Source organism: Rhodamnia argentea, chromosome 3 (assembly GCF_020921035.1).
Source record: "Rhodamnia argentea isolate NSW1041297 chromosome 3, ASM2092103v1, whole genome shotgun sequence".
NCBI lineage: Eukaryota > Viridiplantae > Streptophyta > Magnoliopsida > Myrtales > Myrtaceae > Rhodamnia > Rhodamnia argentea.
Window position 1 is genome coordinate 22,774,249 of NC_063152.1, and position 72,089 is coordinate 22,846,337.

Sequence of the window (72,089 nt, forward strand, 5' to 3'; positions counted from 1 at the left end):
CTAACGGATTTCAATTATTTGAGCATCCTAGACATATGGTATGTTGTTGTCTTGTTTGTAATCTTGCCTATAAAAGGCCCCCTCATGTAATGTGTCCGTGAGAGCTGGCTTATAGCCTTGCCTTCAGAAATATTAGTGTGATTTCAAATCCATGAGTCACCAAATTTTCTCTTCTCTTCAAAGCAGTATCCCTTAGATTTAGAATCCTCTTGTTAATTTAGCAGTATGATTTGGTTCAGTATGCTCTCCACTTGCCACTTCAATGCTTTCCTTCCACACTCGCACAGATTGCACCTACCAATCCATAGGTCTTAAAATTCACCTAGAATCCCTTTTACATAATGCATTTGTGGAACCTATGGATCAGAAATATTTGATGTCTTAAGGGTTGAGTTTCAAGAATGGATCTAGAAGCTAAGACCCGGATCCCTCGCAGTCACCTGCAAAGGGCCTGATATGGGATTAGCATACTTGCTTCTTGATTCGGGCTTGTCTCCACTTCCTTTATTGGAATAACTCGAGGATGAAAATCCGGGCCAGCATTTTTCTAAGTTGATCCACCACGGAAAACTCACTAGTTTTTACAACATATAGAAGATGTTCGGCCTCTACTTTCGTCACGGGTTTCTTCTAACATGGCTCTGGAGGTGCATAAGAAGGACTCGTCCGGGTGACCAAATCAACTGTCTCGGTCCCATAATCTCATGCCACTTCCTTAGTATTGATGTTAGCTAGTGCACCCTCACTCGCAACCGTTGATGGCGTATCAACTATGATTGGGCTGAAGCTGCTTCCTACAATGTCCAAACTAGCTTCCAATTGAGCTTCCATATGAATGAACTCTTCAGAAGTGAGATCAATAACCATGTGGCCTTCATATTCAAGCTCGTAATCGCCTAGATCCTCTACGACAGTGAGGTCTATTACAACGAGCTCTACCATAGCAATGAATGTCTCATTCAAGTCTGGCATTATTTCGGGGGCAACTGCATCATCGGGAGTGGCCTCTTCGGTGTTAACAGGCTGTTCTGCTTCAATTAGCGTAATCGCTTCGTCAATGGGCACCAGCGCGTCGAACTCATTCCCCCACTCGTTATAATGATCTCGTGTCTCGGGGATAGGTTCCTTAAAGAACCAAGACGGGGGTAAATACTTTACCGTAAAATCATATCCGTCATTGGGCTCACCTAAAGTATCAACGATCTCCCCTGCAAGATACGCGCTTTGCAAGAACTCTTGGTCCCAGTAGTACCAGTTACATGCAATATCGATTTCTAGATCCCGATTCTCGTTTGGCTGCCCTATTGCCACCTCGGGCACGTTTACATCTTCTAGCTCAACTAAAAGGTTGAAAGGCTCGACAGCGGCTATCTCCAAGTCCGGCTCGACAAGGGCGGTTTCGGGAATACCAACCACATGAGGGGATGAAGAGCCAATGACTTCCTTCGGGGTAGCCTGAATTACTCTGGTTTGGACTATCTCAACGATGCGCACACGCTTCTCTTGGATGGGGATCAAATCCATACCACCGTAGTGCGTAGCTGAAATGAGTGCGTGATACATTTCCACAATATCTATTCGGAACCTTTTCTTGGTAACGCTTCTTACCTCTTCAATGAGCGCCACATTTGGGGCATGGCCCGATAGCGGGTTCCGCTATACATTCGGTTTGAAGTCCTTAAACGATAAGCGATTTCTCTCTAGAAGATCTTGGACTTTATGCTTGAGGACGTAGCGGCCGTCAACGTCATGTCCCCTTTCGCCCGTATGGAAAGCGAAAGATTTAGAAGGGTCGAACCCACGATACCTTAGGGGGTTAGTTCGAGCAGCTTCTTTAGCCACAAATCGCTTGCCTAACAAAGTAGGTAAAAGTTGTGATAATGGCCTCGGCAACGGAGTGAACTGTATTGGCTTCCCGAGTTGAGTATTCTGATATCCACTATTCTGATAAGTTCCAGACGCAGATACAAACCGATTGGGAGCAGGTTGGGAAATTGGCATTGATCGAGTAACTGAAGCTTAAACAAATGATACTTCGACTTCCTTTTCCGTTCTGATTGGTGTCCTTTTGCTGGTACCTTCCACTATTCTTCCTTCGTGCATTCCACCCTCAACTCTTTCCCTAGCTTCGACGAGTAGAGAGAAATCCCGAAATCCTACTTCAATAAGCTTTTGATAGAACTCATTCGAAAGGGTCTTTACAAACATATTAATCATCTCGGGTTCCTCGAGAGGTGGACGAACTTCGGTGGCTAATACGCGCTACCTGTCGGCAAAAACCCTAAACAATACGTCTCTCTTCTTTATCGTGCGAGACAACACTTCCCGTGTCGAGGCCATCTCGATATTGTATTGGTATTGTTCTACGAATGCCCTAGCCAAATTGTGACATCCCGTAATCCGGCTCGTTTTGAAGCCTTAAATAAATGAAAAGTCTCATTGATGTATTTCAATTTAATCTCACTCGGGAATGGCCATCTTGAGCGGACTAACCAAATGGGAATGGCTAGCTAGGAAAATCAAATACGTGGACCTAAGAACTTGGTCATGGAGTGACTCTTTGGCCATGACAATTGTCGAGAGAATATTTTGGACCAATATAGGCCGATCCTAGAATAATTAAGAAATGATCTAGATAATACCCTATGCTTGGATCACGGGTGATTCCGTTCGACCTCGTATGGGTTCCGAACGTCCCCGAATTATTTTCTAACGATCGTGTCCATCGGGACTAGTGATTGACCCTCGCAATTGAATGACAACCAAGGTCGCTATGGCTCGAGTAATTCTTAAACGTGATTTTAATCACGGGTCGATACGCGTAACTCCTAAAAGCTGCCCATTAGTTTGAGATACGTTGAAAATTCTATTGATCGAGATTAATTGCGAATCGAGTTTCGGAATTTGACGTCGGACCTTCGGGGGTTTCAATAAATAAAAATTTTGGACGCTTCATCATCCCGTGTGCAATTCCTTCGCGGTTCGCCCCAAAGAGGTTAAGGAAAAGTAGATTTGAACTGGGAATGGGAAAGGACCCATTTGCCCCCGAAAAATACCCCATTTTTCACTTGGAACGAAGGGTATTTTGGCCATTTTCCCATTTGGCCGAGTTTGACTAGTCATTGTGGGGAGAAAATTATTTTTTTTCCCTCTTGACTTTGTGGACCCAATTAATTATTCTTAACCTATATTATTAATTATTTTGGCCATCATCTTCTTCATTATCCAAGAACAAACTCTCTCTCTAGCTCATTTTTCTCTCTCTCCCTCACTTGGCCGAATTCACTCTCTCTCACCCTCCATTGCCGAAAATTCTTGAAGCTTTCACCGGAGTCGCTTTGGGTCGCTTGGAGTTGCTAGATCGTCGACGAGTCGCCGGCCGTGCAAGGATCGCCGGAATCGCTGCTTGGTTCGAGCTTTTCCTCAACCGTTCAATGGAGGTTTTGCGAGTTTTTTGAGGTAGGATTGTTTCTAAACCTAAATTAGGTGATTAGGTTGCTAAAAGACCAAGGATTTGTGAAATTTTGATGAAGAAATTGGTGGATTTGAGGTGGAAATGGTGCTGGCCGAAATTTGCAGAAATGGAGGAGAGAGAAGTTTGTTCTTGAGATGAATAGTAATTGCAAGAGGATATTTGTTTGGTCAAAGTTTGACCATGGTTACTTTACCAACCCTAGTTACTTTATGCCATTTATTAATCATGGTTAGGTTAGTTTTGACTATAGTTAATTTTGAACCATGGTTAGTTATATTTTAACTAAGGTTACTTTTATGTGACATAAAGTTGTTATGCCATGGTACTAAATAAGTGTGGCATTAGTACTATAGTTTAGTACTATAGTAGAATTATTTTGCACGTTGGAAAATTATTATTGTTCGGCCCCGATAAATTCCCACGTTAGTATAATTTTAATTGCACGTTATTCATATATTGCTACGTTAGCATAATATGGTCGCATGACGTAGATTGGATACTATGGCGGTATTAATTGATCGGGTAGTCTGAATTAATATTTGGATTAGTGTGAATTAATCGGGTGATCCCGAATTATTAATTCTCTAACGTGAGTGAATCACGTGGTCCCGAACTATTCTGAGAAATATGAGGGTCGTATTCAATCAAGTCGTCCGAGGCCGAAGCGAGCCGTATTTGTCTGATTATACGAGACCGAGAAAATGTGAGGGACGTATTCAATCAAGTCGTTCGAGGCCAAAGTGAGACGTATTCGTCTGATTGTGCGAGACCGAGAAAGTATGAAAAAGCGTGTTCAATTAAGTCGTCCGAGACCAAAGTGAGTCGTGTTCGACTAATTGTCCGAGACTTAATCCGGTCGTGTTCCTATGTGTCAGAGACCGAGATTTGTGGGTCGTATTCCTATGTGTTTGAGACCCTGGTATATATATATAGCCGTGTTCCATAAAGGTCCGAGGCTCAACGTTATGAACTTGTATGATGGTGGTGGAGTAACGTGGAATATTCTGGAGTAACGTGGAATATTACGTAGTGACGTGGAATATTTTTGGAGTAATGTGGAATATTCTGGAGTAGCGTGGAATATTTTCGGAGTAACGTGGAATATTCTGGAGTAGTGTAGAATATTTTCGGACTAACGTGGAAATTTTCGGAGTAATGTGGACATTTATATTATGGCCTGGTGTGTTAAAAAGGGTCCTAGAGCATGTAGAATATTTTATTGTCAAGGCGAGGCGTGGAACGCCGAAACGGGAGTAACGTAGAATATTTGAGAAGATGTGGGAATTTTCGGAGAAAGAATGGAATTTTCTAGAATTTAATTGTGGAATTTTGGGAAAGAAAGAAAGAGTTGTTGGAATTTGTTGTTCGCCTAAGTTGTGTCTGGAGGCACTAACGACCCGATCTAGGGTTAGAGATTTTATCTCACCCCGTCGTGGATTCGTTGTTTTTTCGGACCTTTCGCCTCGGCCATGAATGACCCGCCTCAAAGGTTCGGGATCTCGCGGGACATGGAAACCGTGGTGACGGAGTACCCAGTAGGAGAGGATAAGATGTATTATAGGCACGTGACTACGATATTGGTGGATACCGGAGAGCCTTTTTGAAAGACTCATACGTAAGTGGCGTGGACGTACCACCACGGGGATTTGCTAGTGGGACCATTGACAGACTTTGACATCCCCTATGACGGTGTTGCGGGAGTGGAACCCTACTAGTACTCCCCCTCTAGACGGTGTAGTGGTTCACCCAAACGCTGGTCCCGATGACGTGGAGCCTAGCCCGGAGGTCGTGGCGCCTGAAGAGGATGGGGACGTTGTGGAGCCTTCCGATGCGGAGCGACCTCCCGAGTAGGATGAGGCTTAAGATAGTCGGCCCCTTAGTTTTTGTGGAGTATTGTATTTTGGTTGTGTAGCGAGCTTCGGCCACGTGTCTTTTGTTATAGGTGGTCACGGGCTTGTACAGTGGCCCATGAAGCCTTAAGTTTGACAGTTTGTAACAACTATGTATATATGTACATATATGTGTTTTTACCATCCCAAGTTATCGTAGTTTTATTGGTTTTACGTACGGAGATTTTGTTGCTTCTGCGAAATTTGATTTTGTTGGCCCGAGGATCCTAGAGAACCGTACGCAAGCGAGGCCGGATGGGATGTTGACGGTTCGTAGGGTTAGGGTCGTGACACAAATCTTCCCATCTTGCAATTTCATCTAGCTTCGGATCTAAGAACTAGCGAAGCACTGCATCTTCCAAACTGTTTTGGAAAGTCTATATCGACAAAGGAATATTCTTGACGTACCGACCCATCTAATTGGTGTAATAAACCAAGTGCGCCCTTGGATTGCCCTTGCCGGAATACTTCATGGAGTATGGAACTTTAAACTTATCAAGGAAGTTGATCTTCTCATATCGGGACGGATCCCCGACATTTTCGAGTCCATGTTTATCCTTGAGTTGTTGTTCCAAATTAGCGAACTGTTTTTTGGTTTCCTCCTCCAATCGAGCCGAGATGGGATCAAGAAGAGCGGGCGTAAGAACTTGAGCAACCGCCTCTTCAACGACTGGATTTGCAGGGTGGTCATCAATAAGGCCAGGTACTTCACCCAGCTGCGAAAGATGCACTTGATTTTGGTTACGTTGTCTTGAAAATGCCATGACTTCATTATATAACTGGATCATCATAGCCGTTAAATCTTGGACCTCTGGGAAGGCAGCGGCTCCTAGACTTCGATTATGCGCTTCGTCATCTGCACAGGTTTCCATACGTGCCGTTACGGACCAAGTGCGAATGGGTGAACATGTAAAGCCCGCAATATCTACCTGTTAGAAAGTGAAATCCATCGGTGATTTCGAATAGAAATGTACGTGATTTCCTTTGACAATATAAACTTTTGCAATGAACTCGGGATATGCAAACTCTCCAGCAAATCTAAAGCGAGATAATAGACTCTATCACGATTCATTTAGAAAAGAACACGGGGTCAAACGAAAAAACATGTAATAATTATATTAATAACAAGGTCGATAAGGAATAAAAGCCTTCATATAATAAGCTCAAGCAGAGTTTTAACAATAGATTACGAAAGACCATCACAAAAAGCACTAAAATATGATATAAACTCGATGGGTAACAGTTCCATCGACATCAAAATACCCCCTCCCTAGACCACAAAATGGGAGCTTCGGGCGACCTATCCTTGTTTCTTGGCTCATTAGTCGTCTTCTTGCTGAGGCCCATGATGAATGACCTCCGAGGGAATGACAAGTAGAATGACTCGGTAATTAAGATCCTACGGGCGGTGAATGTAGGCTAATGATGCTTGATAGAGTCCCATCTCGCCCTCTAGTTCGGGAGTTTAGACAATGATCTACTTATAACAGCTCTCCTAAGCACCCTTGATATTGTCAATGTCCACCTGTCGAAAGGCGATTTCTTGCTTATCCATCTACTTGTGCGGGAGGTTGAAACCGAACAATTGCCCCCTTAGTAACGGTGGGATATCCTGAAGAGCCCCATATTGTCTAGCCGTCCTCAATGGGTAACAGGTAGTGGCACCGGTGAATCCCAACAAGGGTATGGGATTAATGTTAGCGGTAGCAAGGCGGATGCTTTAGAATTGGGAACCTCCGAATCTCCATTGGATTTGGTCCGAGGTTAAGCTCAAAAAATAAAACCAGTCACGGTGTGACAGTGTATGAGGTTGCATCCGCAAGTCTACAAGCTTTTCAAATGGGTGAGTACGATGCTTAAGATCGGAATATGTCATGTGGAAAGATGTTTTATGAATATGAGAGATAAACCAGGTATACAAAAGTCCAATAGGCACATGAAACACTTTCTTCCCATCAGTATCGGCCTTAAAATTGTTGAGGGACAAGAAAGATTCAGCAAGGATCATAGGAATGAAGTCTCATTTAATGTAGACTTATCTCACAACATGTGCAAGAAAAGGGTTCATAGTATTTGTAGACACAGGAAAAATTATGAAATAAAAAAAGGTTAAAAGAAAAGCTCGAGCAGATTTGGTGTCTTCCTTCTTTGGCAGCTTCGAGAATTTCCCAAATAAAAAAGGTTAGAGGGCAACGGGTTGCATTGCTTTTGAGTACTTTGGTGATCTTGACTTTGGGTGTATCAAGGAATTTAGCAAGGGTGCTTGTAGGATCGCGACCCAAAGGTGGCGCAATCGATCTTTCTTACGGGCGGACGCTAGTGATAAAGTAGTATTCGTCGATGATGGGGGTTAACTTATGACCACCGAATATGAAGGCGGATGTGATCGGATTCCAAAAATGTGTCATGGCTTGGATAGCATGGGCCCGACAACGAACCCGGAGTAGATGTATGAGGTGGCCAATCCGTTTTGATATATCGCTGATTGTGATGAACCATACCCTCTCACCATGCCAACAAAAGTCTTTCGGGAATAGGGATAAGGGTGATGTCATGCTTTCCCATCAAGTTTATATCATATATGAGTATTTCAATCAATTAATGAACGTAACAAAAGCATCACCGAAAGAGACATGGGAAAAATTGGGACAAAGTAGAGATTATACTCACAGTGGTTAGTGAATGGCACCTATTAATGGCATAAACACATGCATGCTAATAGTGAGGTTTGACACATAAAGGTAGGATAGACTAATGGCTAAAGGCTCCCATCACAACAGAATGATATACCGCCCCCAAAAATGCCGACAGCATAATCGGATCGGGGCACATATTTCAAGATGATGAGCGGGATCAGAAATGATTGTGCCATTTGCAAACTTGCGTATGGCCCAATTCATTTTCGACACCTCATAACGATTTCCCGGGGTCGTAGTCCGGGTTTGACCACTGGATGTGTGTGCAAAAAGTGTAGTTTATGATAAGCATGTATAGGATGGCATATCAAACACTACTTCAATATATATCTGAATAACATACATTCCGACGACTCTCTACAAAATATACAAGCCAACAACCACTCCACCCCTTATAACTCCCAACCCGCAAAAACATCTAGTCACAAAATTAGCAAATTAACATGATTTTCCTCGCAGCACGGCAAAATGGAGATCAAGTTAGGGAACAATCAACTGGTTATTAAGGCCTGAGTCTACACATGTTTTTAAATTGTTTCCCCAGGAGAGTCACCAAGCTGTCGCGACCCGCCTTGAGTCTCTCTCAAGGGTCCAGCGGGTTTAGAGGTATTGCCATAAGTCAATGGCGTGGACTCTCCCAAGTCCTACCTCGCGTGACTTTGGATTTTTTTTTATTGATTAGCAAACTAAAATGCTAGTAAGAGTCGCCACTAGCCTATTGGGGTCGGCTAGAAATCAATCGAGACACAGGAGTGTTATCTCGATTCCTACGCAACCAGAGTTTCTAAGTTCGGAGACTTGTTTATGCTAACTAAATAATTAGTGCCCTTTCGGTACCTAACCGGTCGACATTCCCTAAGATGACCACACATTATGTATATCATTTTAAGTTTATCAGGTATCTAACCAAGTACTAAATAACTATGCATAATATTTTTTTGTCATTTCGTACAATTACGTATTTATCATTAACCTAACAATATAGGAAAAGCGATTAACAGGCAATTTTTCAAAAGATAGTGTTATAATAAACACTTAACCAAGTAAATATGTTAAATACAAGATCGGAATAAGCACATGCGGACCAAATCTATGATAGCGATATTTAAACAAACAATTTCGACTAGAAGGTCGAATTACAATAGTATTAGACCGGATTGGACATCGGTCTTCAATCAACGCCCATATGAGGCTTAAAATTTCACTTGAGGAGTAGAAAGGTCAAGGAAATCATTTTTCTAATTTTCTGAATTTTTTTTTTTTTGGAATTTTTTTGGAATTTTTCTTTTTTATTTTATTAATTTTTATTTTTTTATTTTTTTAAATAAGCTGAGTTGAGCTCGGGTCGAGTTCTCGGACCCGAGCTTGGACCAGGTCTACGACCTAATCCGGCCGAGGAAAGAGGACCCAAACCGAGCACGGTAGGCACAAAGAAAGCCCAAGCCCATTTTCTTTTAATTTTAACCGAACCGGGCGCCAGCTCTCCTTCTAGCCCAAATCCCTCATGCCCAAAACAACCACTCTCTTAAACAAAACAACCCAGGCCCAAAATCTTTTCTTTTCTTTCCCTACCAGCCCACTTGAGCGGTTTGATGCAACCAAAGAAAAAAAACGTGGGATGGCCAAACCACTCCTGTTCATCATCTTCTTCTTGGTGTCCCACAAGTGACGAGCTGCCGAACTAGCATCACGCCTAAACCTCCAAAAGACAGGACCGACCGTCGATGGGTCAACCGGAGAAAGCCGTTGCCTCCGACTAGGCCCGACCTGCCCGCTTCACCAGCTCGGTCGGCCACGCCTTTATCGTTGTGTCATTATTGTTCAAAGCTCGTGCACCTCCCTTGCGCTCAAGTGTCCAATGGCCCGAGCTATGTGCGTTACCTTTGCTTACACTCACGTTGCTACCGATACGAGCTCACGTTACTTTTGTTCAAGACAACACAAACCCAAGAGGAAAACACCCAAGAATAAAGCTTGAACCAACGGCCGATCACCGGACACTCTATGAAGATGCGCCCCCAGAACCGCAACCTTTTTGAACCCTCACCAAATGTGGTCGTTGACCACGAAGCACTTAAACCATAGCGACCGTCGATACCAGAGACGACCACCCATGCTTGATGGACTCTCCAACAACGGAGCTATGGAGGGATTGACTTGAAAGTTTCGAGGGAGCGGTGATCGGCATTTGTCTAACGGAGAACACAAGTTGCACGCGTAACTCGAGCTAATATCTAGGCTACGGAATGAATAACAAACGTCATAGAAAACGAACAAAGATCAAACATCCAGCACGCGTAAACAGCAAAAGGAACAAACTTCGATCACTATTCCCTGTAAAACCGGACAGGATAAAGCATTCAAGTTTACTTGTTCGGAGGTGGGAGGTACTGGGCTAGTGGTCGTCGAACGGATTTAGTTAAGGCAATTGGTCGGGCACAATCAAGACGATGACAAGCGATGGAGCCATGGCTCCTACTTCAGACCCCTTTCGCTAACTCTCCTTCGCTCTCACGCCTTTTTTTCTTCTTTTGGACCTCACCCCCCGAGCCGCCATTTTCTTCCCTTTTTTGGAGCCCCCACTCCTTCTTGGAGCCGACCGCACTCAAGCCCGCCTCGTTAACATTCCAACTCTCACCCTTCACTTCATCATTTTCTTTCCTCCTCCTCACTTTCTCGAAAATGAACCCTTGGCTTGCCCACCTCTGCTCTCTTTTACACACGTCTTGCCTCTTTCAACAAGCTTCTTCGTGTGGATGGACGTGAATTCCACCTGATGTGGACGTGGGTTGGTGACCAACCATCTGAAGTGTCTGATGGAACCGAAAGTTACATGAGTTGATGAGAGAGGGAGGGACGTAAAGGGTGAATGGGCTGATGGAAAAGAATAAAAGAGAGATGGCCTTGGGCAAATAAAAGGAGAAAATGGAGTATTTGCTTGGTCTTATGCGGGAAGGAAAATAAAGAGAAAGTTGGGCCTGCGGGGAAAAGAAAAAGGGACTTGGGTGGGCCGCCGGTGCGAGCTTGTTTGCAAGAAAGGAGAGAAAACGCGGGCCGAACATCGCCGAGGGGACTTGACTGGCCTGCTCCAATTTTATTCTTTTTTTTTTAATTTTTTTTTTAATTTTAAGATTTATATATATTCTTATTTTCTATTTTGGAAATAAAAAATTAAAAAAACACATATATGTATATATAAAACACATAAAAATGCATAATTAACCAATTAGACAATGCTCTAACGGAAAAATAAAATAAAATAACATAAAACAAAATAAAATACGGGATTGCTAAAATTAAGTGTCAACAACACTCTTTCTAATAGTCTCGTCGGTGGCTACCTCTTCCGTTCCGTGATTCTACTTTATTGTTTGCACTTGAGTGGGTGGACAATTGAAAGGAAGAGAACTTCGATTAACGGCTTTCTTTACTGCTGTTTTGGCTTACATGGTCGGGCTTGGGTTGCTACTTCTATGGGCTCCCATAAACTAATTGCCTTTTTCGTCACTCGATTTCCTACATTGGATGAAACCAAGAAATAACACCTCACATGCGAAATTATAGATAAAAAGGGAGGAGTGAAGCGGAATCCCTCCTAGGGTTGGTGAAGAGTTTATAACTAGGGACAAAGACTACTTTCAAAATCACAAGCTGGGGGTTACCTTTTTTCTACAAATGGATTGGCTTTTAGGATAGATTACTATGTAAATTCAAGATCATCAGTTGGTCGAAAGAAGTAAGCCTGTTTCTATTCTAGCAATCCTGCAAACTATTAGCGATTAGCCGTAGAAGACTTTATCGAATCCCCTTCCCTTGGTGAGAAAGTCTTACGGCAGTTTGGGATTAATCAACAAGGGCTTTCAAGTGGTTTACTTGCTTGCTTTGCTAAAAAAAAAGATAGTTATTCAAAGCATCGAAAGGCCAATCACTTTCTTTGGATTCTCAAACATCGTGCAAAAGCTTTCAAGTTGTTTACTTGCATGCTATGCTTCATTCCAATTTCGAGCCTCAGTTTCCAATCCTATCTTTCGTTCGGCCCTCCAAATTCGAAGTTTCAAAACTACACTACATAAGTGCTAGCCCGCAAAGGCCTGACTTTACGTGGATCATTCTTATCCATTCATCTCTTTCCCTTAAGCCTAGTTTGAGCTTCTTTATCGACTTGAGAAAGAAAGAGTGAATTGACCCAAGCCAAGTAGTTCGGCTAAGTCGGAAAGAAAGAGCGAGCCACTTTAGGCTATTATTTGAAACACTACATTTTAGAACAACTCAAATATGTGTAGTAATGCTATACAAGAGTAGATAACTGTAATAGAGGGCGCAATTTGCAAATAAAAATTGACAAGCAAAACCAAAAAGCGAATGAATAAATAAATAAATTAATAAAAGTCAGTCATAGGAAGATAATGAAATTGAAATTGGAAAGGAAACTTGCTAAAAACCTTAGGAAAATTTACCAAAGTTGAATTTTGTGAAAAGTACATGGAAATTTTAAATTTTACGTAGAAAATGCAATGGTAAAAAGAAAAATTCATTTGCTTTAGTGTCCGGAATTTGCGGGTTTTTTTTCAATTTAATTTTTTTAAATTAAATAATTACTAAAATATTTTTTAAAAATAAAAATATATCGATTTGGGCCTCTCTCGGCGGCCCGGCCGCCGAGCAGCCGGGCAGTGGGCCCACGCTACCCGCTCGGCAGCTGAGCTGCCTAGCTGCCGCCACCCACCCCCGTAACTTTCTTTTTTTTCCCTTTTGAAGTGTTTTAATTATTTATATTTATAATATTTAGTTTATTTCGTATTTTTTAACATGTTATATTTATTTTGTTCATAATTTTTTTTGCGAAGCTTATGTTTATAACATAATTAGTAATAATTAATAGAAAAAATTGTTAAGATCTATAATTCATAAATAATGTTGTAATTATGTAATTAATTGAAAATATTCATAAAAAAAATTGGTAAGATATATGTTGGAAAAACAAATGCGAAAGCGAACACGTAACACAAGGATTTATGTGGTTCGATCAAGGTGATCTACGTCCACGGACGAGGCAAAACGAAATTGCACTATGATCAAGAAGAGTATAGATTACGTAAGTCGATTTTCGATCGAACAAAAGTACACGGCTCACTCGTCTCTCACATAAGGAAAATCTTCAATAGCAAACGAAAAGAAACTCTAGCCTCAGTATAAAAAATAGGGCGCAAAAAAAAATTTCTCGGGGGCGTTGCTCCCGAACCCCCACACAGATCCGTTCGCACAACAAAGGAGATTTGTTCGCTTGCTCCGAGTTGAGCCTATCAACCCAATTCTCCGCATGATGAACTAAATCTTAATTTTTCCTCCACTTTTTGGGCCGCACAAAAATATGTCGAATCGGGTGATAAACCGGACCGGGTACATAAAATTCAAGACATATTTAACAATATATGAAATTAATTGAAAATATTCATAATATAAAATTGGTAAAATATTCATATAAATAATATTGTAATTATGCAATTCAGTCGGCTAAAAAGATTGAAAGAAGAGGAAAGAGGGAAAGGAGGGTTCATTTGATATCAAGAAGTAGCACCGATGGGAGAAAAATGCAAAATTGACAAGGAAAACGGCCGTTTTCCCACACAAAAAAGAAAAGCCTGGCTTTTTCCTAAAAAACGCCGTTTTTCTTGTAATTATGTAATTAATTTAAAATATTCATAAAATGAAATTGGTAAGATATATGAAAAAAAAAATGAGATTTTCATAATATATTCATCTATTGAAGAGATATAAATCCAACTGGAAGGTGAAATGGTGATGTGTCAAGAACCGGCGGATCGAGTCGACGATATCAGATCGGGCTCAAATTCGGTCGACTCAAGGGAAACGGCGTCTTAATCAATATACACTGCCGTTGGCAGTGTTGAACGATGGATTTTTGCGATTGGGGATTGTCTAGATGGGTTTTTCTATTTTTTTAGTATTTTGGGGATTTTTTAATTGCAGCTTTGTAATTTTGGATTTTTAGAAATTATGAAAATCTCAATACTTAATATAAGTATCAATAATTAAAAAAATACGAAATGAAACAAAATTGGTAAGATATACAAAAAAAAATGTTGTAATTAATGTTAAAATTTATTAAGATCTATAATTAATAAATAATATTGTAATTATGTAATTAATTGAAAGTATTCATAAAATAAAATTGGTAAGATATATTTAAAAAATGAGATTTTCATAATATATAACAATCGTCAACCGTAATTACATATACTAATGATGTTGTCCTCCTCTATGACCTCCTGCTCCACAAGTAGGTCGTCTCCGTTGTTCGGAAAGTTTAGTATTGTACGGACGTCGAGGACGAGAATCCGGATGACTAGGATGTATGGATGACGAAGGCATATCTTCTGCAAATGTGCCCCGTCCGGATGGTACATATCCTCTTGTATGAGGGTATTGAGAAAAAGGAGAGAAATCGGATCCATAAGGCTCGACGTAAGTAGCCGGAGTCTGGGCGGGTGTATTGTTAGGATATTGAAAATCGGATCCCCCGTGAGATGGGCCCGCAAACCGTGAGAACCCTAGAGTGAAATCTAACTGGCGAAATCCTAGAGTAAACCCCGGAGTGAAATCTGACTCGCCAAACCCCGGAATGAACCCCGGAGTGAAATCCGTCGTATGATACTCCAAGGGATAGGGACGACATCACCACCTGGATGATCTCGAGTAGTCCTCTCGCATTGGCTGAAGGTCTCGGGAGGGTTATCATCCCGCGGTCCAACGGGGTCTTTGTAGTTGCTTGGTTGGGGCGGTGGCATCATTGTTAGCCGTCTTTCCTCATTCTGAGCGTATAGCATTGCCCTAGCTATATTCCCCACAGCTGCCTAGGATTGACGAGATGGGTTGACGTTATGTATGATATGCAAAATTTGTTCAACGCCATCACCCCGGTAATGATATCAAAATTAACAAAAGTTATGAAATGATAATAGATTACGTTACTAAAAAATAATTAACGAATCAAATTGAAAGTATTTGCACGAACCGTTACACCTATTGCGGCCTCCGGAATAGAAATCCACCTCCGGGTATGTCTACGGTACCACTCCATATATCCCGAATGATAGTGAAGTGCCTCCGTTGCAGGATCACCATTGACAATGTAATCGATACGACGGTCCCACATATCAATGCACCGTCCGTGTTTACCTACCCAATCCTTGCCAACTAGCCTTAATTCAATATCATGCAACGCGGTATGATCATGCGAACAAGTAGGTATTGGCTGCTGCATACCGAACCGACGAAGTACACGATCTAGATAATACCACTCAACTATCCAAGAACTGATGAGTGGGACACGAGCCCTCCAACTATCTTGTCCCCGCCGACGATAATATGGTAGAGCATCTAGAATGTCATTGGGTATGGCTCCCAAATAATCTGGTATGGTAATAAAACATATTAAATTAAATCAATAATTAATTTATAAGCTAAAATTATATTAAACTTGTTGGCTGCTATCATTACTTACGTCTTTCGATCCCATTCTATCAAGTTGATAGCGCAAATATGGCAACGTATGTGTAGGGACCTCCGTTGTCGGTAGGCCTTGACTCCAGCTGCATAAAGAAAAAAAAATGAGATTTTCATATATTATACGCATTAGAAAAAATTAATGACTGATGAACTAAAAAAATAATAGATCACTTACCGACTACCGAGAGGTGCATCTTCTAAAGGATCACGATCTGCCAAGGATGGGGCGACACATCTCAAGCGTTCGCATGCCCAAATCTGCAATACATGTAGGGCACCTCCAATTTGATGTTTTAATGGATCGGTTGCACTACATAGCTTCCGAGATAACCATGCAAGCGTTGCTGAACCCCAACTGTACTGCGTAGGGTTGTTGAGGTCCGCCAACAATGGAAGAAACGATAAACTAGCCCGTGCCCCCGATTTATCCGAAAAAATACATCCTCCAATTAGACGGAGAATGAACGCCCTAGCATGTTGTACTATCATAACGTCATCGGCATCCGGAGGGAGATCATCAAAATGTTCTCTCAGCCAACTTAAGTTTATCTGCGTCCCACGCAAATTAGGCGGGCGAGCACCAAGTAGATCATCACAGAGAGTGCCCTGGTTAAAATCGGTACGGCCAAGAATCGCACGTCTATCTATGGGCAGCCCTATGATCACCGCTATATCCTCAAGCGTAATCGTACATTCACCTTCCGGCATATGGAAGGTGTGGGTCTCGGGTCTCCACCGCTCGACCAACGCAGTAATCAAATGTCAATCTAACCGAAAATACCCTATCATATAAACTCCATAAAATCCCGAAGCTTGAAGATACGGGAGTATGCGTTCATCAAGTTCATCCACGTGCAACATGGATCCTCGACATCTAAGGAGTGCATTTTCATCCGCCTGTGAAATGTGATATGAACTGTTAGTAGCAATTTTGATATTGGGGTTACGAATGGCAGATGAACTACTAATTTTCTCAATTACCTAAGCGTTCCATACGGTCTCTGATCTATGTCGGGCCTGTCGTGTAAGTAGTGAATCATCCCGAGGTCCCGGCTGAATATGAGTCATTTGTGCCATATCTACAATTGTCATATTATCTCTATCATTAAATTGACATATCTAATGTACATATGGAACAAAAGCAATGAATAAATATCGTGCAACTGTGATATTATAACATCACAATAAATTAATATATAAAAACCCGAAATTGCAAAATGAAATGTACATGCGGACGCCTAAACAAAACCCGAATGCAACGAAGCAAGATGATCCAGGATATCATAAAAACAAACATCACATAACCGAAAACCAAATTACACAACGAGTTCAACGAAAAGGGATACAGCAGTACGAGGTTCGAAGCTTACAACAAAAAACTACCAAAAGAAATCCCACAGACGTGTCCAAATACGAACGCAATCCTACGAGGGCATAAAAAGGTAGATAATATAGCTACACAACGAGGTCAGGCCACTATCCTCGGATAAGTCCTCATCGGCTAGCGGGTCATAATCCGGAAAAGCGTCTCACTCTTCAGCCTCTTCGGGGTCAGACTCGTGCTCCATCTCGGGCTTGGACTCGTCCTCCATCTCGGGCTCGGACTCGGAAGGTTCTCCGGGCGCAACGTGCGCATCGGAGGGCTCGACGATCCGATCATCTCGCGGGGGTTTGGGGGACTCCGATCGCTCACCTTCGGGCTTGGGCTCGGGGTTGAACACTTCACCGTCCGCGGGTCTATTATTACACCAGCCCAGAATAATACCATGAGGTATCTCAAAAGTCCTAAGCGGTCCATGTTCTACTTCTCCCTTTATAGAACCAAGCTTTAAAGATATGTGGGATCTAGTAATCGCTCCCTTCATCGACCAAAACTATGCTTCCCTTCCTAAGGTAGACCTTATCCTCGCCTACCGGATACTCGGTGATGATCGTATCAATGTCCATCGGTACCCCAAAACGCTTTGGCGGCATAGCTAGAGGTTAGCGTCCGGAAAAGGTTGTACCACAACGGGGTAAGATTTCATCTCAATAAGTCAACCCTAATTCGTTAGTAGGCCAATACTACTTCCGAACAATTCTAAAATGCATCATATACAGCGATTAATAACCAAACGATGATACATCAACAACAATTCAAGAATTAATATAGAAGTGGAACTAGACTTCATACTATATCATTTCAAGCAACATAGATTCATAAGTCTATAATATAAAATGTTAGGATAGTCACAGAGATTCTCAACTCAATGGGCGGGCCCGCGTGTTAACACCTCAACCAATCATCAAATATTATTTCGCACATACAAGATCGAGCATTAAATGCATCAATAAAGCAAGTCGTCCTATCCACGACTATATTCTATAACCGAACATAACTCATCCCAATTTACTCGGTCTTTTATCAAGAGTTACGGTCGAAATTCGGAATGTCACACGACTTGTGTGCACAAGTACTCCTATTATGCCCTGATTTCCCACATATCGAGCAATGGATGCGGGAATTGCTACAACTCGGTGTCCTCCAATCCATCTCATTACGTATACGTGATGTACGGGGCCTTCCTTTATTCCTAATACGTCTCAGGTCTGGTACTAATGGCGGTGCGTCAGGTTCGGACCAGTACTCAACATGCCCCAACGGATAAAACATATCTCGATAGCAATGAAGAGTTTTATCCAGCGTGTAGCACTCATCTATGTACGGCTCGTAATCAATTCCATATGCTCGACATGCTACAATTACGTGGGAACATGGAATTTTAATCTCTTGAAATTTTCCACATGTGCATGTTCGCAGGTCCGGGCGCACTATCTGTTTATGGCCCCCTGATCCTCTTGATCCGTCACGTCCAGTTTTAACTTCGAAAATCCCTCCATCAGAGTCAAAACATGTAACTTCGTGCCTATTTGCACATCGATCGTTTTCCTCGAGTGTTTGACCAGCAAAATGTGTAAATACATGTTTTTGGTCCTTCTGCATCCCGTACTTTGTTCTTCTTGTATCAAAATAGTGGACCAAGCGATAGAATATCTTCTCCACCATAGCTTTTATTGGCAGACCACGATAACCCTTCAACATGCCATTGGTCGATTCAACTAAATTTGTTGTCATCGCTCCATATCTTCTCCCTCCATCATAAGCCTTCATCCATTTATCCCTTGGAATCCGGTCACACCATGCAGCTGTGCATGCATCCATACCCCTAATTTCGTTCATGATACGATCGAACTTTCGTTATTGATTCGCGTAAGTTGTATATTACAATAATAATTAGTACTTCCTTCTCAAATATTGTCAATATGTATTTTCATCAAATTTTAAAATTTCAAAATTCACCCTCTGCTTCAATAAGGGCTTTGCCTTTGGCATTTTTGAATTGCCTGTTATAGTTGCTTACAAGATGACGAACGCAATATCCGTGGTGGCCATATGGAGGACGCCACCTCGCTGTCTCCATTGCTCTTTTAATCCCCATATGTCTATCTGATATTACACAAATATTGTCCCTACTAGTAACATATGTCCGCAATGTAGTCATAAACCAACTCCAATTATCAATATCTTCCCGATCGACTACAGCAAATGCCAATGGGAATATATGGTTGTCGCCATCAAGTGAGGCCGCTACAAGGAGTGTTCCTCGGTATTTCCCGTACAAATGAGTACCATCAACAAATATCACAGGCCGACAACTTGCGAAACCTTCAATCGTTTGCTTGAAAGTCCAAAACATCCGGTTGAAAACGGTGCAGCTTTGATCTACGTTCATGTGATCATCGATCACAAAATAAGAACCTAGATTCCTTACCATCATTTCGGTTATGAACTTTCTCAACATACCGTATGACTCATCCCATTCTCCAAAAGCTTCGGCAATCGTCATTTGTTTAGCTGCCCGGGTTTTACGATAAGTATGTTCGAAATGCAGCTTGTCTTGAATCTCCGCCATGAGTACCTTGATTATGATATCTAGTTGGGCGGTAACCATTGCTTTTATCCGGCTACATATGTATCTCTGATCAAGTTGTCGATGATCCCGTGATATTTGAGGATGACTACATGTGTGTGGCCCATTGTACTTAACTATTTTCCAAAATAGGGTACCCGCTTTATTAGACGCGCGGAGCCTCTAATCACATGGTCCATTCCGATTACCGCACCTTATCGCATATTGGGACTTATTTGTGACATCGCTGCGAAAGCTCTAATTTCTTATCGGAGAATACTCTTTCACGACCAACCGTAACGCGTCCCGTGATGGAAATAACATGCCAACATCAAATTCTTTTGATGGATCAAATAACATACGTCCCGGCTTAGCTCTTATATCGACTTGCATCATATCAAAGTTGATCTCTGAATATGGCGGCGGATGTACCAACGGCAATATGGGATTACTACAATGGATGTTGTAGTAAGCCTCCATATTGTCACATTCGATATCTTCCTCATCATTGTCATCACTGTCTATCCATTCATCATCTTCTTCATCGCTATCATCTCCATCATTATCATCATTATGATAGGGGTCCACATACTAATTATGCACACCAACTTCATCTTTATCGATATTACAACCTTCCTCATTTGAATCATTTATCACTTGATGTTCGGCTATGGTTGCATAAAACTGTAAAAACCCCATAGCACCGGTCTCAAGTGCAAATTGCTTGATCATCCTAACAAAACCATCATCACGCACCTCCGTGATGTCGTATATGACACAATTCGATGTTAAAATCGAGAATCTATATATCGCCTTATGAATATACTGGTTGTGTGTTATATTCAACGCGCTCTCTATCGTAGCACGTAACTCATCAAATGTTGATATGTTTGCAAACTCAAACATGATAGATTGTCCGTCTTCGTAATCATGTCCATATTCTGTTTGCACTATTCTACCTCCCCAGTATACAATCGCAACTAATGAAGATAACATTCTGCTAAATAAAGAAATTACAAATTATTTCGCACATACAATTCAATAAACGTTGTCCCGAGCTCATTAACAAATTAATATTATAACAATTAATATATCAAATGAAATGAAATAAATGTATCATATATTCCTAAGGATTTGCGTGGGGAAATAAAAAAAATTCAGAGCCAATTTGTCAAAAAGGGAAAAATCTTCATTTTCAAAAGCACGGAAAGTCAAATTACCGAAATAAGGATTTGCCCAGTTAATTGTGGCCATTTACTATTTTTCGGGATTTCTCGAAATTTTACCCTTTTTTTTTTGGAGAAATTTTCCCATAAGAGAAAATTTGTTTATTTTTTAAAATCGGCAGCCCAATATCAATAATAGTCCATGGCCAGTTGATTTTGCCATTTACTATTTTTCGGGATTTCTCGAAATTTTACCTATTTTTTTGGGACATATTTTCCCAAAATGCCAAAATTGTTATTTTCTTTTAAATCGGGGGCCGAATATCAATAATAGTCCATGACCAGTAGATTGTGGCCATTTACTCTTTTTCAGGATTTCTCGAAATTTTATTCATTTTTTTGGGAGAGATTTTCCCAGAATGGCAAAATTGGGGTTTTTTCCTAATTTATTTTTTTTAAAAATTATTTACTAAATTATTTTAAAAAAATTTGATTGTGGCCATTTACTTTTCCACGGCCGAGCGAGGCCCAAATTTGTAAATATTTTTTTTATAAATTAATTTAGTAAATACTTTTTTTAAAAAAATTAATTTGGAAAAAAACTGCAAAATTCTTATTTTTTTTAAAATCGGGGGCCAAATATCCATAATATTCTATGGCCATTTCATTGTGGCCATTGCAGCATTGAATTCTTCAAATTTTCAATGATTTTTTCCTATTTTTTTTTTCTTTTCTATGCTTTTTTATCAATTTTTAATTTTTTTATTTTCTTTTTCCAAATTTTCAAATTATTTTAAAAAATTATTTTTTTGGACTGGGTCAAATTCGGCCTGCAATTCTCGGGTCATCTGATAACCTAAAATTGAATATGGACATAATTGTGAAAATGAGTCCAAAAAAAATTTAACCACATTAGGCTAAACTTTTTTATTTTCCCTGTCTCCAAGTACGGCTCTACCTGTTAAATTTTTTTTTAAATAGAGCGCTACAAAAAACCATGAAGGAGAACACGATAGCATACTTGGACATAGGGTAAATAAAAATATTCATCCTAATCTCGTTGATTTTTTTTTAATCGGGTCAAATGCGGTCTACACTTCTCGTATTGGCTATCCGATAACCCTTTTTTTAAGTTATTTTCCTAAAAATTCATTTTAAACTTTTAAAACAATATTTACATTCACAACAATTTAAAAAAAATTGCTAATAACCTATATGTAACATAGATTATTCAAATATAAATAACGATCACATAAATAAATCTACACTTACGAAACCGCAAAAAATAATGAAAAAGAAATTTACCTCAAATTATCGAGAGAGCGCACGCACCGAATGAGGAGCTCAAATCGTCAAGAAAAAGTACCGAATTAATTTAAATATTAATATAAAAATGTAGTACTAACAACATATAAATAAAAATTCATACTTAACTATAAAGAAATGTGTCTAAGGGAGAGCGTTTGAAGGACAAGAAGAGCGTCTAAGAGAGAGACAGTTTGAAAGATAGAAGAAATGAGAGAATGTTTTGAGCCGGACGAAGGATGTTTGAAAGAGAGGGAGAGCGACAAAGCGTTTCCAAAAAGAGAAGAAATGAGAGAAGGAGAGGAAGAGGGAATTTAAAGAAGTGAAGAGAGGAGCAAGACATTTTGCCCCTCTTGTAGCGCCTGACGCCGCGGTGCGCAAAATGCGGGGGAGAGAAGAGCCCCTACTCTTTCGCGGCACAAATTTACGCAAGGAAAGTGCCACACGGAAGGCGGGGACAGCGGCACAGAGGAGAGGGGGAGGGGCGGCACGGAAGAGAGGGGAAAGGAGGGGCCACGTAGGGGAGGGGGAAGAGGGGGGCGCCACGTGGGGGCAAGGGGGTGGCCCCCTACCTCCCGCTCAGCGGATGTAGGGGCCCGTGGGGGCCCCCCCTTGGCCGCTCGGCACACCAATTGCCGAGCGAGACTCAAATCTGTATATATTTATTTTTGAAAAATATTTTCTTAAATATTTAATTTAGAAAAATTAAATTGGAAAAAAACCCAGAATTTGCTTCAAAAAGTGCAGTAATATGATGGGAAAAGTTTATCGTCCTGAAAAAATACTCCCCTTCTCCGTCTCTCTCTCTCTCTCTCTCTCTCTCTCTCTCTCTCTCATACATCTCAATAGTTCTCCAATCTTCACTCTCCTCATTTTCCCGATTTCTTATTTCTATTGCGAGCGTTCGTCTCTGCAATGCTTTCCTGACACCCGTTGATGTCTCACCCCACCAAACGCTTTGCCACCAGCGCGTCCACCACCGGCCCCTCCTCCTCCTCCTCTTCCTCCTCCGGCGACGGCGCCGCCGCCCCTTCTGCCTTCGCTTCTCCGCCCATGAAGAAAGCCAAGTCCCAGGCCGTCGCCGGCTCTCTCGACTCCACTGCCGCCCACAAGAACGGCCTCCACCCACATCCCGCCAAGCAACAGTCGCAGCAGCCGGGATTCGATCCTGAGGGCGATGTCGTCTTTGATCCTACGACCCTGTCCCTTGAGGACGGCATGAAGTCGGACGACATGGCGGCGGGGCACAGCGTCGCCGCCAATTTGTCCCGAAAGAAGGCCACGCCTCCGCAGCCTCCCAAGAAGCTCATTATCAAGCTTGTAAAAGGTATGTTATTTCCTCGATCTTTACAGGATTTGGTTAGGGCTTCCTGTTCAGGTGATGGTTGGGTGAGTTCTAATTAATGAGCCTGGATGGATTTGCTTAATATTGTTTGGCAGATTTCTGATTTGCTGCCGTTTCAATAAATTCGTTGATTGTCGACAGAGTTTTTGATTGTGGATTGATGGGGCTTTTAGATGTTGCCATCTCTTTACTGAGGATTTTGGTTAATTGAGTGATGGGAAGTGTGAGAATCACCGAGCTGGTGATAACACTGATTTCTGTATTAGACTGAGCAATGGGATTATGGATTACTGACATTTTTTCTGTTTGGCCACTGACGATGTGCTGACATTGATGGTCTTAAGTTGTTTAGTACTGTGCTTGTGAAAAGACGTCTCTTCACAGGCACGTATGTCAGTCTCTCCTAGGAAAGTGATCATATGTGCTTGTGTAAGTTGAGGATGTGTGATTGCTATAGTAAAATCTTAACAAGGTACTGCTCAGTTACCGAATTGTGGGAAATGCCTAACTATCAACTTATTAGGGCACTCGCTTTGAAAGCTCTCATGTTGTTCCCTACCATACCAGACAAAGAAATTGTAGGCTAAGATTTGCAACTTCTTTTCCCATGGTAGTCTTTTCCAACAAAGCATGCCTCAGTTCCTCAACCCCAAACAGAAGGGGAGCAAAGAAAGAACGAATTTTAATAAGCCTCTTAAGTATATTAACTGCGTACCAGAGCTGCATGGTCTTTAGAATGCTTTACTTGCATTGACAAAAACGGCATCCTGCTGTCATTTGACCACTTATTGCCCAATTTGGGTTTGTCGTTAAATCTTTTCATTTGAAGCTATTAGGAGTTAAACAAGAGATCCTGGAATTAGGGGTACATGGGGGCATGCTGCTCATGTGATTATGATGTACCAATATTGAAGCATGTATGTGCATAAAAGAATCATACTTCTGCCTGACCATTCTTTGCCTGAGCTTGTATGGCATCTTTCCCTTAAAGAAGTGATTCATATATATGATTCAACCATCCCATATTCAACCATAAGTTTCTATGAAATGCGTGAAGAATACGGCGGTGATTATATCAAAATGGTAGGTGAAGAGGATCAGTTTGAAGAATAGCAAGGGGCTACAACCGTTTTGCGCCTCTTATATAGGGTTCCAACCATCCAATGTTCAAACAGAAGTTTCTGTGACCATTAACAAGTGTATGACGAATATGGGGGATATTATTTTATTTCAATTGACTCCAACTGAACTGACAATGATAAGAAACAGAGGGAATGGTACATACATACATACACACACACATACAGACATACATAAATACATAATTACATACATACATGCATACATACATATTGGGGCTGATTTTTCTGTTGCCCTTTTATGTTTGTGTAAAGTGCCTATATTCTTCTTTCTCAAGTTGCGCTGAGAGTTATGACCCAAAAAGAAAAAGTTGCGCAGAGAGGTGGAGTTGCCTTATATATCTCATTATGATGTTCCTTTTTCTTGATGAAGCTAAGCCGACACTTCCCACGAATTTTGAAGAGGATACATGGGCAAAGCTTAAAGCAGCTATAAATGCAATATTCTTAAAGCAACCTGTTTCCTGTAGTTTGGAGGATTATTACCAGGTAGGTTACTATGTCTTCTATCACCTGCATTCAATCAGTATGGTGCACTCTACATCGTTTATCAAATTTGTTGTCCGTAGGCTGTCAATGACCTCTGCCTACACAAATTGGGGGGAAATCTTTATCAACGCATTGAGAAAGAGTGTGAAACACATATATCAGCGGTGCTGCAGACTCTCGTCGGCCAGAGCCCAGATTTGGCAGTTTTCTTATCACTTGTTGAGAGATGCTGGCAGGATTTCTGTGACCAGATGCTGATGATTCGTGGCATAGCCTTATATTTGGATAGAACCTACGTGAAGCAAAACCCAAATGTTCGGTCATTATGGGACATGGGATTGCAACTTTTCCGAAAGCATCTTCATTTGTCAGCAGAAGTTGAGCATAAAACTGTCACCGGTCTCTTAAGAATGATTGAAAGGGAAAGGTACAATCTTTGTTTATATTTTCAAACATCATATGTAGCTTATCATATGTAGCTTTTACTTGAATTACAAGGATGATGGAAGAAATAACCAATATTTCTATATTAAAATCTTCTTTCTTGGTTGAAATTGTCTTCTATCTCAGGTATTATTAGTTAATCAGATAATTTAAGTGTTAATGGGTAGTTGGAATTTGGTCTTTAAATGTACCTTATAATTGCTGGTTTGGAACTACAGTGTTTTTTTTTGGTAAAGTAGTTTGGAACTACAGTTTAATTATGAAAAACTTAAAAAATGGAGTTATGGCCGTTTGATGGGAAGGAAGCATTTATATTACCTCTCCTCTGAACTATGTCATCCTTTATTGCATCGAGAATTCTTTTCAGCATCGGGAATGATTTCCTATGTGATGGCTATTGTGCGCTTGCACATTGGAAAAAATATCAATGGCAATAGAAGGGATCACGTCATTGCCTTCTAGTAAACCATTGCACACACTGAATATAAATACGAGGTAAAACAGCATCAGTGTGAGAACTAAAGATGATTCTCTATATCATCGTACATAGGCATCCTTCATTTCAATTAGGCAGGTAATCGCTCGAGGTTGCTGTAGTATATTTGAATGGGATTAGTTTCTTTTGTTATTATCTTTGCTGAGTTGGGGTTTGGTTTTTTTTTTTTTTTTGGTTGGGGGGGGGAGGTGGAGGGAGAGATAGAGAGAGGAGAAAAAAATAAGAGGTGAAAAAAAAGAAAAGATGACAAGAGCCGTGGGAATTGAAACTCCTGTTTTGTTTTTTTACATGATCTATGAATTTCTGTGTTAAGTTTTGGGCACTGTATGGATATGGAGGTGATGCATTGTCTTTTATGGGATTTTTTTATCACTTTTTTAATTTCATAGTAGTAAATTGGTTAGTAGCCTGTTGACACCTTCATTTGCATGAAGAAAAAGAGCAAGTTCATTCGGTGAAAGGTCATGTCTTCATTGATGACTACAAGGATGAACTGCATGGGTGCTCGACTTTCAAGAGTTGTTGTATGGAGGGTTAACTTGGCAAATGTACATATTTGAGTCCTCAAACTAGGACCAATCTAAAAACTTTAGCTTTGCCTGCAAAAGATTAGTTGTTAGCTGGTGGCAGTTTTGGGACTTACTAATGGCATTGAGTCATATCCAATTTACAATATTAGATTTGGTTCTGACAAAAATGACCAGGTTGCCATCTCTGGCCTATAAATGTGAACAGAGAGAATCCTCTGAATGAATATCCAGTTGACATGAGGCTTTGAAAGCCAATGGGCCCAACTGTTTTGTATGGCACTTTAAAGTTGCTCTATTTGCCGCATTGGGAATCTAACATGCAATAGCATTTTCTACAGAATCTAACATAAGAGGGACACTCTTTGTTAGACCAATCCTCCCAAATTACTGTAATTAGCATATTGTATGTTGGTTTCTAAAGCTCAATGTTATCTTGTCATGTCCTCTGTTCCTAGAGTTTTTTGGTTAATAATGGTGGTTTTTGTCACCATTGATAACTGTTGGCAGTTTGCTTAATCCTTCAGTTTTGTCTTCTTGTGAAGGTAGCTGACTCTGTCTAAAATGTCCAGATAGGACTATTGCTGTGCTTTAATTATTTCCCTTGGATAATGATCTTTTGTTTTATAGGTTGGGTGAAGCAGTTGATAGGACGCTCCTTAATCATCTTCTGAAGATGTTTACTGCTCTAGGAATTTATGCAGAAAGTTTTGAGAAGCCATTCCTTGAGTGCACATCCGAATTTTATGCGGCTGAAGGCATGAAGTACATGCAGCAGTCAGATGTTCCAGACTACATGAAACATGTGGAGGTGTGTCCTTTTTCTTCCTAGAAATACTTGATTGTTACTTTTGAAGAAAGTGGCTTTCCTTAATTAGCTTGTAGGTAGCTGTTTAATGAATTTTCAATGAAAGTTTTTGTGAATTAAGAGGTGAAAAAATGGTTATTTATTTTTCATGAAAGCTGTTTAGATATGTACATGGAGATGAAGTTTCAATTTTTGGCGTGTGTGGTGTAGTTAAAGCATTTCGTTTTGGAAAATGTGTTTGTATCTGTCAGAATTACTTCATATAGAGAAGTTTTGCAGGTTAGATTGCATGAAGAACATGAGAGGTGTTTGCTCTACCTCGATGCTAGTACAAGGAAGCCTCTAATTGCTACTGCAGAAAGGCAACTTCTGGAACGACATATACATGCTATTCTCGATAAGGTATGAAAAATGTGATTCCTTTTCATTTTCCTTTTCAACCGCCCCTCCTTTCTTATGCATGTAAGTATGCTGTTTTTGGGTCCTCACAATTTCACCTACTCCTTCAAGCACAGTATGCCAAGTCTTACTGTATGTGTATCATGAACATGTTTCTTTCTTTCACTGTATCCATGTCCATAGAACTGTCCCTATGGAGATCTCTATCTACTTGTATGTGTGCACCGGAGTGATGTATTGCTTGCTAAATGTTTTCACTGATTTTCTAGGGATTCATGATGCTGATGGATGGAAATCGTATTGAGGACCTTCAGAGAATGTACCAATTGTTTGCAAGGGTAAACGCTTTGGAGTCATTGAGACAAGCACTTAGCTTGTATATACGACAGACTGGTCAGGGTATTGTCATGGATGAAGAAAAAGATAAGGACATGGTGCCATCCCTTTTGGAGTCTAAGGTTTCTTTAGATGCAATATGGGAAGAAAGTTTTTCGAAGAACGAAATGTTTTGCAACACTGTCAAGGATTCATTTGAGCACCTAATCAATCTTCGTCAGGTCCGTGATGTTCTTACTTGCCTTATGTTCTTCGCGTTGTACTTCGAAATTATGACTAGTAGATCGACTGCTTTTATCAAGCATGGATATTCCTATACCTGTCTTGGTGACTAAATTTTGAGAAATCTGCTTGATAGATTTTGTGGGCATGTTTCCTTTTCTGTGAATTGAATTTGGTCAAAAAGTGTAAACATTAAGAGGAAAATTTGTGACACTAAATTGCAAAATATGTGCAGGTGAGAAATTGGAGAAAAAAATGAATGGAAAACGATATTTGGAGATAATGATATTTCATAATGGCGAAATTGCAGTATAGTCCTCCATGTATTGGGGGTTGTGAGGCCCATTGGTTCTTGAACTTAAGGTGTCCATCCCTCTTGCGCCAAATTTTTGGTGATCGTTACCACCTATATTGTTCATTAAAACGTAGGAAATACATAAATGTCTCTTGGTTTTTTGGGTGAAATGACTATCTGCCTCATGATTGAACGGAATTGCAATAAGAACATTGGATGCAAACGAAAAGAAACAAAAAAGAAAAAATAACAAATTGGTAGGCAACCACTGTGGAAATTGCTTGAGGATAGTGGCAATCACCTTTGCAATGCCGAAAACGTGGTCCATACTGAAGTAGAGAGAGAGAGAGAGAGAGAGAGAGTTGTGTTGCCTGAGGATAGTGGCAACCACCTTCTAATGACAAATGCCGCGATGTGGGGAACTTGATCGCAAATTCTAAATCTTTATGGAATGTGCTCGGGTGTGGAACATTTCAACTGATGAAACCAAGTCTTAAGCCTTTATGGAAAAATACAATCAAGTCCTAAAACTTAAAATACAATCTAAGGCTTCCACGGGAGCAAATTCTAAGTGTCACATAGGCAATATTGTTTTGTTCACCTAGAGGACTTGACTGCTTTTTAAAATGTTTAAGATTTGATTGCATTCTGCATATATGGTCAAGGACTTTCGGTACACTCTTCCTCACATGTGTATCATGCTCAATGTCTAGTTGATGATTATTGACTTGGAAAAAGACATTCAATTTTCTCAAAATGGTCTGATCTACATAAAGCACTTTGACCTTCGATATTGAGCACAATCCGCAGAGTGGACATGAGAATGCTTCGTTGAATAAGTGGACATTAGGAAAAAAAGGAGAAAGAAAGTAGTCGTCATGGAATTTCTGTAGCCTGAATGAAGGATAAGTGGGAGACATTCTCTTGAGGTGATTTGTATATGACAAAGATGAACTTTATGCAACTCTTTGATGGATATGATGGTTGAAAGGGACAACTAAAATTCTAATGCCTAAACAATAGGGATTCCTGACTTTCCAGACCTTTTGACTCGGTCCTCTAATTAATCATACGAATGTGTGGCATCTCCTTCGTGCCACTTCAGTCAAACAATTTTACTATTAAGTAAAGCAAAAAAAAAAAAAAAATTCAAAATCTTGAGTTCTTGATTTTCATGGGGATTATGGCTAGGACAGTCTGAGCAATTGGAAATTGGAAAGGAGTGTTTCAAGCACCATTGTACTGACCATTCCTATATATAATTGAGATATCAGTGTACAGTGGCTTGAAGGTTATAGCTTTGGTGCAATTGAATCAAGGAGGAAGTGCATTAAGATACTTGGATGGTGAAAGATCTAGATGTCGCATAAAACTAGGTAGGCTTACACCAATAGAGCTTAGGAGGTTGAAGAATAGACTGATGCATTATATGGGATGGCCTGCCCATGGAATTCTTATGCTTACTACTGCTTAAAAATGTCAGATCATTCTAGTGTTAGGAGGACTGAACATGTTCCATTCACAAAAGTTGCTCGGAAAAGGTGCCAGCATGTAGAAACAGCATTACAGAATGGAGATGCTGCTGACATAATAAAATGATGGAACTGAGGGGATGAGATTGGGTTCTTACCATCCCTGCATATTACGAGTGTGCATGTAAGGTGTGAGGATGATGGGCCAGATATGACGTATATTAGCTTATATGGTTTGGTCTCTTGTGGAAGTGTAGAATTAATACTCTTTGGACTATTGGACAGTAAAGTAGCTTGTATATTGTTTATGTACAACCTAAGAAGAAAATATATTTGGTTGCAGATAACATTATAACTTGTATCGATTATTTGTTCACTGCTGTTGTGAGAACTTTGCAGCTAATGACTGATTTACTTTTCATGACAGAACCGACCAGCTGAGTTAATTGCAAAGTTTCTTGATGATAAGTTACGCGCTGGTAATAAAGGAACCTCAGAAGAGGAATTGGAGAGTATACTTGATAAAGTTCTGGTTTTGTTTAGGTTCATCCAGGTTAGCCTGCTATATCTAATACATTCTTCTGCAAGAAAAAAAATGTACTGTGATCCAAATAAAAGGTGGAGACTTTGCTGGAGAATGGGAACTATTTTCACTCTCACCTTCTCTTTTTTAACGAAATCATATGGGATGTGTTTTTCATTACAGGGAAAGGATGTGTTTGAAGCATTCTACAAGAAGGATCTTGCGAAGAGACTGTTATTGGGGAAGAGTGCTTCCATTGATGCAGAAAAATCCATGATCACAAAGGTCAAGGACATGTTTGTCATTAGAGCACAATATGACCTTTCTGTTTTAACCTTGACTAACAATATTTTGAAAACTGTGTATTTTTATTTCAGCTGAAGACCGAGTGTGGTAGTCAGTTCACAAATAAACTTGAAGGAATGTTCAAGGTGCATCTTTGTTGCAGACTTTGTTTTGAACCATTTGAATCTGCTTTTTCTTATTGAAGATCTATTTATTTCACTATTGCCTAAAAAGCGTGTGTCAGATGATCTAATACCTGTTTTATGCTAAAGAAAATCCATGTAAAAAGATTATGGTCAGGAAAAAAGATCGATTCCATTTATCTGTTCCTTTTCAATTGAGTTTTGTGTTTCAATATGATTTACCTTCTTCCATGCTACTTGAATAAAGAATTCTTTCCTCTTTTCTGGAAGTGATGGTTTTCTGCTTCAACTCTTGTACTGCCCATGCTTGTAGTACCGAAAACAAAAGTAAAATGGTAGAGGGTGTATTTGGGTACTTGTTAAGTCTCTAAATATGCTTTGAGTATGTCATTTTCCTATTTGGTGTAAGTTAGTTGCTTGAAATTTCTTCCTTTTTAAATTTTTAATGTGTATTAATAAGACTCCTCCTATTTTGCCTTCCTTACCATCTGTCTTAAGGGCATTTGTTTCAGCTTCAAGCAACGTATGATTGGCAGTTAATGGATTTACCTTCATTTTTGCTGAGGATTTAGCCTTCATCTTACTTGTGAAGAATTTGTTGCCAATCTTACTCCTTATCTGAAGAGTATAACTTCTTAATAATTTTATACCATGAGAAACTGATCATTGAAGGAGCTTTTTCCAAATGTTTCTCTGTAAGAATTGCTCCAGGAGGTTCTATATTACAGTTAATATTATTGTCCAATTGTTTTCAAAACTCTTCCATTCTGTATGTTAAATAGGGTGGTCTGGGCTATCATCATTGGTCTAGAATTGAAATGTTGCCACATGCTTCAACAACAATTAGGCAGAATCTTACTATCATAAGCCACCTGTGAAAGATGACTTAGAAAGTTGGAATGGCAGCTTTCTTATTGTTGTTAAAACTTGAAGTCAATGCCCTTAGGGATACTAAACAATCGTGCTTACTTGGTTGTGCAAGTGAACTTTGAGGTATATCCTTGGGCTTTACATTGGCATGTGATGTGGTCTAGACATAAAATGTTGCTCCACATTACAATAATATTTTAGGTAGAATACAATTTATAAGCCATGAGTGAAAGATGACTTAGAAAGTGGGAATGGCAGCTACTCCATTGTAGTTGGAAATTGAAGTCAATGCCCTTGGTGATGCCTGTGCTTACCTGGTTGTGCAAGTAAACATTGAGGCTTGGTCTTTGCATTGCCATGTGCTGACAACATGGGTGCTTATTTTCGACAAAGAGACGTTTTGCTTCTCAGTACTTTTGCCTGTGTTTACCCTTGGAATACCTGAGGTTTGAATGTGCTTCTACTTAAATGGACTAGTTGGCGTGATTTATGTGAGAGCTTTCTAGGATTGACATCTAATATACTTGTAGGAGCTGTTACTTGTACATGGTCGTCAATCCTTCAATCTATTCCTCTTATGCTGTAGCTTAGCCTATATTCATTTCCGTAACAGGCCTTGCTTTGTTTACACATATGGTACTAACTTTTCCAACAAACTCTGACATGCAGTCAGTAGATAAAACATTTGGCGTTAATCCTCGTATTTAGGAGTGTATAAATGAGGAAAGTCACTTCTATGGGCCACTGAAAGAAGTCTGCTAATTTTGAGTGATATGTTGTAAAGCTTGCAAATTATTCTGCATGTACCTTGACTAAGAGCTGGTTTCTCTGTTCTTTGTTTAACTCTTAACTCATATAAAAAAATTCTCATCCATCTTGCCACAGTTCACTAACCTTTTTCTGCAGAATGGGTCGTCTACAGTTCATTCATATTTTTGGGGAACTGCATCCTATTTCATTTTCTCTTGGTTATGCATGGAAAAAGTTTGCTTTCTTCATATAGCTTCTGAATCCATATTTGTGATCTATTTTGTTTTACTCCATATGTAGTATCGAATGTCACTAATTTCCAAGTTTTCTTCATTTTCCTAGGACATTGAATTATCGAAAGAGATAAATGAATCATTCAAGCAATCATCACAAGCAAGGACAAAACTACCGTCAGGAATTGAGATGAGCGTCCATGTGCTGACTACAGGGCAAGTTTTGTTCTTGTGTGATTTTCTCCCCTCTTTTCCTTCACCAACCCTGGAAAACGGCAAAATACTAGACCCAGTGACCTTTTAGTCTAAGAATTTGTCTCTCTTACTTTAATGCAGGTACTGGCCCACTTATCCACCCATGGATGTAAGGCTCCCTCATGAATTGAATGTTTATCAGGTTTGTTCTAGCAAGATGGCTCATTGTCTTTGAGTTCGGATCCTGGAAGTTTAGTAGTATTCTCTGACATTCTTATACTTGGTAACAGGACATATTTAAGGAGTTTTACCTTAGCAAGTATAGTGGGAGACGTCTAATGTGGCAAAGTTCATTAGGTCACTGTGTTCTGAAGGCAGATTTTCCGAAAGGGAGAAAAGAGCTGGCAGTTTCCCTATTTCAGGCAAGTCCATCAAATACCAGTTTCATTGGACGACAAGTCCCAAACTTGTGAGCCCAAATTTGCGGTGGACAATAATGCGAGACTGATGAGTTTGTTTAGGCAACACTCCTACAACTTTCTAAGCATCATCATACTCAAGAGAACAATTGCATAATATGATTCCAAAGTGAATACTTCCCAAGAGTCAGTAATTATCAACTCTTTTGAAAAGAAAGAACTTAAAAACAGTATTTGCAGAGTCTCCTGAAATTTCAACTCCTAGGTGGCATGGGAAACCTCTAAACAAGAATCATAATTGTAATAGGAAACCTCTACAAACTACAGAGGAAACATACTTAAACTAGGAAAAGGAAATTTAACAGGATTCTAAAAATTCAAATCCTAAAAGATGAGACTATTAATTGAAATTGGAGAAGAATTCTAATCCTTTAGGACACTTATTTTTATTGTGAGTAAATGCAACGGTCCAGTTTCACCATGGTAGAAAGATCACTATTTGGGCAAATATTGGCTTGCTTGATTTTGTTGGCTGCATCGTTTCCCCCATTTTGGAGAAAACTCATCCTCGAACTTTGAAGTTGCTGAACAATCAGATTTGTGAATCATCCTTTTCAGCGTGAGTTGAGTTTGCTGGTTGTATCACTGTTTTAAAAAACCATGTGAATTTTTTTTTGTGAACCTTTATGTGTCCTAAATTTTGACTGTTCTTCATTGTAATCTGCTTTCATGTCGTGCAGACAGTTGTTCTGATGCTATTTAACGATGCTCAGAAGCTTAGTTTGCAAGATATAAGAGACTCCACAGGCATTGAGGATAAGGAGCTGAGAAGAACTCTGCAATCCCTTGCATGTGGAAAAGTGAGGGTCCTTCAAAAGGTGGGTGCCATGGATCAGTGCTCTGATGTACGTTTTTGCCTGGTATTATTGCACTGCTGGTGTTTTAATATCCTTAGTTTCCTTGACAGGTGCCCAAGGGCAGGGATGTGGAGGATGATGATTCTTTCGAGTTCAATGAAGCTTTTAGTGCTCCTCTCTATCGAATAAAGGTAGAGTTTTGAGATTCAGTTTAGTCGCTGCGGGATTTATCTCCCCTTATCCACCCAAACAACTCGTTCCCCAACCGAAACTTCTATTTCAAGCTGACAAGTGTAATATTCGTTGGAATGTGATCTTAATGCTGAATTTTCTTGATGTGCTCGCAGGTTAATGCTATCCAGATGAAGGAAACAGTGGAGGAGAACACAAGTACCACCGAAAGAGTGTTTCAGGACCGTCAATATCAGGTTTTTTTAGCTTGCTCTTGTTCATTTCCCTTAATTTTCGTATGCTGATTGGGTATCTGAGAATGGAGAACAAATGTGATCATGAAGCCACCAGTAATAGTTTGTCTTGTCGGTTGAATTCTAGGTCGATGCTGCTATTGTTCGGATAATGAAGACAAGGAAAGTGCTTAGCCACACACTTTTGATAACTGAACTGTTTCAGCAGGTAAATGTATACCGTATAGCCTGTTTGTCTTTTTTCTGTTGCAGAAAAAGCACTTCGAAGTATTTCCAATACGTGCGTCATTATTAAACAAAGTCAAAATTAGAGCTAGATTAGTTTTGTTAGTTTGGTTGTTACTTTGAAGCACTTTGCATTACTCAGAGCGAGATTAGTGGAGATGAGCTGGTGGATTGCTAAAATCCTAAGGACACTATGAATCGCTTACAAAGTATGGGTTTTGCGGAAAACGAATGATTTGGACAATATTTTCCTAAAAATGATCCTTTTTATTGCTTACAAATAGAAAAGGACAAAAAATGCTTTTATCATCCACGAAATTTTTAAACATAAATTATTGTTGGTAATGAAAATATTTTTATCGACTAGTTATTTTGAGTGGTACAAGTAATCATATTTCGGAAAATATTTTTCAAATCATTTATTTTTCGCGAAACAAACGGAACATTAAAAAAATATAGACACCGAGGGCCCCCTCCTATCTATCGACATGTGTTGATAAAAACTAGCGTCTTAGTTTTGTTACAAATAATCGATTGTCTTGATAAAGTGCATATTATGGAGCCCAGCTCAGCTGGCTTTTGATAATTGACGCTGTGACATGTGTGACAATGGGTTTGATTCTTTTCAATCTTTTATTTTGTCTGGAAGAGGGGGAAATGGAGATAAATTGGGAAAATTGGGAAAATTTTCGCTTCTTCTCACAAAAAATTTGATTTCTTCTAATTCTCTACACCCCCTTTTCATTTTCACCCTTTTCCCTCTCCTTGCCTTAACGAAGGGTTTTGCTATTTCTCTTTCATTTTATTTTCTTCCAATTGATTGGAAATACTGGTGCGTCATCTGATAAATGTGATATGTTACTTTTTGCCGCTTCCTTCGCTGAGCAGCTCAAATTCCCTATCAAGCCAGCTGATCTGAAGAAAAGGATTGAAAGCCTGATTGACAGAGAATACCTGGAGCGGGACAAGAACAACCCTCAGATATACAATTACTTGGCTTAGTCAAATGTGTGCTATTTTGACTCAGCAGATGTCAATGTATATGGCATGAAAGTTAGGCTGCTCTTTTGAGATTCGGAAAGCTTAATCCCCTCATCAAATTTTATTGTACAGTTTGGGCTGATAAGGATCAATTTTACCGCCTTTGGAGAGCATAATTTAATGCGATCGCCATTTCTTTCTACGGGTGGGGCATCGTGAGCAGATTTACTGCGACCCACCGTGGGAGATTGGGACCGATTCTGGCTATACCCTCTCTTTGGTTGCCTTGCCACCATGTAGTTGCTGCCTGCTCGATGTCACACTATCGCCGCACTCAAGGTCTCGCCGTCTTCTCCTTTGAGCATGAGTATCCAATCTTGAAATCTCTCTTATTTGATGGTGACATTACCGGGCTCGCGGCCGGCATACTTGCTCTAACCAAAGTTCACCTTGTTTGACGACGAGATGACTTTGTCTCATCAACTGACCACATTAGGCTTCCACCACATTGAATGCGTCATTCAAGAATTTTCTCAAAATGAAAAAAAGCGTAAATCCGACGCAAACAGCATGCAAGGTATATAATTGCATATCAAGGTTTCTCTGCGTTTCTTTTTTGTTTTTTTCTTTGGATTAGGGGTTTGTAGGAGCTCAATAATCGGTGGAGTTAGCAGGATTAATTAAGCCTGTTAGCCGGGCTTGGGCAAAAATTCTCGCCTTGACTCTGCAGTGCTCGGCGAGCGACTCTCGCTGGCTCTCAATAAAAAATAAGTAAAAAAAGAGAAAATAAAAGAATTATTAAATATACAAAAATATAAAGAACTGTTTAGTCAGCTATGGCTGTGTATGTGGGACGATTAGCATTCACGTCAGCGTTTTTCGATCAAAAATAGATGGATAAACTCAATTAGTACAAATACAAAAAGTTTAGGATTGAATTGGGATCAATGCGATAGATTTATGATTTTTTTTTTACACTTTTCCCATAAGCAAACACCTTGAAGCCTATGAAAAGCCCCTCAGGCAGCTCTCCTGTGGAGGACGGAGATAAGGAAAGACACCAAATTCAGTGGCAAAACCAGAACTTTTGTCGCTAGAACACTGTAGAACGTTAGAAAACGTTACTTCTTGCAAGTACCTGGGAACTAACGATTTTTAGGAGTTCAAGGACACAAAGTTACACTTGAAAGGCACTTGAAAAGGTCTAAGGTCTTGACCAGCCCAAGATTAATAGGCCAAAACCCGATTCCGAAAACCGCCTAGATCGGAAAACTCTGAGGAGTCCACATCACATTCGAATTTTGACCTCTACTAAACCTACATCTACCATGTGGATAAGTATTGGCCTTTGCGGGATAAAAATATTAGGAGTATCATAACTTTCATAGGGTATTCATTTGAGTACCATAATTTTTTTATTTTTTTTGCCTTTTTTAGTGCTATGAAAGTCCATCACTTGCGTACCATCAATGATTTCCCTCGCTAAAAAATCCAATTTGACATTATTCAAGAATATTTAATCCAAAGTGGTTCGCCAGTAAGATAAAGTCAGCAATTGAGAAGGCAAACAACGTCATTTAGCCATCTGACTGAAGATCCCCAACCTTGTTCAAAGAAATTAGGGCGAAAATTCAACTTCCCTCTTCAAAAACCTTAACCTAACCCCAATTCTCCAAATTTGTACAAATCAACTTGTAAAATTCGCAATGGAGAGCAGCAGCAGGAGAAGCAGCCCATTTGTATCAACAAAGCCAAGATGAAGGTGAAATTTTTTGCTCACTATGCTCTAATGTTTCCCCCCACACCGTCGCCTTTTCTCGTGCCATTTGCCTCTATTAAGTGAGAGAGATGACACTGAGCAAAAAGAGTGAGTCAATGAAGGAGAAGACGGAGCACGCACGAGAGAGAAAAACGTTGCCGTTTGAGGAAGCATTTAGAGAGAGAAAAACGTCCTTGATTTTGTAGAGGAAGCATTTAGAGAGAAGCTGGTTTTTATACTCTTGCCATGTTGAATAAAGATTTGGGTTAATACCATGAAAAACCCTAAACCGGTACACTTGTGACAAATTTACCCCAAACTATTTTTTTGACCACGAAAAACCCCAAACTGGTACATATATGACAAATTTACCCCAAACTATTTTTTTTACCACCAAAAATCCTAAACTCGTATATTTGTGACAAATTTACCCTAAACTAATTATTTTGACCACGAAATACCCTAAACTGGTACACATGTGACAAATTCACCCCCCGTTAAATCGTCACTTTGTTTTGGCTTTTGGCCCGCTACGGTATGGGAGGACACAACCCTTGGTGCTCCACCCATCCGTGCGCTATGGATGGTGTCATCGTACAAGAAGAGACTACCGAAGGAAGGAGGTTCACGATTTGACATAAATAGGTAAGCCTTAGGGGCGCCCATGGCGAAGATCCCGACCATGGAGACCATGGGGATAACCCGGTAACAATGATACGGAAAGCAAGTCTTCGATCTTACAAAGAAAAGCGATAGCTCGAAGACCTCGTCTCTAATGCTTTTGCCTTCCACGAGACCGCACCTGTCCGATCTCAAGATCGCCTATCTCAAATTGATAAACTTGTAACAAAAAGAGGGTTAAAACCCCATATTGGTATACCCGTCAACTATCACATGTCACTAAATCAACAATTTGATAGTTAAATTTAATGAAAATTAACGGAGGGTAAATTTGTCACATGTGTACCAGTTTAGGGTAAATTTGTCACATGTATACCAGTTTGGGGTTTTTTGTGGTCAAAAAAATAATTTGGGGTAAATTTGTCACAAGTGTACCGATTTGGGGTTTTCCATGGTATTAACCCTAAAGATTTTCCATGTGGGACTTCAATTTTTTTAAATTATAAAAAAAAAACACGTCAGAATGAAAAATTAAGTAACAATGCCACATAATATGAATTGCCGAAATAGGCTCTCAAATAAACAATTTATATTGATGTGACACCCGAGTGAACAAAAAAATTTATGGCTCGAATTTTTATCGATCAACATCAGTTGATATTTTATCTAACCCTTTTTACCCTAGCTACTACAATTTCTCTAGCATCCTATCCATATATTTCACAGCTTTCTTAGCTCATTTGATGGATCGAGGGAAAAGGACGTCATAAGTGTCAAAATTTTTGTGCGACGCTCACTTGAGCGACATAATTTTTTTTTTATCACTCAAGTGCAATAATTTATGCTCACCGCTTATTTGAGTGCCATAACTTTTTCTCCAATCACTTAAATGTCGTTTGACTTTTCGGTCTATCACTTGCATGTCTTAACATTTTAAAAATGTTCACCATAAGTGCTATGCCATGTCGGGAATCCGACACTTGGGTGAATGTTTAGAAAAAAAATTTAGCATTCAAGTGATTGGTTCAAAATTACAGTACTCAAGTAGTCGTTTATTTAGAAGTTATGACACTCAAGCAGTCAAAAAAATAATTATGACTTTCAAGTGAGCGTCATACAAAAGTTATGATAGTATTGGATTCATTTTCTTCTCAACCATGTCGTCCTCAGGCCCGCATAAAGTTCCCGATAGTGATGGTGACTCTATTCGAGCCTTTATCTTTTAGATAAATTCCACGGTGTTTGAAGCCCATTTAATAAGTTGACCTCACTTTAGTATATCCGCCTTAGTACCGCATAAAATTCTTGACGGTAGCAGTTATCAAATTCAAGCTATAAGAGTGACATAATCCTTATCATATTAAAGTATAATGTCGTGGGTTGATTGTTCATAAATTTTGTAACTTTTCAAGCTCTTTGATAAAAGATCGGTGGCGACTCCCTCATTCTTGATGTACGTTTACTGATTACGTCAATTTAAATTTAGCCAAAGCTAGCATTTGGCTCAAGAAGCCCTAAAAAAGTTTGCCAAAAACTCAAAATTTTCCCCAAAAAACTTTAGTTCTTCAAAACCCCTTTGAGAAAGCTAAACCAAACCCATAATTTATCCTTCAAAAGCAGGCTTTGACACTTGACCAGGTTGAGGAGGACCTTTGAAGGTTCTAGCTCGACCGGCCCGGTCCAATGACCTAAATCCGAGAGTGAAATTAGACACCTTTTTCTTTCCTATTTCTTCTTCTTCTTCTTTTCTATTTCACGTCCCTCTTGTCCCTTGCAAATAGTATGGTTCTAGGTCATGTTTCCTTTGCCATGTCCGCTAATAATCCATATTCAACTTAGAGATATCGTTTGGACCAAAAAAAAAACTTAGAGATATCGTAGTAGGGCGCAAATGAGCCAACAGAGCTGAGCCTTAAGGAGGAAACTTTCGGCCCCGTCTGTAGCCCCGGCCCAAATCGACTTGAATTGATTTGATCCTGGTCGGTTTGGGCCAAACCTTAAACTTTTTTAATATTATCTTTGGCAATGGACGTTTTATTATATATCAAATTTCAAAACTCTTAGTATCCCATTTTCAAGTATCTAAAATTTAATCGCTTGATAAATTATGAATTTGATTAAAAAAAGAACTTCATACACGTTATTCACGTGTTAAGTGATGGGAATATCTTTTATCGAAATTCATTCTTCTGTTTTTACCAAGAGGGGTCGTGCTACTCAAATGTCTAGGAGAGTTCAGGCAAAATGTGATGGATGGATGAGTGTGTAAGGGAAGATTGTGTGTAAATGGATCATGGATTGAATGATTGTGTGTCAAGTTTCTACGATTTACAATACTCCTAAATAAAGCAGTAGATTGCTGGAAATGCAAAAGCACGAGAAATGTGAAGTGCGAGAAAAGTTAAACTACAATGAAAATGAGTGTTTTTTGTTGATCAATTCGTGGGGGGGAGGGGTGTTTCTCCTTCATCACCACCGCATATTTATCATCCCTCGCACTTTGTAACCGTCGGTTACTTCAAGATTTTCGAATCTTGAATTTTGGCGCTTCCAACAACTTCCCACGATCTCCATAGCTTGTCCGCCAAAATTTCAAATGACTTCTCTTTCAATCCATAACCTCTACGATTAGTTCATATTTCCATTGATAACTTCTTCATGGTCTTCTCGTGCCCATTATTTTCAACTTTTGTTTGTGACCACCTTGCCGGCACTGCTAAGTCGGCACATTCGTAGTCGGTTGTATGGTTGTACTTACCGATTAGTAACTTTTTTAATGGTTCAATCAGCAAGTTTTCAAATTGCTTTCAACTTACCGAAACTCGGGACCTAGTGGCCCCGCCGTTCGTTCGGTATCTTGCTCTCAACTATCGAATCGCAAGACACAAGAGCCTTACCATTTGTTCAGTATCTTGCTCTCAACTCACCGAATCTCGGGATATAGCAGCCTTACCGTGCGTTCGGTATATTGTGTATCTTTTTAGTGTCAACATTTGCCCTCTTTTGAAAGAATTAAAGAAATTTAATTCTTTTAAATATTAAGAGTGAACAAACACTTACTTTTTGCTTCAAATGGCGTCTACTACGACGTTTTGTGTACTTGCCCTTTCAACTTCTTTTCGCATCAGTTCACTGTATAACCAGCTGTTGATTTCAAACTTGTTATACTAGCGCTCATCTTATTCATCCTTCCTATTTTCCTCTAAATATTTCGCTTTCGACTCTGCACTCAATTGCTTGTCTCCATTCAGCATCCATGGCTTTTCCCAAGTTCCTACCTTTTCCGCTTCAGAAGCCCTAGAAGGATACCACAAGTTTGTTGACTCCGATGATTACAACAATCGTCACTAGTTTTCTCTTTTGAACCCTCATGAAGGCTCATATATTCTCGGCCCTGCGGTTTACAACCACTTCTCCGTTCCTGAAATTTTCCTTAGCTTCTTTCGGCGGCTCCAAACCGAGGTACTCCCTATTCATCAATCGTCTATTTTTAGCATACAACTAGCATTCTTGCCTTTTCAGAGTTAGGGCATTTTCTACCTTCGAACCCTCATTCTACCAATGGTATCTTCGCCTCCGTCCTTCCAAGGCTGATCTTTGGGACGATCTTCAAATCCATGATGCTCTAAATTTTTGCTGTTTCGATTATCGACTAAACCCTAAAGTATTATGTGCTTTGTCCTGTTTTTGGTCTCCATCGACCAATTGTTTCTTTTTCCCTTTCTCTCCGATGTCAATAACCTTGCTTAACATTTATTGCGTAACTGGACTGAGCCCTCTTGGCGTAGATACAGCTACTATCCCTGTAAACGCTTACCCTGGGTTCTGCAAATTTTCAGATTTCGAATTGTCTCATAGAACCTTTTTAAACAAGTACTTTAGGAAAGAAGGTGAAGTTATTGGTGAAGAGCATATCGTCTTTCTGCTGTATTGGCTGTCAAAATTCCTGTTTTGTCATCCTGTCATCCGAGTTTCAAAGGATTTCATAGATATTGCTTTTGCTTTGTCTTCAGGGACTAAATTGGCTCTTGGAAAAACTACTCTGGCACTTCTATGTAGAAGTTTGTTTCATGTTGCCTCCGTTACTAGCTCAGATGAAAGTGGAGCTTTTGGTGGTCCCCTTTGGATTCTACAAGCTTGGGCTGCTTTTCACTTCCCATCCTAGTTTTATGAGAATCAATTTATTCGACCTTCTTCCATCTATGTACCGAATCGCCATGTTTTCCAAGCTTTAGGTAGAGAATTACTTCCCATTTCGAGAGTCTTCTTCTTATCTTCGGTACTTTCTATCCCAACTCTTTCCTTTTGAAGAAGAACAAGTTTCTTTCTGGCCCTTTCTCTCCTCCACATTCAGCCAATATGTCCCCTCTTTCCATAATAATATGAGTGACCTCTGGCAGGTAGTATTAACCTTCATTGACCTCCATATCATGATATACATTAAAGGGAGATTCACCTCTGGTTTCGAAATTTACTCCCCCAATATTGTGCTAGGCAATTTGGGCTTACTCAAGGAGTTTCTTTTCCTGCGCTTTATACGTTTTCATTTTTCTTTCTTCACAAGGCCAATTGTAAATTCAGTAGCAAGCAAGCTTTTGAAGAGCTGAATATACTCACTGGGGATATTTACCGAATATTTATTGTCTCTGAGTTTGAGCCTTATCCTGGGCGTTCCACTCCAGAATTTGCTTTTTGGTGGCAACACCACAATTTAGAGGTTTTTTCTGAATCCCTTGAAGTGGTCCTACAAAAGATGAAGGGCATAGTCCCTCTTTTAACTCCTAAAGGAGACAAAGCTATTGAGGCATCTTCGATAATACTAAGAGGCCCTGCCAATGGTAACTCTACTTTTTTTTTTTACAATATGACTTCATTCGATATCTTACTGTCCACTACTGCGGGTGGCAAGAAAAGGAAACTCTTACTCCCCGAATTACCAGCTCCAAAGAGAGCAACCAAGAAACAGCCAATCAAAAAGTCCGGTATTCAAGTTTTGGAACCTCCCAGTGAGTGTGATTCAATGAGAGATTCATCTCCTAATCCACCACTTCATTCTCTGATCAGATCTCGCCCAGCCAAGAGTAATTTTCAATATCCTTCTTTTCATGATTCTATTTGTGACTGTCGACACTTGTCGATTCTTTTTCAACTGTTTCTTCTATAGAGACTCTTACCATTAAGGTTTCTGCCTCAAAGATAACACCGGCTGTTTCTCCTTCAACAAAGGCTTCCTCGATCAAGGCGATTACTTCAGAACCTACAACAATTTTTCCTCATGTCGCAAAGGGAACTAGCCATAAATTGGCACTCGCCATCCCTTCGGGATTAGAGGAATCAAAAGAAGATTTTTCTTCTCATCCCATTAGTGAGTTATAACCCTATTTTGCTCTTTTCAATACTTCTTAGTTGTCAACTAATTAGCATATTCTCACCTACAGGTATTGATGAGCCTCCTTCAGCGTCAAAGAAGGATTTGATTCCCACTAGGGATCCTCTTGAGGGTCCTTCATCCATCTGCCTGCCATTAGTAACTCCTCCAACACTCCCTCCAGTACCTCAGGATGCTTTGCCTTTGACAAATGCTTCTTCCAATGTGGACAATGTCTTACCATTATTCGAGGAAGAAAAAGCTGATTTGGAGAGAATGAGGCTCACTAAACCGGTGATTGAGCAACCTCCTACCGATCAACCTCAAAATCTCCAAGTATTGCTTTCTCCCATTTCCTCTCAAGTAGCCATGCCAAATGGAAAGAATTTCTTGATCTCTTAGAGCCTGGCTATGGAAAGCTGATCATTGATTCATAGAGGGAAGGCAAAGCAAAGGCTCTTTTCCAAGAGATATGTTTCGGCAATCCATCTTTCATGCCTTTCGAGGAACTTCAAGAAGCCAATGATTCCTTTGTTGTCAGCTTCGTGGAGGCAGTGGATACTATTCGAATCAATACTCCCCGACTACCTCACCTGATTCTTGACGAGCAGAGAGGACTAGCCCTTCAAGATGAACTTGCCAGCAAGTGCAAAGATGCTCTTTTGTTCTACAATGACTACAATGCTGTAGATTGTGAAGTTCAACGTCTTTAGAAGGAGAAAGAGGCTCTTGAGACAAAGCTGAAGATAGTCCAGGACAAACTTAACCAGCATAAGGCAAAGAGAAATTGTCTTTGTCTTTCTATTCAATAAGAATACAAGAGGTGTCAGGAACTGGAGAAAGAGTTTGATTCTCAATGATAGGCAGTTGAAGTCCAAGAACGTCAAAGGAATGAACTTATGGAGCAGAATTTAACTTTAGAATTTGAATTACGATCCTTTGTACGCAAAGCCAGAGCCTTGTTATCAAAATGGACATGAACTTGTCCTTTCCTTTTATCAACACTTGATACTACATTTTTATCCCAATATTTTACTGATCTCTACTTCTCGCGTCTCATCGACTCCTTTCCTTGACTCAGTAATTCACATGGATCAGTAAAACATTTTGATATGCCTCTAACTTGTCGTGACGCTATATGAAAACAATCACTAACTTAACTTGATGGACTTACCGAGTACTATGCATGATTATAAGCCAATTTGTATCATCATCATTCAATATTTGGGAAGACGTGCCGTCATTGTTGAGGCTAGCGTTATCACTTAGAGGGGGATGAATAGGTGATTACAGTACATTTGTGAAACTCAATGCGGAATTATAATCAAGTAAGCTCATAGCATGACCCTCAAATAATAGATACACGTAATATTGCAATGTGTGCAGTTTGACTATCACGAGATACATTTATGAATAAGTAATAGTAAGGGATAGAGAGACTTGCACAGAGGGTTTATAGTGGTTCGGCTTTATTCAAGCCTACGTCCACTTATTCACACCGGCGGTCAATCGGCTGGATTCCACTAATAAATTGATCAGAGGTTATAACTCAATGATCTCCCTTGAGACGAAGAACTCCACACCAAACGCTCAACACTCCTGTGTACACCTCTAAGAATTGCAATAAATAAATCAATGAGAATATAAGAATTGAAGCTCTCTCGATCTTGGAATTTAGAACACTATTCCCCCGATCTTGGAATTGAAGCTCTCTCGATCAAGAACGATCTAGCTCGATTACTAGCTATTGTGATAATGTAATATATCAATTAAATCATCTTTTGAATCTCTTTTAAAGTTCTGGTTATTGTGCGCAAAATACTTCTTTCAAAGCTTGAGCATCATTCCAACGTCGTAGCTCTCCTGCTCAACATCCGAGTCCTTCGGAGTAACATCTAAACTACCTTTTGACGGATTCAATTCTGTGCATCCTTGCACCTTTGGACAATCTGTAAAACAAGTATTTTACCGCATTATCCCAAACCAAGAGTGCATGGATTGTTTTGTCAACTTCAAAATCACTTAGGGGTTTTTCTCAACAATCTCCCCATTTTTTATGATTAACAAAACCATCCATAGAAATATCAATTGTTAAGCAAAAAGAGGGGAGTAACATATAATTTTTCTTACTCAAATGTGGTCTTGCTAAAAGATAATTCAACACATGATGTCTTCTATTTTAGCAAGAGAAAGTTCTAAAATTCAAAATTCGATTTCATGAAGTTACGATCAATCTTAGAACTTGTGACGCATGTATCAAAATGATTTTTGATTTGTGTACGCATACGGGTATGGAGTATTTATACTACGAAAACATGTGAACAAAGGATTTTTCATAATTAAAGCACATGATTTCGTGAACTTGATTAGTTCAATGAACTTGAGCAAGTGTAATATCTCGAGCATAATACTTCTAGTTTGGATATTTTTGTACTATGATGCTTCGTCAGATTTCGTTTTGTACTACTCTAATAATCGGTTCCCGAGGCTTCATCAATATGCTCATAACCCGTTCACTTGTTCCACTTATGATTCTCGGATCACATGATTTGTTACAAGAACAGAGGAACCTATCTTTTCTTAACTTTTATAATAATCAAGAGTAATTTTACATTATCACTGTCATTCATATATTTTTATCATAGGATATTATCACAAATGTAGAATAATCAGGCATGTAATCTTGTTACCGGATATTATGATCCTGTCCTTTCTTAACTTCTCCCCTTTTTGTCATCAACACAAAATGGCTATAACGAAATACATAGAAACATGCAACAAAGGCTCAAATATTTCAACCATAGCGTTAATCATGTAGAGAAATTCAACGTTAACACTTCACTACAGAATCATAATCAAGAAAATCACAATCAAGAACATTAAAAGCATAAAACCTTTTAATCAATTCTAGGTTTTGTATTCCTAACCAGCATTATCAGTGGAAAGTCCTTCCGTTTGGACTAAAAACAGCCCCCTATTTTTTCCAAAAAGCCATGTGTAAAATCTTCCAACCCATATTGCCAAATGGCCGGATCTACATTGATGACATTCTTCTTTATTCAGTTGATGAAGAATCTCATTGTAAGCTCCTCACTCGGTTCGCTGAGATTGTAAAAAAATATGGCATCATGCTCTCTAAAAAAAAAGATGATCATTGCCCAGAAGGAGATAGAGTTCCTTGGTATGCATCTCAAAGATGGAAACTACTGTCCGGGACCTTATGTTGCAGAAGATTTGCAAAAATTTCCAGACAGTAACCTTACTATTAATCAAGTACAAGCTTTTCTCGGCATCGTTAACTACCTCGGAGACTTTGTTCCTAAAGTTTCAAAGGTACTGCATCCACTCCCGAAGTTACTAAAGAAGAATGCGCTACCATAGGGACCAAAACAAACAAAGGCTATCAAATACCTCAAAGAGATTGTGCAACATCTCCCCCTCTGCAAATCCCTTCCCTCCACCGGGAAAAGAATTCTACAAACGGATGCCGGTGATAAGTATTGGGCAGCAATACTTCTTGAAGAGCTTGATGGTAAGCGGAAAATTTGTGCATACAAAAGTGGTAGGTTTACCAATGCAGAAATGCATTACCACTCCACCTTCAAAGAAATCTTAGCGATCAAATATGGCATCAAAAAATTCAAGTTTCATCTCATTGGTTACCATTTTCTTGGGGAAATGGACATCTCCTCATTTCCCCAAATGCTGAAGTTCAAATAGAAACAAATTCTTCACCCTCAGCTTTTGAGATGGGCTGAATGGTTTTCAAAAAATTCTTTTGATGCCAAACATATTTCGGGAAAGAAAAATGTCATTGTAGACTTTTTCTCCAGGCCTAAAGAACTCACCTCCTCTATTAACATGTATGTACGAAAACAACCCTCAAACAGTACTTTTCGTACAGTTAATATGAGAGAACACAAATGGTCTTCCCATCAGTATCCTCCCGATGTCCCCGACCTGATCCAAAACAATCGGTTTTCATCGGGTGTTCATCTCCTGCTCCGGCATTACCACTATCATATCTTCGGAGATTATGGTGGATTAATGTTAAAACCAAGTCTCGGTTATGATTACCCTTTCGTCCGACCCCTTCGTTGGTCTCCGGATGAAGAACTTCCGGAAGAGCTTAAATGGATGTTTTGGTATATGTTTAACCTTTACCATGCTGCCATAGAATTTCCTACGGATAAAATCAACAAGGTTTTATCTCAAGCTCTTTTCGGAGATTACGTAACCCATGATCAAAGATATCTTATGGACATGCTGATATGGTTCCAACCTCTTCAAGCTTAGAATAATTATTTCAAATTGCAGTGTAGAGTTGGAAGACCGGAACCGTAAAGACACACGGTCGTGATTTTTCACAATCCATGGTGTTTTACAAGACCAATAAGAGATAGGCGTATAGATGCAGCACAAGTTGGAACTTCAACTTTCAAGCCAGATCTTCCGGAACAAGTTGCTCGAATTCATCGGACTTTTGCAAAGACAATCATGGAAATTTCTCATGAATATAAGGAACTCCAAAGGATTCTGTGTCAAGCAAATAGAGTCATCCCTCCAAAAGTTTGGCCCTAGTCGACCGGTTGCTCATGGGATAGACTTAGCACGCATCCCAACACATTTCAAGCTCTCGAGGAATTCCAAAGAAATCATCCAGTCTCTTCCATGAACATAGATGATTCGCAGAGCTCGTATGACCCATGGGGTGGTCCTTTATCTCAAGATCCTTATGATCTTCCTCAGCCAGTACTACCCGGTCAATACATCCCATCCAGTTCCAGAGATATTCCATCCAGCTCCACGAATATTCCGTTTGAGACAAGTGGCATTCCTGATTATCCGAAAGCCGATAGGCTAATCTCCGAGTATAAAGAAAGACAATTATTGAAAGCCTACAAGCAGCAAAAGGATGGATCCGACAGCTCAGATAGTGATGATGCGAATTATTATCCCTCGTGATGAAACGTCGTATCATCCCGCTCGGTCTTTTTATCCCGTCAATAATGTGTGTCTTGTGTGATGAAATAATTGATCATTTGTGGTCAAAAGTTGTTATAATGGTTGCTACCACGGCTCCCTTGACTTTTGTAACCTCCCCAAGAAAGTTAAATAATTGAACATTTAATGGTATTATCTCCTCTTCTCTCTTGCCCAATCTCTTGAAATACTTGTACGGCATGAGGTTTAAGGTTGCCCCTGCATCTACAAAAATCCTACCAACAGGTCGCCTATTAACCTTGCCAGATATGATTAAGGACTTCAGGTGCTTAGCTTTATCCACTGGCACCTTCTCAAACTCCATTATTTCATTGTCAAAGAAATGAAATTCAACCGCAGCCATTCCTTTCTTGGAAATATGTTTAGAGTCTTCTTCCACGATCAGACAAGCCCCAAATTTTGATGGAAGCTTTGCGTGAACCATGTTAATTCTCATCCGTGAACCATGTTCCTTTCGCATCTTAGATTGCCTTGATCGGTCATTCTTGTTGCCCTCTTGCGGTGACCCTATACTACTCCTTCTAAAATCACTCTTATGCTTCGAGCTAAGTGTTACAAGAAACTGCTCAAAGTTTATTGTTTGCGGTGTGTCCCGAATCATTTTCCCTTTTGCCAACTCGGTATCAGAATAACTCCCATGGAGATCGGTAGAGGCAACTTTTTCTGCATTAGTGACTCTCGCTTCTAGAGAATTGCGTTTCCAAACCCAATTCCTCCTTTTTGAATAAGGTTCCGATGCAGAAGTTTGTGGTATCACTCTTTCTACTCGAGCAATTTCTAGGCTTCTTTATTTACTCTTCATTCTCTAGAACCTCCTTTTGATAGTTTGATAAGATGCATGCCCAAGTAGTTTAACTACCATCCATTTCTCTTCGGGGAGATTGTATGGGATCCCGACTTTTTTTTTTTTTTTTTTGCACTTCATATGAAGCGTAGTCTAGTGGTGGATCTTCAAACTCATATCCCCAATCCGTTGGTTCAATTGGGGATGACAGATATGGGTTGTGATCCAACGAATCACCATGATGCACCACATAATCGAATTTATCACTAGGTTCCCGAGAAAACCTACCTTAGGATCTCCCTTATTATATCGCTGCATAAGACTTTATTTTTCTCAAGATTCTGTGTGGTTCCAATGTCGTTGCAAACTTGACTATCGGTTTGATTGACCGCATGTACCTGCATTAGCTGATTGTGTTGTACCTCCTTCATTAGCTCTTGAGAAAGGTAGTTCGTGGACACAATTTTAGACTTTATTTATGGCCTACCTTCTCTTCGGACATACGAGCCGGATCGGTATCTTCCTCTTCGTCCTCTTATGAACCGATACCTTGGAGAATGTCAAACTTGATTGTCCAACTCTTGAAGGCAACGAGCACAGAGCTTGTTATCATTATACCTTGATGGAGTGTGGATGTTGACCATACCAGTCATCTTTGGAAAAGGATCCATATCTACCTCCATAGGAGCTTTACCTTTCTCATTAGCAAACTTGATTTTGCCTTACCGAATCACTTCTTGAATTGTCTTTCAAAAGACAATACAATTTACCGTATTATGACTTGTTGATGATGCCACTTGCAATACCTTTTGTCGACTAACTCCTCTTTAGATTGGATTTTCTATCCTTTAGCTAGCTTGATCCACCCATCATTTCGCAACAAGTCAAATATTTCATCTAACTTGTATATGTCGAAAGAATAACTGTTCGATTCTTTAGTTTTGATCTTCGTAACATCTCTTACTCTTGCTGGCTTAAGTGTTGGGCATACATAAGGTTTTTCCAAAACCATAGTCGTGATAGCAATTTTATTCTCTTTCTCTCCTTCGACTAGGTTATCGAATTTAGTATTCTCTACAAGAGCTACGGTTTGCCGATTGTCTTCAATGGCTTCTTATATCTTTCCTTCAACCAATGCTCATATTTAGAAACTCTTGTGGTTAACTGGAAGAGATCATCAAATGTTTGACCTTCGAACATTTTTCGTACGTTGAATTTTAGCCCATTGAAGGCTAAATTGGTAAACTCTTTCTCAGTAAGAGATGTCAAACACCAATTTCTGGATTTCTTAAAACGAACGATAAACCGATAAGCCGTCTCGGTGTTGTATTGATACATTCTTGCATCGTTTGCCGTCACCTCTGGCACCGATCGGTAAAATTGGGAATTGAACTGTTTCTCCATCTCAAGACATGCCTAAATGGAATTTGCGGGCAAGTTTGTATACCATGTAAATGTTGTCATTGACAAAGATAATGGGAACAACCTTAGCCTCAAAAGCTCATTCATCCCGGCTTCCCTGTATTGTGCAAGGAAACGGCCAATATGTTCCATTGTTGATCGATCCTCTTCTCCCGTGAACACAACGAGCACTTGTGTCTTAAATCCCCTTGGATAAGAAATATTGTCGACCTAGTTGGGATGAGGATTCCTATAAATTGGTCTCGAAGCACCTCTGTTTATTCCCAACTGTTGTAGCACTAACTCACCTACTCAATCTAGGTTCCATGACCTCATATTTTGTTGGCCGATCCATGCCTCTTGCCCCTTACGGTGGACTTGTGGAGGCCTATCCATTCCTTGTTTCTCCAAATTGAAGTTAACCGGTGGCGTCGATCCGTATTGTAGATTTCCCATGACCCGTAGATTCGGTTGAACTCCTAGAAGCCTTAAGGGTTCTAGATTGGATAAATTCGGTGTTGGTTGTGCATTTTGAATGGTTAGATTAACCGTGTTAACCTTAGCTAGGCCAAGTTGAGGAAAATTATAACCACTAACTCAATTAATCAAATTAATTGGCATTGGATTTTCTAGTCTTAGTATAATTCTAACTGCTATGAGAGGTAAAGATTGTCCCCCATTACCATTATATCCAGTATTTGGAGGTCCATATACTGGCAAAAATGGAGTAATACCGAGAGAACTCACATGTAAAGGTAAAATTTGAGAGGACGAACCGAGACGTGATATTACCTCATTTATGGCGTTAACCACCATGGGCTTTGTCAGATCAGTTACATGCATCACCTTGTGATTGGTTACTTCATTCCGCTACTCTTCGAACATCCTCTTCATCGTGGCCACTAATGTAGCGTCAAGGGCCAAAATGCGAGTTTATTCCTCGATTAACTATCGTGGAATGTCGGCATTTCGTGGAGGTATTTCCACAGCCGAATTGGATGTAGAATGCTTCGACCGAGCACCATCATTAGGGTTGTTGACATTATCGGCCTGCACTCGATCACCATCGGATTGGTTTATGGTTCTCACAATTTTCTCCAAAACTCACCACGTAAGTCCCACCGGACGTGCCAAAAAGATGCTCGCGTGTTAAGTGACAGGAATATCTTTCACCGAAATTCGATCTTCAGCTTTTATCAAGAGGGGTCGTGTGGCTCAAATGTCTAGGAGAGTTCGAGCAAAATGTGTATCGATGGATAGGTGGGTATGGGAAGATTGTGTGTAAATGGATTGTGGATTGAATGATTATGTGTCAAGTTCCTACGATTTACAATACTGCTAAAGAAAGTAGTAGATTGTTGGAAACACAAAAGTACAAGGAATGTGAAGTGCGAGGAAAGTTAAACTACAATGAAAATGAGTGTTTTTTATTGATCGGTCGGGGGGTTTCTCCTCCATCACCACCGCATATGTATCATCCCTTACACTTTGTAGCCGCTTAGTTGATTACTTCAAGGTTTTCGAATCTTGAATTTTGGCGCTTCCAATAACTTCCCACGATTTTCATAGCTTGTTCGCCACTCGCCAAAATTTCAAATGACTTCTTTTTCAATCCATAACCTCTACGATCAGTTCATATTTCCCTTGATAACTTCTTCATGGTCTTCGTGGTCTTCTCGTGCCCATTATTTTCGCCTTTTGTTTGTAACCACCTTGCTGACGCGACTAAGTCGGCACGTTCATATTCAATTGTATGGTTGTACTTACTGATTATTAACTTTCTTCATAGCTCTATCAGCAAGTTTTCACATTGCTTTCAACTTACCGAAACTCGGGACCTAGTGACCCTACTGTTCGTTCAGTATCTTGCTCTCAACTCACCGAATCTCGAGATACAACGATCTTACCATTCGTTCGGTGTCTTGTGTATCTTTTTGATGTCAACACACGTCGAATTTTTACGGGATATATTTTACGATCCATGCATGTGGTTGAGCCATATTTCATGTTGATCGATAACACGCACTCTTTAGTTCTTTAATGTTTGAACATCCCCTTCTATATGTTTATGGCTTTATCGTAAGGTTTCTAAGTAGTAATTGATTCAATTCTTAATATTTTATTGCAAATTTGTAATCAGAACTTTAATTTCTAAAATCTTTCGAGCTGGTTCGGTGAATGAAAATCGGCCCGAATGATACGTTGGACCTAATCCACATAATGCCCACAAAATTACGGGTAGGTTGGCACGCAGAAATTTTCTAAATTTCTATCTTGCGAATTTATTCGATTTGTTATTTTTTGCCATAGTTTTCCAATTTCATTTGGAAATGTGTTTAACACGGACTACAAGCTCTCAAATTAAAATGAAAATCCCAACAAGATTTTCTTTTTTTTTTGCAGGTTTTTTGAAACTTTGATTTCTTAATCTATTTTAGGGATATGTTCACTAGAAGTCCTAAAACTTTTACAAAAGTACAATCTAGTCATAAAACTTGCAAAAGGTGCAATCAAATCTTAAAACTTATCAAATTGATGCAATCGAGTCTTTTCGTTAACATCGTCAATTTGTTTAATGGAAAATGCTGCAATGGCATTTTTAAATTAATTTTTCTATCCTACATGGCATTTGTTCTTATTTTCTTTTCAATTTTTTATTTAAATCAACTTTAAAAAAAGACTAAAATTTTAAATTTTAAAAAATAAAACTGAAGAGAACAAAAAAAAGGGTCGGGGCCATGTCTGTGAGGCATGGCCGCCGCCCATTGTCGGAGGGACCGGCAGAGGTCATTGGCCCATCCGAGATCTCCTACTCGTTTGTTTGTTTTTCGTTTTCTTATTCTTTCTTCTTTCAACGGGAAATAGAGGATAGACCAACTTTTCGGCTCATTCCGCTTAGCGATGTATTGAGACGAAATGGATCACTTGTTGTTCTTGTTTGGATGGGACCAGACTCTTCTGTCACTTGGTTTTGGAGATAGATTTCTCTAGCATTATTGATGCTCGATTTGCGTCGAAATACATAAAGCAAATCGCGTATTTCACTTGAGTTTTTACGCCCGATCGACATTTTCTTCTTGATCTTCTTTTATAAAAAAGGAGTTCTTGTTGTTGTTTTGCTGGAATAGCGGTTCCGACTAGTTATCGTACTAGCTCGATTGTATTTTTGGGTTTTCTTCTTTGTCTAGACTCCAAACTTATAGATCCCATCAAGAAACAAAGAGTAGCAACCTGCAACGTTACTTTTTCGCCTTCCTCAACACCATAGCGACCTCTCCCTCTCTTAGACAACTTCTAGATGCGGGTTGAAATGCCTTTGCCGGCGAGGCCTCGCTAGGGACAAGCGATGGTCGCCGGCTCTAGGTAAGGGTCGGCATCACCTAGATCCGACCCTAGGTGAGGACAGGCAATGCCTACCCCTAGCGAGGCCTCACTAGCCGAGGCATTTCAACCCATATCTAGAAGTTGGGGCCGGCGAGGCCTCGCTCAAGTTTGGCAAGTGCTGGCCACCTCGCCCAAGGCCAATAGAGGTCATTGGCCCCTTCAACAAGAGGTAGTGGTGGCCGCGCCTCACTGGCGAGGCCCCGCCCTCCTCTTTTTGTTGTTTTCCCATTATATTTTATCTTTTTAAACTTAATATTCTACTCTCTCTCTTTTTTTCTTAATTTAATTAAAAAAAATTTTAAAAGAAAATAATGAAAAATGTCACTTAGGATAAAGAAATTAATTTAAAAATGTCACGTCTGTATTTTTCATTAGATAAATTGAGGGCGTGGACTAAAAGACTCAATTGGACCAATTTGATAAATTTTAATATTCGATTGAATTTTTTGAAGGTTTTAGGATTCTATTGCACTTTCGTGACTAGTTTTAAAATTTGTAATGAACATATTTCTTTATTTTAGCACCGCTATTTGGTCGAATGCCAAAATTTATGACGTCATTGTACCGTTAATACTGTGTAAGAAATCCCATACATAACTGGTCCTTTCATTTTCATTCGACATTTCACCATCTTAATAATCGAAAAATGAAAAAATAAAATAAGAAAAGCCAAGATCTGAAATCAATAGCAAATGCACATCTTCCATCCTCTTCCTTCCTTTCAACTTGCACAGAGACTACATACCCAGACAACAAAATCACAGCAAAAGGGAGAGAGACGATCGAATCGGAGCAGAAACACAAATCACGGATCGGACCGATTGCCGAAACCCGTACGAGCGGCGAGCGATTGATCACGCGATCTTGGAAGGGACAGCGGGAGCATCGTCGACGCGCTTCGGATCTGAATCCACGGGATCAGGGCTAGGGTTGGGGGCGATCAGAGGGGCCCGGGCAGTGCCGTCGCGATCGTCGTCGGGGTCGTAATCGGGGTTGAGGGACCGGTCGATGGCTTCCCGGCCGCGTTCGAGGCAGGGCTTGCAAGCGATCTCGATGGCGATCCAGCCCAGCACCACTCCCGCGATCGCGATGAGCGCGCTCGTGATCGCCGCCATTTCTCTTTGGTTCCTCCTTTAGCGCAGGGATGAGAGGGACGCCGAAGAAGACGAAACCAGACCTAAAGGCAGTCTCAAAACGGTGCGATGGACCGAAATAGTAGACCCACCAACTGGCGCTCACAGCGACAGAGAGAAGATGCCGGGTCCGATTCCAAGCAGCCGAATTGTGCCCCTCACGGCCTTTAACCGCCCTTGCTTTTGAAATAAATTACAGCATTGCCACGTTCGTGTGGTTGATATAAAGTGGGAAGCATAAATAAGCATGATTTTAGGTTATAATGGGTCTAGTCCGATTTTAGGTTTTAGGACATGCATGATAAGTGAAAAATTTTCAAAATTAGAGAGCCGATTTTGACGGATAGGTTTCTTCATAATGTCCCCTAAGTTAGGAAAACTTCATCAAACAACGACCCCGTTTGTTTCGTGAAAAATAAAAAATAATTTATTATGGATAACAATTTATGTCTAAATATTATTGTAGATGATGAAATTTTTTAGTTCGTTCATTCAAGTAAGCGGTACAATCGATTATATCTCAGATAATATTTTTTAAATAATTTATTTTTCGCGAAACAAACGCATCATATATATATATATATATATATATATATATGTATAGATGCGGTCAATAAGCACAACCCACTAGTCATGTCCAGAGAGGCTCGCAAAATGAGCCAAAGCCACTATATTCATCGAAGCACGAGTCGATTTGGATTTGGTAGTCGTCGAACGGACTATTCAGGAGAATCTCGAGGGACTGGTGCGACGACGAGTCCTGAGAATTGGTCAGTTGCAGTTGTTCCACGAGACTAGCAAGTTGGACTTGCATGCTCATGAGCTCAGCTTCCGACTTGGCAAGCTGCGCTTGGAGTTGGCTGATTTGCGTCTGGAGTTGGCTGATGGCCCCGGCACATCCGTAGACAGGGTCTCGAATCCTCGTACCGGCCTCGTAAATCATGCTGCTCACTGCATCGTCTCTTTGCGATTCGGGAAGTGCCTGAAAATTTCTCAAAATGTCATGCCTCCATAAATTAATTGCTTCTCATAGCAAAATGGCACATAACGCTCCCCTGTTGGCCAACGCCTCGCCCTGGATCTTGGTGAGGGCACGGAGGCCCTCACCTGTGACCGGTGATGGTCGGTTCGTGACCCGACGCCCGGAGTTGTAAAAAAAGAAAAGAAAAGAAAAAAGAAACAAAGATTACAAAAATTGTAAATTTTGTCCACGTCAGCCAGTCATGCCACGTAGGATAATCGGCGTCTATGCCAGCAATTTCTAATCAAAATTAATGGCATAAAATGAATTGATATAAATACAAAAGGTTTAAAACTAAATTGTAGGTTGAAGACTTTTATGTACTTTTCCCGACAAGATAGTTACGTCATTACTTGTTAGGTGCACAGTAGCGATAGAACATGAATTTCCTCGACCAAACAACAGTAATCACTAAAGAAGAACGATAAAAACCCAGTCCGGTCCTATCCTGTGCTTTACCCGATGGTTCAAGGCACTCACACTTAATCAAAACTCTCCTCCATCTGCACATGTCCAACTTTAATTAATAGAATCTCATTACAAACATGAAGTTCTTTCAGCCTTGTCAACATTTAACTAAAATTCTTTACATCGAGTTGACAGATGAGACAAAGATTTCTTCCTGGCCCTGTAACAAGCTGTGCCATGATAGGGTAATAATAATGCATATCGTACCAGCAAGGACTTGACAATGTTGCTAGCGCCGAACACGCGGTGGGCGATCGCGAACTTGGCGGGGTCCGAGGGAGGGAAGTACGGGGCCAACACGCAGCTCTCCGAGCATCTCCTCCTCAATGCCTTGCACGCCGCGCAAGGGCTGGCCACGACCACCACCGGAAGCGGAAGAGCGGGAGTCGGACACGGCCAAGCCGGAGGGATTGGAGATGGAGGAGATGCAGAAGAAGCACCTGCACCTGAGGGCTCCATTTCGTGGAGTTGGAGCTCAAAACTGGGTCTCAACGAGCGTGAGTGAAGAAGGGGTGTGTGTGTGTGACTTGGCGTGTGGCGGGTAGCGATGTATATATAGACCGAACTTGGGGAGACCTTGTTTGACTCGTTTATAGAAAATCTTTTCCACGTTTGAAAATCGTTGCGGATGTGATCTTGTTTGAAAATTCCTTTGAGTTTGCATCGGGAAAAATTCAACAAGAATTTGAAGATGCAGAGCTGGAATTATCGATGCATGGGATAACATTTCCTTTTCTCAAACAAGACCATTCCCCTGTTTGATGTAGCAAAAATTGCTAACATGTATTGTTCTAGTTTAACTCGTCGGATTCATTGATCTGCACCTTGGATTTGATATAGTTTCGTAGATCAAAGATCATGTGCTCGATTCCGCGTGATGCCCTTTGTTGTACTACTTATCAGTCTATTGCTCAACAATCTAACGTGACTTGAACTTTTGGACTAACGAACCGACCACTTGCTTCAATCAACAAAAAGCATATAACCTGCACTAACATTTTCCTTCAAAAATGGAGAAACAAAACCCATGGTCGCACACAATCTGTATCTTAATACCCCAAAGAATGGATCTTTCGAGCTAGAGCATTTGAGCAAATCAACCTAATTGTGTAGATGTTGTCACCAAGAGCAGAGCCCACATTGGCTAAACTCGCAGGGGACCGAGGAGGTGCACAAAAGAAGATTTTCAAGTCGAGATGGTCCACGTTGAAAATTTTCTAAAGGGTCTGTTCTAGGGCCACGACGTGGCATATGCGTATAGGATATTAGTTTGTTCCTCGCTGGTTTTCTTTGGTAGATACTAGATAGAGATGGCAGTTATTGGACATGCTATTGCTGGCAACAGTCGCTCGGAGCTGTCTTCCTACTTCTTTGACCAGTACTTATAGATGACGTGGTGTGAGAGAGAGAGCGAGGTGGCGCAGAAGATTTGACTCATTGGGGAAAAGGCTCTTGGAAAGGCCCACCGCGACGGGACACATGCTTAAATGCGCTCAAATCATGTGTGTCTCATATGAAATCTATTAATGTTAAGAGTTAGATGCATTATTAGACTTATTGATGGGAGAGTATCGGCCTCTATCGATCAATTCTTGTTGGTTGTCCATTTACAAGTTTGATGTCCATCTCAAAAATGCTGATCTACTACTTAGCAATCGAAGACTATTCTGGACGATTTCCTTTGCTGTTTATCGATCTTTCAAACTGTCTATTAGGCTGCCTAGGCTGGTGAATGAATTCAGGCTTTATGTCTATTTACTTTATATCGAGTCAAATGTCTTTAGTCCTAATTTAATGAGTCTTAATTGTGTTGTGAGTTTTAAGAGTCAAAGTTCAAGTCCCTAGGCTTTTTAATGCATTTTCTGGCCGCCGGGTCTTTATCATATTTTCTAGTTCCTGTCATTGATGTCGGGAAGTTCTCATGTCTTTAATGCTTAGTCTCTTTCCTATGTATTAGCTCCTCTATAACAAGAAGCGACTTCTCATTGTAAACAAGCAAAGGTTTGAATATATTTTTATATATGATATTTTTCTCTAAATTAGTGAATATGAGAGTAAATTACTCTTATGCTAGTTTATTTATCTTGGAGAGTGGATTACTCATTGGTAGTGAGTCAAAATACCATTTACCCTTAGATGGTGGTTATCCTTTATGCTTTGCTGGTGAGCTTTTCTATTCCGAAGTCATTTATCCTTGATAGGTCCTTTAGGCCCTAATAATAAACTTCGTCGATCCCGATCGTTGTCATTGGGTGGTGACACGTTTTTTATGCATCGGTGGTGATCATATTCTATCCTACATTCGTATTCATCCGTCAATATCAATTCGCATACACTCTGTTCTATCTTTGATTCTTTCCTTGGTCACTTAAAACGCATTTGACCCATCCTGCACATGCTACATGTGCTCGAATCACTTAAGAATTTTTAGGGCGCAACTTAACAACAGGCATACTCCATCCTTTTAGTGGAAGGGTTATGTAAAATTAGATGGGCCAAGATCTCCTCATCTTTTTGCTCGATGATATGATGTATGAATCTCTTCATAGTCCATCAGCATTTAATGATCGATCTTCATATCATATGAAACGGTGCTGTGACCGAAGCGGTACGGCATGCAAGTTCCACCATTCTATTTATTGGTCAGCTAATGTTGATTGAAGACAATGACCCAACTTTCTTGGACTTTGACCGGAACTCTTTGTGTTCTTGCGAAGATTTGAAAGATAAAAATCAAAGTTTATGTTGGGAAATGGGAATACGTGTCGAGTTTGAGTGTTATATATAGCAGATAAAATTCTACTTGGTTATTACACAATTAAAGTAAACAAGATAAATGTTGATTTTTCACTCTAGTGAGTTTTTTAGTACGTTTTTTCGTGAAAGATAATAGTTGGGGATCTCTTATAAGATCTGTATTCTTCCAATTCATAGTGGATTTCTTGGCGGTTGGCTCTCCAAGTGAAATGGGTACCTACACTCCAACGAAATCACGTAAGCCTCTAATTTCTTTATCGTTTATAATTGATTTCTCTTATAATTTCTTCCTTTCACATTAGACTCGAAATGTGAGGTCCGTTAATTTTCGCGTTATTTCATGTCAAGTTGTATGCCAAATTAGAGTGCATCCTCTGGACAATTGACTAAAGATCCATATTGAACCACCCCCATTACTTGAAGCTGGCAGGACAATGAAGAGATTTTACTTGCTCTATGTTTTATATTGACATGTAACTCACTGAAGAGAATAACCAAGCAAAAGACATTAAAGAGGAAGAGAAAGTGAAAAGACAATCGGAGCAAAAACTGCCGTATAAAAAAATAAAAAAATAAAGAATCTGAGTCAAAACATTGTTGAACCACGTCTTTTCCGTTTAATGTTTTGCACAGCTTTAATCCTCTTTACAGAAAGCATTCGCAGCAGATATCGTTTAGTAATCTCAACTGAAAAGGCAAAAATTGCTCCCGGTGATGTCGAAATGTTACCCAAAACATTGTCGCCAGCGGCATCTCCCATTGTGGTCTCGAGTTTCCTTCTTGTAAATCTCGTTGACCACGTCGGTGCCGGCGCTATGATTTAGCGACCATGAAGCTTTCATCGGATAGCAACAGTGCACATATCTCCTCGTTCGGGCGACTTGGAGAATGGTCGGAAGTGTCAGTGGCCACCGGACGGCAAATGAACAACACGCATTGTATGGACGAGGGGCACGGGAGGAGGAGAAAAGTTTTCTATAACATAAAAACCAAGGAGAAAAAATAGATTAAACTTTTGTTGTATTCAGAATAAAGTTTGCTGTAAGTCTGGTGTGTGCTTGATGTGTGCGTTTTATTTGGGAGATTTAGCAAAAAAAAATCTTAAACATGTTGCAATTGTGTCAATTCAATCGTAAATTTTTTTTCTTTCTAACATTTTTTTTTGGTCGGGTTGAGCTCTAAAAATCTTATCGTTGCATAAATTCAATCAATCCGACTAACTTTGCCGTAAATCATTGACATGGATACTAGTGGCGAGGCCGCACTAACGTGAATAATTTTTAAAAATAGTAAATATTTTTTTTGAAGTATTGATTTTTTTTTTCTTTTTCTTTCTTCCCTTCCTTCTTCCTCCGGCAGGTCGCCGGACCTCGGTGACCTGTCAGAGGTAAGGGCCGGCGAGGTCAACCTTGCGGGCCTCTGGGGGGGAGAAGCTCATCTACGTCGGTTGCCGACGAGGTTGACTTAGCCTAGAAATGATGGGGGCGAGCCGCGTAGGCCGGCAAGGTCCGGCAACCAACTAGAGGAAGAAGGAAAGGAAGAAAAACAAAAATAAAAATAAAAAAGAGAGAGCGAGAAAGAAAAGAGAAAAAGAAAAAATAATTAAAAAAATTCAAAATATAATTGAAACATTATTAACAATTAACCTTTCAAGCCTTTGATTTGTTCTGTTTGTCTAGAGTTCTCCTTTTCCTTGAAGTTCTTTTTTTTTTTCCCCCTCATGAAACTTTTGAATCACTTCGTAAGTAGGGCCACTTCCTCATCATCATCATCGTTATTTCAAGATGTGTTATCTGCATTAGAGGTGTTAGCGTTAAATGAATAGCTTTCTTACCTCTAGAATTGTGCTCTTCGTCTTCAACTTAGCCTCATATGACGTGAGGGTTCCCACAAGCTCACCCTGAAGAGTCTTTCCAGTTGAAGTCATCTCATGCCTCCATTCCTTTCGCAGAGCTAGAAGCAATTTGTCTACGTCCTCACTATTGGTAGAAGCCTTCCCACGACGGTTGAGGCCATTGCCGATATCAGTGTAACAAGCGTACATCTGGGTGATGTTTTTATTGGCCTTCATCTTGAACATCTCATAGTTTCCTAGCAGGACGATCATTTTGGTCTCTCTCACTCGATTTTTTTCCTTTTGGAGGCAACTTCGAGACTGTCCCAGATCTCTTTCGCTGCTATACAAGAAGTGACTCGATTAGATTCTAAAGGAGATAAAGCACAACACATAATATGAGTAGCTTTAGCTTTTAAAGTGAGTCTTCCTGTCTATTCATCCGACGACAGGGTCAGTTGTTTAATGTGCAATTCTTTTGTAGAATCAGTTGTTCCTACAAACACAACCGGTGTTGAAATTCTTGGTGATGGCACATAGGGTCAATTCACGGCAACATTCTACAGATTGGATTCCATGGATTGCACGAAGAACTTCATTTTGCATTTCCAGTAGATATAGTTGGTCTAGAAGTGGATTGTCCTTCACTGAAGGGTACTGCTATAATGTTGGGTCTAATGATAACTTCTATAAAACAGATGATCAAGGAGCTAAGGAGACAGAGACTTACGCAAGACAAATTTATAGTGGTTCGGCTTTTCGCTTAGTCCACTCCACTCTCCCAGCTCTTACGGCCAGAAACCATGCTGGAATTGAATAGTTCGTAGATGGTGCCTCTTGCTTCCACAGTCTGTATGACAAGAATTGAACTCCTCAACGAAGATTCACAGAGTCTGTAGACGAAGTAGAGGATGTCCAGAAATAGAGCCTCTTGCTTCCACAGTCTGTATGACACTTTGATGGGAGACAACAGGAGCTGTATTATGCCTTTCGCATCTATAAGTTCAGGTGGGAGACGAAAGGCATAATACAGCTCCTTTTCTAGAGAAGGAGAATGTCTCCCACCTGAACATTATGCCTTTCGCATCTATAACTTGTCTCCCACCTGAACATTATGCCTTTCGCATCTACTTCGTCTACAGACTGCTTCCACAGTATGTAGACTTGCCTCCACAGTCTAGAAAAGGAGCTGTATTATGCCTTTCGCATCTATAACTTGTTTTACATTAATTAAACACGCACACTAGTAATATTTGATTATTTTGTCATCTTCATGATATCGTAGAAGATTTTCTCAGAACCCTTTTCCTTTTTCCTCTCTGTCTCTCCCACGTAGCTCTCCGTTCTTGTTTCTCCGTTTTCGTTTTGAAAAGTTGTTGTGGAGCTTGATACGATATAACCAAGAGTAAATTGTTGAAATACCCTTTGTATTTTGGTGCTCTAGCCAGTTATCTCATGCACTTTGAATTGGGTGAAAATGGCTCATTGTGTCTTAATAACTCCATCAAGAATCCATTCTAAGCATTTTCAGCAAGGTGGGGGTTTTTAGTAGTAGAAAAATCAGGCATGATCAATAAATCATCAAATTTAATTAAAACGGGTTCTTAACAATCACAAATTTTCATGACTTATTTCACCCAAAAAGAAAAAAAATTGGTCGAATATTTCACCAAATTGAAACTGCAGGAAATCACTGGACAAAAAAATCAAAACACGAGGGTTTTTCTAACAATTTTTCCAATAATCAAACTAGCCCCGACCTACTCCCTGCCAAATTCAAATTTACTTAAATAATTCAATTGTTGTAAGATTGTATTAACGAATGTCTAATGGGCACTCTATCAATCAAGGAAACATTGCAATGTTTTAACTCGTAGGCCCTCTTTTTTCCCTCAAAAAGAGCAAGCAAGGATGACCAGCCTGACCAATTTCTAATGCGAAGGTATGATCTCATGCTACATTAAATTGGGCTTGTCAGACGAGTGGGTCAGTTCGAGTTTGAGTCGGGCCATAAATAGTCCGATCAAAAAATTTAATCCATTTAACCCGTTCTGACATGTTTATTCGAAATGCAAATTTTTATGGCTCCATAGATCGGCTCGTCGATGTTGGCATTGAAAGCCTCTAGCTCAAACCTCAGGATGAGCACTGCTCTGCACCGTTCGATCGGGCCAGCCTCTCCTCTTCCTCCCCCACCTCCCGCTCGAGTTCCAACTTCCCCATCAACTCGATCCTCATCCAAATAAAAGAACTCAATCTCCTTCTAGGTTCCTTCTGCTTTTGTATATGCATAATCACAATCTTTAATTACTCTCCCTCCCTCCCTCCTCTCCATGAAGATTCACCAAAATCTCCCCAATTAGGAAAATTAATCCCTCTCGCGATTCCATTCCCATTCAAATTCTGCTTCTCACAGTCTCTCCCCCCCAACGCACAGAGTTTTCATCTCAATAGATCCTCTCATAACTACTGCCAAGACCCACCTAGTTTCCCCCCCTCGATCACACCTTCCTCCGCCACAACGCTTCATCACCGCCGCCAGACGTCAAGATGATCGCCTTCCAGTCTGCCGAGTACGCCAGCCTCCGCGACCTCCTCCCCATGTCCCCGCCCCCGCTGTCAGTCTCCTTTCCAACCTATAACTCCAGCTGGTACAAGATCGCCATGGAGAATCCTCCCGTCAAGCACGCTGCCCTCGCCAACCTCCAGCCCATGTCGTCGCAGCCAGAGCTGGGCAACAAGGGCCTCCTCGGCAAGCTGAAGGACGGCTGCAGGTGCTTCTGCTGGCTAGGCGGCATCATATCGCAGGTCTTGAGGGAGTTCTTCACTGGCAGGGGTGACATGATTTTAGGATAGAACCTAGAATCTAAAATCGGAAGGGTGGAGACCGGAGTGGTTTTAGGTTCCAAGATATGTTAGATAGGTTTTAATTTCTAAAAATTGATGCAGTTTCAAATTTCAAGGTATATATCATAGGTTTTAGGTTTAGAAAATTGAGGAACTGGTTTGGATAGGTTCCACTTGGAACCTTAATAAATTTTTATGTTTTCTTTTTTTTTTTAAATATGTTTTCGCCCGTTCTTATAGTATTTCACCGTGTTCGATGATAAATGTTTGTATTTGTGATTGAGACTTTTAATATTTCGTATTTATTTGTTTCTCTACATATGACTTGTGATCAATGAATTGTAGAAGCAAATTGTGATCATTAAAAGAGATAATTCACTACAATCACATTTAATTAAGAATATAGGTGGACACATGGTAGATTACTTTAGAGTACTTGGGACACTGTAGCTTCTGGGTTCTAAAAAAATGAAAAACCTATTTCAAGAGAGGAAATCTATACGAAACTTAGAATCGCTCATCTCTATTCAAAAAGCTTCCTTTGATGCAAACTTAATCTTTAAATGACTCATAAATTAATTTTTAGAGATCCCCTTAATGATCCATTCAGATCATACTTCAATATTTTAGATCCATTTTGATGCGGTCCCTCAAATGTCTAACAACCCATTTACAACTCAATCCCAAGCATACATGAGTCACAAAATTGAACCCACTTCGACAGCTTTATGTCCAATCAATACTTTTTCTTTTCTTTTTTTTATCGAAATGCCCAATCAATACTTTGAAAATTAAATTATCCACTATTAAAGATGCTTAATGGGGGAACAGGAACCTTCATTAATACGATCGTAGGTTGAATAAATTGATAAAACCTAAGAACATTTGAAAGAAGTCAAAATATCAAAAAAGAAAAAGAAAAAATTGAAAAAGAAAAAGGAGAGAGATTCGCGTATAGTTGCCAATCTCTCTCGGACATAAATTGGCAGTGACCATCGCGTGTCGGGTACGCATCGGACAACTGGAACCTAATTCCAAAATTACCCCCCAATCGTCTCCGGCGATTCTCGATTCCATTCCTCCGACTGCTTCAACCGTCGGTCCGGCTCGCCACCTCCTCCTCCTCCTCCTCCGCCTCCTCCTCCTCCTCGAAGGCCGACACCGGGAACGACCGCGAGAGCCCGGTCGTGTTGGCGAAGGCGATCTTGCCCGGGTCGTTCGGGTTTACGTAGATGTCCGAGATGGTGACCCAGAACAGGAGCTCCTTGCTCTTGACTCCCGTGAGCCGCTTCATCCGGCGGTCCCCGACGAAGGCGGTGACCTCGGCGTCGTAGGAGACGCTGCGGGAGATGGCGGGGAAGCGGTGGACCTTCGGCTTGCGCTGCCGGACCCAGACGAAGCCGGTGGAGCGGTTGTAGCCGACCTCGACGACGTCGTCCAGGGGGAGAAGGCCCTTGGGGAGGTTGATCTCGGAGAGGAGCTCGCGGGACTTGAGCTTGCACAGAGAGGCATCCCCTGCGAAGACCTCGGCGTTGTCCCGATGGGTCGCTATGAGCTGGCTCGTCATTTCCTTTCTTCTTTCTTCGGCTTGGCTTGGAAAGTCAAGATCTGCTCTGTATTTTGCTATTAGAGAGAGAGAGAGAGGAGAAATAACGGAGGTGGGGTTCTTATACTCTAGGAGCACCGGCATTTCTCGAAATCCTAGGTTCCGTGTTAGACACTCTTCGATACTTCGATACTCTGGCGACACTTTTCGATATTCGATATAAAAACGGAGTCAACACTTCAGACATATCAGTGACACGCGAGTTCATCATCTCGATACGCTATTTTGACACACACGGAATCAATATTGAGTGCTTTCAATAAATTTAAGGGTCAAAATGTAAATCTAACAAAAATATATATACTTAAATCATATATCTAGTCATCTTAAAATTAATATACACAATTCAAAAAAATCTAATCATGAATCTCTAATAAAAGACGAAGAAGAAAAAAACTCACCACCGGTATTTTTATATCTACATGATGATTTATCGTGTACATACAAAAACGTGTCCTAACATATCGCAACTATTCATTTTTTGAAAAATAAAGTGTAATGTTTTGTCATGTCGCGTGTCAGGATCGATGCTACTTATCTTATGCTCGTGCTTTAATGATTGAAAATTTAAAATTAAGGTATTTAATTACAAAAGAAGGACATGAACTTTAATTATTATTTTTTTATGTTTAACCCAATTTTAGAAGCTGTTTTCCTGCCCTAGTCGTTCAAAGTCTACTTAACTTCGACAGTTGTTTGAAAATTACATTGCAAGTACCTGAATTTTTGTCCCTTTTATAATTAGGTTTTTACTATTTACGCTTTTTCTTTGCTCAAATACCTTAACTTTTCCAAAGCGAACCAATGTGAGAATTCTATTAAATAAATCGCCGTATCATTTCAGTTTACTAACATGGCTCGTTTACTAAGCGGAAATCATGACATCTTTATTTAGAGAGAACTCGAATGATCTCGGCCATCTATTCCTATAGGAGCGAAATCTCTTTTTTTTTTTTTTTTTTTTTTTGTTGGTGAAATAACCCGTCAACCACACCAAGGATCCTGAGTAGAAAGTTGAAAACATAGATGGATTCAAATAACACGCTTCCTTTCGCTAATTCGAGCTGTTGCTAGCCGGCCCCACCTCCCAAGGGTGGTTGTGGGGGATCGAACTTCCGGTCTCCACTGTGGATGGATAACCAATCCTCTAGTTGACTCATTTATATTAAGGAGTAGTTGTCTGAAAAGTTTTATACCTTTCGCATGCCAATTTAATTTTGAACCTTTTAATTCTACCTACTTAATTTTAACCATTTTCACGATTTGAAATTTTGGCAATTTAGTTTTGAACACTTCAATTATGCATATTTAGTCCTAAATCTTAGTCCCAAAATTTTTTACGATTTTTTAATTGAATTCTTCCAGCTAATCTTAATGAGAAATCATTGACTCTAGCAATTTCTACAATTTTTTTTCAAATTTTTATTTTTTTTTCATTTCTTTGTTCTTGTTTTTATTTATTTATTTTTGGAATTCTAAGTTGGAGAAGATGCCAGCCAAACCTCACCTAGTCGCAAGGGCATTGCTGCTATTGCTGGCCACAGGTGAGTGTGTCTTGGCCCTCGCGAACTGCTAGAGAGGACCTTGAGTCATCGGTCAGATCCAAAAAAAGAAAGAAAAGAAAAGAAATGATAAACATGGCAATAATAGAAAATTAAAAACAATTACGAAAATTATTCACGTCGTCGTTGATCATGTCGCGTAAAATGGCTAGCACTAATTAAATCGCCACGTCAACCATTTTTTTACTAAAATTGGCTGAAAAGTATTAAATTGACAAATCGTTAAATTAGTTTATGATTACATTGATATATAGTTAAAAGGTTTTAGGCTTCAAATCGGCACTAGTGAAATATTTATGACTAAATTTCCAAGTTGAGAAAATGTTTAAGACTAAATGGGTACAGTTAAAATGTTTGTGATTGAATTGGCCGCTATGCTTAGATCAGTTTGGACAATTTTTTTTCCATTAAATTCCGTGTGCTTTCACGGTGAACAAGAATAAACGCACACTTCTTCCATGTCACTTAAGAAATCCATAAAAAGGTAGCTAAATGAGGGGCTTATTGACCTAAATAGGTAAAAGGCTCCTGATTCTGCAAAAAAGACAGTAGCCTCTCAGATGCTAAATTTAGGGATGGGCATCCCCCTCCCCACCCCGTTGGATGCCTCCGCTAGGCAATGAAGCACCACTTTAGAATTAAAAAGAACTGCAAAAATATAAATTTCTCAATGGTAATTCGACATTTTTTTTTCTTGTTTTTACTTTATAAAAATAACATGGTGGGTAAATTCTAAGAGAGAATGGTTGGTTTTACAGAGTTAAACAAGTTCCAACTTTCATAAGTTAGTAGTTGTGGGACAATGTGAACAGGTTGCTTACCTGCAAGACTTTTCTCAAATTGCAACTCTTCTAAAAGAAAGGCTTATAAGGGAAAAAGAGAGATTATTCTTACGTATTATTATTATAACTTCATTCATCACAGACATATAAATTATGTCACAGACAACAGATTTTTCAAAGAATATTCACAGGGCAGGGCGTGACCAAGACCAGCCCCGCACCGCCTATCGCCGCGGCTAATAACGCATAGGGCATTTCGGCAGGAAAACTTGCCCCATCCGTTCTTTGACTGAATATGCGTCTATTATCTGCATTGTCCGAAACCAATTTATTAAGTTTCATACTCGCCTGGTAACTTTCAGTGAACAGCTAGAGGCACAACACATATGACCCGTTCCGGTGCATGCAAAATAGGAAAGGAAAACCAGTTGGGACTACTAGATGGCAGGATCAGTATCGCTTTTTCCCTGTGGCGACCTCCCATGCCTGCAAGACGTGATTAACGATTTCCTCGACTCCACGGCCATGCTTCACCTGCGCATATATTTCACAGACTCATCATTTCTTTCAAGAAAGTCCACATTCAGTAACTTGCATGCACTGATGTATATACAGAATGTGCATAAAAAAGACACTCCAGGAACGAGGACATGAATTATGATCAAAAGTTTCCCAAAGCTCTCTGTTCTGAGTGATCTAAAAGGCGGTGCATGAGAGAGATTGGGCGAAAAAGTCAGAGACAGAGATAGAGACAGAGGAAACTAATGCAAAAACGACATTGAAAAGTACTAGGTTTATATAGTATTCTGTCAAGTATAATGTCCTCTCGTTGCACCACCAATCAACATTCTTTTATCTATTTAGTACTTAAGACTCATCCATTAAGTTCATGTGGATTGAGAAGTCCGCACTTCACTCACCTGTGCAAAGACAAAGGGTCCTCCATCTCGCATCTGAAGTGAATCTCGCTCCATCACACCCAAGTCAGCTCCAACAGCTGGTGCAAGGTCCGTTTTGTTTATCACCTGGAATATTGAAGTAGACATACATGGCAATAAAATCATTTCCATCACACAAATCGCCTGAGTGAAAGCAAGGATTGGTTGCTACTTGCACAGAAATAAAGATAGTTCTCCAAAAAGAGGAGAAGAAAATGTACCAGGAGATCAGCTTGGGTGATGCCCGGGCCTCCTTTGCGAGGGATTTTATCACCTCCAGAAACATCGATGATGTATATGATGAAGTCTGCCAGTTCTCTGCTGAAGTTCGCAGCTAAATTATCTGCATAAACAGTATATAACCATCGCTATGCCTTCATCAGTTGACTTTAGAGGATGTAAGTCTAATCAATCCATGGTGTAGGCACCATTCGTTCCCTTTATAGGGTCGGGCCTAAGGCACCATTCTTGGACGCACTGCACGTTCATCATATGCACATGCCTTGCAATCTTCCAAATCCGACTGTACACAAACTTTGACTACAAATATTCATCGTCAGCCAGTTTTTCCACATCTTCCAACGTGTCATGTCATTTATCCAACACGAGCTTGGTCCAGTAACCAGATGGGGGCAATAAATTAAATAGGATACTGATGCAAGAGTGCCACATGTTATCATTGTGTTCACTAAGGCAAGATGGCACAAAAGAATCAATGTAGGCATAGCCAAGTTTACTTTGTGAGAGAAAAACGGTTATCTTGTTTCTATTTTTGCTTGAATTGAAAGCGATGAGGCTAAGTTACCTCCCCCAGATTCACATAGCAATATGTCTGCCTTGTACAGGTTCGAAAGCTCCTCGAGAGGGCCCAAATTAATACTGATGTCTTCACGAATTGCCGCATGTGGGCATCCTCCTGTTTCCACTGCCCGTATCCTTTCCTCAGGAAGTGCCCCATGCTTTACCAAGAACTCACCATCCTCTTTCGTGAAGATATCATTTGTCACCTGAAACAAAGAAACTGCTTTTAGTCATTCTTTAAGTGCAATTTTGATAAAGCAGACAAGCAGAGACAATAGACTCCCCTGTATTTATGCAGTTTATTAGTTCTTGCATATCAACGCAATAGGAAAATTGTTCCGTTGTCCCATACCTTTTGTACGGAATGCAATCAAATTTTAAACATTTCAACTGAACGAATGTAGTGCTATACGCCAAGAAATGCACTCTCTTGACTCGCCTCTATGCCCTCACTCTCTTGTCTCTCTCTCTATCTCATAGTGCATCAATAGAGCTCAAGAAACAGTTCATCGGAAGTCCTCATCCTCTTCGATCAAAGCCATGCAACACCTCCGCCGTAGTCGCGGTGCCATGCCGACACGGGCCCACCTCCTTTTGAGACTCACAATTTTGCCACCCACGCCACCAAGCCTCTGTTGCCATGAGCCGTGCCCCCCTCTCCAGTCCCCTCATCCTTTGTCCAGCCTCAGACTTGGGCTTCTGACATTGGATCTGAGGTTGTGAACCTAGATATGAGGGCACCCTACACTAAGCCATCGCTCGTAGTGGTCGCAAACTCAGCTCCTTTGTCTTTATTAACAGAAGACCGAAGGTTGATGAGTCATGGGCCGAAGGTTGAGGAGTCATGGGGCAACGAATGATGGCCAGTGAAATGTGATGGGGGCAAGAATATGAATAGTGATTGCAATGGCTGGGGTTGGTGGCCGAGGCAGTTGGATGGTGGAGAGAGAGATGTTAATGTGAGATTAACTAAAAGACAACGTTGTTTTATAAATTTCTGGCCACATCGCCAAGTCGCTGTGACACATCGGATCAATGGGGGTAACTGCACTGTCATGTAAGAAAATCCCGGCGACAATTGGCCAAGAGGACTTGATAGCATTTTCTTGCAAAGGTTTAGCACTACATTGGCTCAATTGAACAAGTTGACGACTTGATTACATTCCATACAGAAGATTTAGGACTTCCTAATCAATTATAGCAACAGCAATCAACCTTGTAATTTCAGGGTCAAGGACTACACTGCATAGATACATACTGAAAAGAGTTGTTTCTATCTGATTAAACTTAGATCTGCTATCATATTGACACAAAGATATTGATCTGGTAGCTGAGGACAGGAAATAATTGCTAAATATCTTGACCTAAAAGCAGCTTAAGACGTTTATTCCAGACAACAATAGAATCCAACTAGTTGAAATTACAAGCAATTACTAAACAGGAAAAGGAGTCAAGATCAGTCTCTTCTTGCTCCTTAACTTCAATCCGTGGCCTGACATTGCTTGTAGCTCAATGAATTGTCATTGGAGAAACAACTTTGAAAGACGTTATCATTTTTTAATAAGAAATCTTCCAACAGTAGGTGATGAAATTGATCAGGGTAAAGTTGCAGATCACAACAATGTAGTACAGCATGAACAGCCCGCAGCACAAAGTTATTCGAATGACTCCCAGTTACAGAGGATAGTCCATGATCAAGTTGTACTCTATAATAAAACATCTGTTTCATTATAGAGTTGTACTCTCTATGATACACCGGAAATATCTACTGAGGATGTTATGTCAGCAATGGCTAGCCGGAAAACTGTGAACTTGCATAAAGAAACACCAAATTTGTTGATCCCCTAAAGCTCCTTATAACACTAGTTTAACAGGGTTTTAGATCAACGGCTTCGTGAGAAGCTTTTCTTGAAATCCCTAACACCTTGTTTGCCAGGTTTTATAGCATAAAGCTGTTTTGTAACTCATTGATCAGAAAGGTTTGATAGGATTCCATTCTCTTCTCTGTTAACTTTATATTTTTGCATTCCGAGTTCTCTTTGGGATGAATTACGAAGAGGTTCTCGCCAAGTTCACGGCAAGGCAATAGTAGAATGAAATCTTCCATTACACCCAAAATGCAAGAAAGTC

The 72,089-nt window shown here is 40.1% G+C and overlaps 4 protein-coding genes and 1 long non-coding RNA gene across 5 annotated transcripts in view; 1 reads left to right on the plus strand and 4 right to left on the minus strand.

Moving 5' to 3' along the window:
• Positions 1-22,822: 22,822 nt before the first annotated feature.
• On the plus strand, positions 22,823-36,091 carry LOC115729968 (cullin-4). Its single transcript, XM_030660605.2, has 17 exons — positions 22,823-23,338; positions 24,869-24,984; positions 25,065-25,411; positions 27,082-27,262; positions 27,539-27,661; positions 27,928-28,215; positions 30,411-30,536; positions 30,690-30,791; positions 30,884-30,937; positions 32,897-33,003; positions 33,124-33,184; positions 33,273-33,404; positions 34,142-34,279; positions 34,369-34,449; positions 34,606-34,686; positions 34,811-34,891; positions 35,797-36,091. Exons 1-17 carry the CDS (start codon positions 22,948-22,950, stop codon positions 35,908-35,910), a joined length of 2,523 nt encoding a protein of 840 aa, XP_030516465.1. The 5' UTR covers positions 22,823-22,947; the 3' UTR covers positions 35,911-36,091.
• LOC125314509 lies at positions 35,581-41,334 on the minus strand. The gene is made up of 3 exons (XR_007197979.1): positions 41,324-41,334; positions 39,119-39,120; positions 35,581-35,749 (listed from the first exon to the last, which is right to left on the minus strand). It is a non-coding gene; the product is annotated as an uncharacterized LOC125314509 (long non-coding RNA).
• A 14,640-nt stretch (positions 41,335-55,974) lies between these two features.
• LOC115757608 (LOB domain-containing protein 11-like) lies at positions 55,975-57,331 on the minus strand. The gene is made up of 2 exons (XM_030697908.1): positions 57,040-57,331; positions 55,975-56,325 (listed from the first exon to the last, which is right to left on the minus strand). Exons 1-2 carry the CDS (start codon positions 57,289-57,291, stop codon positions 55,975-55,977), a joined length of 603 nt encoding a protein of 200 aa, XP_030553768.1. The 5' UTR covers positions 57,292-57,331.
• Positions 57,332-65,297: 7,966 nt separating this feature from the next.
• Positions 65,298-65,935, minus strand: LOC115757615. Its single transcript, XM_030697915.2, has one exon. The coding sequence runs from the start codon at positions 65,835-65,837 to the stop codon at positions 65,361-65,363; it is 477 nt and encodes a 158-aa protein (XP_030553775.1). The 5' UTR covers positions 65,838-65,935; the 3' UTR covers positions 65,298-65,360.
• A 2,594-nt stretch (positions 65,936-68,529) lies between these two features.
• LOC115757614 (urease accessory protein G-like) overlaps positions 68,530-72,089 on the minus strand; it is a 5,075-nt gene continuing 1,515 nt past the window's right edge. Inside the window, exons 4-7 of the mRNA XM_030697914.2 lie at positions 69,964-70,165; positions 69,380-69,501; positions 69,141-69,245; positions 68,530-68,754 (exon numbers count right to left, since the gene is read on the minus strand). Coding sequence (XP_030553774.1) covers positions 68,671-68,754; positions 69,141-69,245; positions 69,380-69,501; positions 69,964-70,165 — 513 coding nt within the window. The 3' untranslated portion in view covers positions 68,530-68,670. The remainder of the gene's footprint in view (positions 68,755-69,140; positions 69,246-69,379; positions 69,502-69,963; positions 70,166-72,089) is intronic.

Bases quoted from the DNA above. Each gene is read 5' to 3' on its own strand.
- LOC115729968 (XM_030660605.2), top strand. From the start codon at position 22,948: ATGTCTCACCCCACCAAACGCTTTGCCACCAGCGCGTCCACCACCGGC. The intron at 33,405-34,141 runs GCAAGTCCATCA...CATGTCGTGCAG, and splicing joins TGGCAGTTTCCCTATTTCAG to ACAGTTGTTCTGATGCTATT. The intron at 34,892-35,796 runs GTAAATGTATAC...TTCGCTGAGCAG, and splicing joins TAACTGAACTGTTTCAGCAG to CTCAAATTCCCTATCAAGCC.
- LOC115757608 (XM_030697908.1), bottom strand. From the start codon at position 57,291: ATGGAGCCCTCAGGTGCAGGTGCTTCTTCTGCATCTCCTCCATCTCCA. The intron at 56,326-57,039 runs GTACGATATGCA...AGAAATTTTCAG, and splicing joins ACATTGTCAAGTCCTTGCTG to GCACTTCCCGAATCGCAAAG.
- LOC115757615 (XM_030697915.2), bottom strand. From the start codon at position 65,837: ATGACGAGCCAGCTCATAGCGACCCATCGGGACAACGCCGAGGTCTTC.